The sequence below is a fragment of the Protopterus annectens genome, chromosome 14.part0, assembly GCF_019279795.1.
Source record: "Protopterus annectens isolate FY-2018-M chromosome 14.part0, PAN1.0, whole genome shotgun sequence".
NCBI classification, from domain to species: Eukaryota; Metazoa; Chordata; order Ceratodontiformes; family Protopteridae; genus Protopterus; species Protopterus annectens.
Genome location: NC_056748.1, coordinates 767809981 through 767882069, shown reverse-complemented (window position 1 = coordinate 767882069; position 72089 = coordinate 767809981).

Below are 72089 nucleotides of genomic sequence, written 5' to 3'. Positions count from 1 at the left end.
ATTTCCACCTGCAGAATTACTGACAGCTAACCTTAAACTCAATGACTATACTACCATCACAGTAGTAGCCATCTACATTCCACCAGGGGATAACATTCCCTTGCTGGAAAACATTCTCTCTATGTTTGTGGGTCTGCAGGGACACAGCCTTAGAAACTGGTGCAGCACTGTCACTCGGTCTACTAGATAGGTCTAAACCATGCATGACAGAGGGTTGAGATTCCCATGCAGATCCCGCCTCCCATAAAAGTTGGCTCTGCCAGGAGTTGCAGTGGCTATGCCATAACCTTGCCTAGATGGTGGGTTCTACATAACCTCAACTGTCTGCTAGGAGAAGTGTCAATATGATGGCAGCCCCAACCATTAGGATGCCCACTCCTAGATGTAGACTCCTCCCCAAGAGATGTTGATATGGAAGTTCTAGCATTGTGAGAGCAGGATCCCATTCATTCACTGCCATGTTGGCTAACATCTGTAGATGTAGCAGATGACAGGCTGCAAGGACAGTCCCTCTTCCTTGCCAGATGACCCAGTGAAGACATTGCATGGTCCAATGTGTGATTCAGTCTGTGCAAGTAATCGCTTGTATGGAACATGCGCTCCTGTTAGTATGCATAGCGTGCATCACCCTCACTATCTTTGCCATAGCTGTGGTGAAGCTAGCCGGTGCCTTCAGAGTGGCCCTGCATATAGGTTGGGGTTTCAACCACTGCCCCACCAACCTCAGGAAGATGGCAATAACAAAAGCTCTGGTAAGCACCATTAGCAGTCCCCCCATATCAACCTCCTTGCCACAAATGCTAGGAGCAGATTCAGACATCTGTTGAACTGGGGGCCAGCACACTTCCCTGATCTATAGTGTCCCTATCAACCTATCCTCTCAGATATTTGTGCACTGTGGGTATACTTAGGCACAAAGACTCTGCCCTTGTTTTGTGTAGAGGGAGAGAGATGGCAAACTATGTCAAAAAGATGCCCTGCACTCCCTGGCTATACCAGATCACCATCACCATCATCAGACGCTACAGGTCATCCAGCATTAAACAGGGAAGTTTCACAGTGCAAGTGTGGTGCAAGATAAAGAATCAACTGCGAATACACCAAAGCAAATAATTTCCACTGTAAGTATGACCTAGTACCACAGCTACTCATGCAACTTAAATCTTTATGGCTATAAAAACTAATACCCCTGTCCATGCTTTGTGGAGACAGTCATGTCTGTTGGATCCCCAAATGTATCTGTATACCATAAGGCAGACAGATTTAATGAAGTTTATAGTGACTATTAGATAAGGAGGGCTGGCAGCTGTTGATAAAATGAACTAGGACTACATACCTCGAGCATCTGCAGTTGAAAGTCTCTGGGGCTTTCCCAGCTTTAGCCAAACATCGAATATGACACTATGGGACTCTGTGGAAGTAGCAATGCCTTTATGTGGGACCAGGAACTCTTTCATCTAAGTAAGAGGTAGTCTGGTTGATGGCCCACCACCTGTTGTCCTATGCTCACGTGCCATGGTTTCTCCTCTGTGGGTGGCAGCACAGATCATATACATGGCCCTGCAGTGGACCATGTCATAGTTTCAATCCTGATCACCCACAACATTAACATTGCTGACAGTTTCAGCTGAAGCATGATGACTAAAGAGCTGGTCAACAGGATGGATAGCAAACAGTCATCATCCATGGACACAGATTGCCTCCAACACCACCTCATTATCAGCATCTATAAATCTGGGTTTACAAGTTGATGTGGAAGACCACCAGATGCAGTACTTTTCTTTGGGCCATGTATTTTAGGCTACATGACACAGGTGGTAAAGATAGAGTAGGACCTGTAAATAAAATATACATGTCTAAGCAGCATGTTTACTTTGTATATGAACAGTATTTTCAGACAGCAAAATACCTGTCTGACTACAGGCACACGTTGGTCTGACTAAATATCCTCAGCTGTTAATCTTCTTCTGTTTTAGGCTCCCCATGGTTTGGAAACCATTGGAATGGACAGTCATTTCCCAGCATAGACCATAATAATCCTTACACTACTACTATCCTACTAGGCAATATAGTATACTATAGATGTGCCCGAGAGTTAGATATTTGTAGCTGCAGTCTTTAAGTAAATGTCAGGTACATATTTATACTGAGCTCATATTCTCAACAAAGTAAGCACATAACTGCAACTGAACAACAACACCTGACCATTACGATAGCACTGTTAAAAAGTTGTGGCTAATTACATATGCACAAGGCACAGAGCACTGCAAAAGTATTGAACATTATTCTCAATATGAATTTGTTGAAGGTTGCGCGCCAGGGCTGGTAACTCGGCACGTAAAAATCAACTACCAATCATTAGCAGACCGGAGTTCCGCTCTGGCGACCCCTAACCGGGAAAAAGCTGAAAGACACAATATTCTCAATATGAATTCATGGGTGGGTCTACCAACTACCTTAACAATCCTACATGCCACTGCATTCAGTACACTTGCAATATACCCATTAATATGCTTTTGGAAAACATATTTAGAAATACTGACAAAAATGTCATCCCTTATAGGCCTTAGAGTAAAGAGCAGCCTAAAAGCTAACACTATATAAGGAAATGGATGTGTTAAAAGTAGCACATACCTTATTTAAGCATATATATTGTTTAGCTATGACAGTTTAATAGAGTTTTTATATGTTCTCTACTTTCAGATCCTGGGGTCACTACATTCAACCCAGATATTGCTGAAGCTCTGCCACAAAGGCCAACTCCCAAATATTTTCACTGAGAATTTTGTCTTTGTACAATGTAAGCAAATTTAACTTGAAGAACCTTTCTGTGTATTAACGTCATCTAGTCAAATACATGCCTACCTGTGCTGGAAATTAGTTTTTAACATCCCCCCAACATAGTTGTCCTTACAGTCTAAGGACCACTTACTAAGTTGGCCGCTGCCTTTTTCTTGACTTACTTAGTCTTCCTAGATGACAGGTTCCTGCTTTCAGAAAATGAAAGAAAACCTGTTCTACTTTGTACTTCTCTGCTAATTACTTTCTGTTGGCTATAAACTGATTACTCTCTGTTATAATTTGGCCTGAGGGTGTACGCCTTCTACACTCAGTGTCAGTTATCTCCCCTACCATACCACCATTTCTGACCCACCCACTCATACTTTACTATTATACTTCCTACATACACATTCACTTATGACTTTTATTCCCTGACACTCCCAAACAAACTTACTGCTATCATACAAACATTCCTGTTTTTTACCTAATTCCCAGCTTCAATTTAATGTTTTAGCACCATTCCCAACTACATTTCTCCCTCCCATACTACTTTTTCCTATATTCATTCATAACCACATCATCAATCTGTTCTACATTGTATCTTCTACTTTTCCCAAATAAACCCTTACTTTGTATTATTTTAACTACATTCTCCTACTCTAGCCTTTTAAGTCTCTCTATTCCTTACATTTCAGAGAAGTTACTAGGAAAACCTAATTCTCTTCCTTCATAGAAATACTTCTTTCCTGCTTACCCTCCATAGGCTTTCAGACTCCGCCACCACTAAATATCCTTCTACCCTGCAACTTCTTTTTCCTTCTTGAACCCTACTTCCCCACTATCTGCCAGCTATAGCATACAGATCCCTTTAGTTATTCATGCTACTCCTTAGCTTATGCTCTATTCTCCGACTATTGGGCCATCTCTCATCCTACTATTACTCTAATAGCTCTCAACATATTTCCAACTTTGTCCCAACCACCTATTCATATTTCCTCCCTACACTCTTCACACATTACACCAAATTTATTTAGTGATGACCCTCACCTTTACTCCAAATACAGACTGACTCCATTTCAACTTTAACCAAATCACAATTAGGTGGAAAAATCCTCTCCCAAAAACAAACATTACTAATTCTCCAATATACTAAAATCCTTCTTGGGGGAGACATTCACCCTAATCCTGGACCCACCTATCACAATGAACATCAAGTAATTCTCTTCTGCACACTACTCTAACCCTACAGCAATCAACCTCCAACCCCAGTAGTCTACGTTTTGCGGCCCTAAATATTAGACTCATAAGAAATAAAATTGCTGAACCACCTGCCTGGATTACCCACCATAAGCCTGCTATTCACATTGTAACTGAATCTTGTCATAAACCCAGCATAAACTGACCACAAATCATTTGAGGTAACTATCACACCTAACCCGCCCCTAGCAGCAACTAGACTAAAAAACTTCTCCAAAGCAAATTATAACCTCTTACAGGATGGCATAAATAGTTCATTGCACCTCTCCCCTCAGGCGGAACCAGTAACTATCCTGAGCTCTACACCAATGCCCTATACAAGCACCTGTATAACTGCATTGACTCAGCAGTACTTGTTAGGACCAAAACAAGCTCTTTGAGGAAAAACAAAACTGCCTGGTGGACAGCCACCATTAATTTAATAGTCTTTACAATAAAAGGAAATAACTGCTGTACAAGAGTAAGAAGGAGTGGGCTCTATAATGAAGACACTCCCTCCTCAACTTAAATAAGCAAATAAGACTTCTTGGGAAGTCCTCCAAGGCAAACTACGAATCCAAGTTAGCTTCCTCAACCAAGGACAACCATAATATTTATTTACATCCGTAACCTGTAAGGTAAGGCTCAGATTTGCACCAAGCTGGTAGTTAATGGTAACACATACACTGAGCCGGTGGACATAGCTAACCAGCTAGCCAACATGTTTGGTAATAACTTCACTCCCATCCCCACCACACGTACTTCATGAGATCCCTACCACCTGTCCCCTACCTTTTATCTCTAAAGAGCAGGTCATAAACACCCTCTGTAAGGCCACAAACACAGCATCGATGGGACCTGATAATATCCCAGGCGGTGTCCTACATGGGGTCAAACTAGAATTAGCATCACCATTGGCTACTATTTTCAATCACAGTCTAAGCACCAGCTTCATCCCAACTGAATGAAAAATAGCAACTGTTATCCTCCTTTGCAAAGGTGGTGCTTCTACTGACCCCGAGAACTACAGACCTATTAGCCTGACTAGCCTTATCTGTAAGGGCAAGCATCATGGACCTTATCAACAAAGATATAAGTGATTTCCAAACACTAGATCCTCCCCATTTTGGATTTATCAAAGGGAGATCATGCTTGTTAAATCTTCTTTGAGACAGTCACAAGGGCCCTGGACAAGGGGAAATCTGTGCATACAGCCTACCTAGACCTGGCCAAGGTATTTGACACTATCCTTCACTCAGGCATCATTGACAAACCTCTCCCAGCTAGACATCAACCCTTATATCATAAGGTAGGTTGCGAACTGGCTATCTGATAGAACCCATGCAGTCAAAATAGGGGAATCCACCTCCCAACAGCAGACCCATTACAGTGGTGTAGTGGTGTTCCACAGGGATCGGTCCTGGGACCTCTACTGTTTGGAATCTATTTCTCTGAAGTGCAAGCTAAAACCAAGGGACTGTGGCTGATAAAGTTTGCTTATGACTGCAAACTGGGTGTGGTCACAGAATCTCCAAACGATGTCAACATCCTTCAAGAAAGTCTTACACAAACAAATGAATGGTGCCAAACTCATGGCCTCAAACTCAATGTAAAAATGTATTATCATCCCTTTCAGCAAGAGCGATGTTTCTGCAAATTATCACATCAATGGCAATAGCCTAAGTATGCATTCGGTGGTGAGAGATCTGGGCACTCAGCTTGACAGCAACTTTGCCTTTGATCACCATGTCTCCAGAGTGGTAAGAAGGTCATTCTATGTGGCTCACCTCCTAAGTAAGGGCACTGTCTCCAGGTTAAGTGAAGTTATCACCTCCCTGTACTCTTCACTCATTAGACCAATAATTGAGTACAACGCCCCTTTTAGCATGTACCTTTCAAAGCATCTGCAGCAATTAGAGAGACCACAAATGTTCCTCACAAAGAAAATTCTAGGTCTTCAATAGCTATCCTATGTGGATTGGATGAAATCATTGTCACTTTATTCTGTTTCATACAGACTACTCAGAGGCAATCTCTGCCTTGCATATAAGGTGATTTCTGACCCTGCTTTACTGGAAATGCTGCACATCCACAAGTCAAATGGCACACGAGTTACTCGCTCTAAAGACCTAAACCTGGTATATGACATCAATAGAACATGCTGGAGGGACAGATTTGTATCCCAGAGGTTACCATGCCATTAGAATAGACTCCTACTTCACATCAATCAGAGCACCTCTTCAAACACAATCTGGACGATTGGATGGGTAACCTTAAATTCACTTCTGGGCTTCTACTTGTGTCCCTCTTGGACAGGGGTAATAGGTGCTGATCATGGTAACAAGGGTAAAACTTGGCTAGGCTTGTAAGAGCACTCAATCCATTAGCCTAGTAACTTCTTATGATCCTATGATATCTCTATGATAAGAAAAATCTTGATGAGTGGATGGGAAATAGGAAATACACCCCGGGGATCACTTCTGTGTCTCTGCTCAACAGTGGCACAGGAAAATAACTTTCTTGGGTGGCGTAACCCAGGGAACCTTGTTGGCTAGGCTTACGTAGGCCCTTGCGCCAATAGTCTAGTACCTACCTATGAACCTATGAACCTATGAACTCAATCTATACAATTAGATATCTCACACATCCACTTAAGCAGCATATTTATAAAACAACACGCATCCTTTCCAAGTTTAACCATAAATGTTCATCATTACCTTATCATCTAATAACTGGAACTTCCTAAAAATCCTCCCCTTAGATGATGCTGTAAATGAATTTAATACAACTTTCTTGAATATCCTGAACAGCTTTGTATCTCCAAGAAGGAAGAGACAAATAATGCAATTTGGCTATCCAAAAAGAGTAGAATGCTGGGAAGAATGGCAAAAATACAAAACAATATCTTGAAAACTTCAGAATGCTTTACAATTGTACTAAAATACAAATTACTGAAGACAAAAACTATACTATAATAACTTACAGAATAATAGTAAACACAACTCCAAAAAATATGGACATCCATTAAAGAAATCTTGCATCCCCACCATAAATTCAACCCTAACTCCTCTCCCAATAACTCATCACTCAAAACTGCAATACAGTTCAACTCTTATTTCATAGATCGTGTAGGATCTCTAACTACTGATTCCTCAACATCAAATCCTAACGTTGCTCAGCAGCCACATATCACCACATCCACTTTCACCTACAGACCTGTGCCTACAACCTATGTAAAACCACTCTTAAACAAGCTCAATCCATGCTTTACTTCAGCTGATGACCTAAGTGAATACATTAAAATGGCAGCCAACAGCATTGCCTAACCAATCTCAGTCCTTACAAATAGGTGACTCCAGGAATCCCACATTCCCTCTGTCTGGAAAAAGTCACACTTTATCCCTCCGCACAACGGAAGAAATTCAACTGACATTACTAAGTTTAGACCTATAGTAATTTTATCCTCACTCAACAAAATACTTGAAAAATGTATTCAAAAACAATTGCTGAGCTGTCTATTGCAGGAAGAGCTCCCATCCCCCACACAATGTGGTTTCCATCCTTCCCTTGCACTGGTCTTCTAACCTATATAGATTCGAGCAACAAAAACAGAGATAATGGCAAGCTGTTCTCCTCGTCTCTATTTCTAGACTTGTCTGAGCGTTCGACTCAGTGTGTCACAGCAATCTTCTATTTCAAGTGTCCTCATTAGGTTTCTCTCGGCCCACCTTTCTATGGTTCAAAAGCTACCTATCTAATAGGTATTAGCCAACCCTCTCTCCATACCTCCTAGTCACCACTGGTATACCACAAGGTTCTATCCTCCTTCCCGACCTCTTTAACATTCTCATCAACACCTACCAAACATCCACACAACAGGCCTCCCTAATACAGTAAGCAGATGACTACACACTCATTTGCACACCTGACAACATGGCACACCTTCAAAAAATTACTCAGGAAGCTTTAACAGCAAGTGAAACATGCCTCTGTAACCCACAACTCATGCTCACCCATTAAAAAATGAACTACTACTTTTTTTCCCCAAATCACTCTGCCATTAAAAAATAAAATGTAAAGTCTTCTCTCTCTCTTGATAATACAACCATTGAAGTCACTTCTCATAACTAATTATAAGGGGTGATCATGGATGATAATATTAAATTTGACCTGCATATATATAATTGCATAAGAAAAACTCGTCAAAAACTAGAGATGTTTTATAGAGCCCACAATTTTCTCACCAACACAACTGAAGCTACACTTGCCACCACTTATCTCCTCCCCACACTTCTTTATGGTGTTCCCATCCTTGCTTATCTTCAGGCATCACAAAAATCAAAACTTGAACAATGACATAAAAATGTTGCTAAATTTGCAGCAAATACCCCTTTCAGAACCCACCACTACATAGCACAAAAATGCCTAATTTGGATAGAACTGCCCTATCAACTAACATATACACAACTTCTTATCACTTATAAAATTATCCAGAATCCATCTGCTTATCCAACACTACATGACATTCTACACAACTGTGTTCCCAATCGGTCATTACAATCCAATGGCCAAAAACTCCTGTCTGTCCACAAACCAGTCAAATCTGCTGGGCATTGTCTATACTCATACTATGTTTCTAAGGCCTGGAACTCCTTATCTCTATCCATCAGGTCAATACCCTCCCTCCTCTTGTTCAAAACCATTCTGAAAGACTTCCTAGCCAAAAGCTGGCTCTGCTCTTCCTCTACACCAGGATAAACTAGATCCCTAAATATGGACAAATACTTATTCCTACCTTTCATCTCCTTTCTTTCCCTTCTTCACTCAGTTCCTTAAATTCTATCAATCTCTCTCCCCTGGCTTTCTCTTTAAATATACCATAAGCCTGCTTTTATCTCACTTTATATTGCAATTCCTGTTTGTATTATACTAACTTACCTTTAATTTCTCTGTAAACTGGCTAAAATGCCTCTGTCTATTAAATCTTTGCCATATAACCTGTATCGATTCTTAACCAGTGTTTTCATGTTATTTCTAATTTACTATAAATATTTAAACTGAATTTTTTTTTGTATTATTTTTAAAGACTGTAAAATTGTTATTCTTAAAATGTTTTGTAACACTTTGGAGCTTTTCTCCCTGGGCCTCCACTCAAAATAGACTCCTACCCAGTCAGACTTTCCCAATCATCAAATGTCAGTAAATAACTAGAAGAAATATTTCTTCAAAACCATCCTCAGCAGGATTCAGACTCTGATTATAAAAGTTTTCTTTTGTAGCACAATAAGGCTGTATGCTTTCAGTCATGCTTACATTGTGTAGATTCCCCCACTGGATGAATCATTCAATTTGTGCAACTAGCAAACCCGATAAATATTGTGGTGATTTCTACACAATGCCATGCACATGCCTGAGCACCTGTGGGCAGCACTCCACATGTGAACTCAGACAATTGTGCTAGGGGTGTGGAAGTTGTCATCCATCTTCCGATAGAGTACCTGTAGACCATGCATTTACAACAGCATACACAGGGATGGAAGACTGCCATGTTTCACATCTTAAAGTGTCATTGGAACCATAAAAATACAATATGTTTATTTTCACAATTTGCCATCCATCTTGTAAATGAGTTGACCATCAATTCCCATCGTTGTGTGAAAGCTAGAACATGAGGGAACTGTTTTAGTCACCGATTCTCTGACATTTTCCTGAGATCTTTCAAGCTAAGACACCATAGCTGGAGAAATAGAGGGTTGTGTTCCTTTCAGAGGGTCCCTATTATATGAATGAAAAATCAGAATCTCGAATGGCTGAAAAGTTGAAAATGCCATTTTTCGAAATTGTTATTGTGGGGGGTTGCACCCCCTCCACATCCCCCGCTAATTATATATACTAACTCCGAGATCGCACTACAGTGAGGAAAGGGCAAATGTTCTGATCTTCACTGTACTGCAATCTCACATTTGATTAGCCATTTCCAAAAGTCTGGCTAATCAAGTAAGCCTCACACAGTTGTAAAGAGAGGTCACACAAAGAAACAAGTTAATCAAGTACAGCCGAAGCAGTCAGCTATCTATGTAGATGGTGTATCAGTGCTTGGTGAAAGAGTTGATGCAGTGAATATATTAGCAAGAAGCAAAGTGTTTTGTACTGTCCAGATTAATGGAAAATCCACAGAGCTTAAAAGTAGACACTGGTTCAAAGTGTAATGTTAAATCAGCATATACATTTGCTAAAGTAAGAACTAACGAACAACTCAGTGTGGCCAGTAGTGCGAGACTTGTTGCTTATGGAGTGAAGAAATTCAAAGCGAAGGTTCAGTGATGCTTTTGTGTTATTTGGCCGAGAACTGTTACAACTTCTTATTCTATACAGTCCGAAGACCAGTGCAATCTTTATTGGGTCTCAAAGATAATTTAAGAATGAATCTGCTTTCTTTTGCTAAAGAAGTTCATCATGTAAGTGCATTTCCAAGTTCAAATTTTTTCTGAAGCCATTTTCTCAGAGTATGCTTATGTTTTCGATGACAAGTTGGGTAAAATTCCAGTTGTGTATTTCATGAAGTTAGACCCAGAGGTTATGCCAACAGTCAGACCAGCAGGAAGAGTTCCAATAGTTATGCAGGATAAAGTTAAGGCTTAGTTGGATAAAATGATGCAGCAAGGTGTGATTCGTCCAGTCACAGAATCAACTGAATGGGTGTCATCCATGGTAGCAGCTCACAAAAAAGGCTCAGACAAAATCAGAATATGCATTGACCCAAGAGATCTGAACAAAGCATTAAACAGACCGTATCATCTCCAATGCACACAGTCAAAGAGGTTGCAGCTCTAATACCGAATGCCACTGTTTTCTCTGTCTTTGATGCAAGTGATGCTTGATCACAAATCCTCATTTATAACTACTTCTGGTACTCCATTTGGCAGATACAGATTTCTAAAGATGCCATTTGGAACAAATTCTGCAAGTGAAGTCTTTCAGCATGCAATGGAGCAAATTTTTTGGGTTATAATTGTGCCATAATAGATGATTTATTGGTTGGAGGCAATGGTGAAGCAGAGCATGACAGAAACCTCAAGAAAGTTCTAGACAGACCACGTGAAGTAAACTTGAAGAGCAATCTTCTGAAGTGTAAATTCAGACTTCCAGAAGTTACATACATAGGTCATTTGTTTACGAGTACAGGTTTGAGACCAGATACGACCAAGCAAGCAGCTATTCTTGAGATGTCAGCACCAGATAATGTACAAGCTCTACAGCGTTTCCTAGGCATGGTCAACTATTTAGGCAAGTTTATATCAGACTTCAGTGAGTTGACAGCACTTTTAAGAGAGCTAACATGCAAAAATGTTGCATGGTCATGGTTGGAACAGTACCAGAAAGCATTTGAAGACCTTAAGCAAACAAATTGCCATGCCACCTACATTAAGGTACTATGATGTGAACAAACCAGTTCCTCTTCACTATGATGCTTCAAAGTTTATGTCAAAATGGTCTATACGAAAGGCAAGTTACTTTATCTGGCTGATATCTTATCCAGATCACGCAGAAATATGACAGAACAGCTTGACACAGAGAATTTTGACTTTGATGTGATGTCAGTAAGTAACTTTTCCACCACTAGACTTGATGAGTTAAGAGATCACACTCAGACTGATCCAATTTTACAAAAGCTCACTTATTACATTAATGTTGAATGGCCGTCAAAGTAATTTAGTGTACCACCTGAAGTGCAAACCTATTTTCTTTACAGAGATAAATTGTTGATGGAAGATGGCATTATTTTCAAAGGTCCTAAAATTGTTGTTTCTGCTTCTTTACAAGAATATATCCAGATTTTGCATCGTGGTCACTCAGGATCCACGTCCACTAAGAGAAGAGCGAGAGAATTAGTATTTTGGCCTTCATTACCAAAAGACGTTAATAAAGTACTTTCTTCTTGTTCAGTATGCAATAGTACTAGACCACATTTGCAAAGAGAACCACTTCAGCTAAGTCCAGCTCCTGAACTACCTTGGTCAGCAGTTGCAACTGATATTTTTGAGTGTAACAATCAACACTACTTGGTTCTGGTAAACTCTTATTCAAATTGGTTTGAGATTGATCTACTACCTAACCTAACATCCACTGCTGTTATTACTAAGTCGAAACGTCATTTCTCATTTCAAGGTAGTCCACACAAATTTCTTTCTGACAATGGTACTCAATATACTAGCCAGTTGTTTCAGAAATTTGCAAAAGAATGGGACTTTGTACATGTCACTAGTAGTCCTGAATATCCACAGTCAAATGGTCTAGCTGAATGTGCAGTGCAGAGTGCAAAGCAATTATTTGAAAGGTCAAAGCATGACAAAACAGATGTGTTCTTGAATTTGCTTAATCTCAGAAACATACACCGTGACAATATTCTTGGCACCCCTGCTCAAAGACTACCTTCCATGCAAACTAGAACTATAATACCTATTACTTCTAGTTTATTGAAGCCTAAACCTAACAACAATAAAACCATCAAGGCTCAGTTGATTAAGAAGCATAATATCCAGAAATCTAGTTATGACAGTGCAAGCAGATTACTTCATCCGTTGAGAGAAGGAGAGACGGTATGAATCCAGAAAATGAAAGGTTTTGACAGAATTGAACAGATTACAGGCATCTGTGCTGAGCCAAGATCCTACCTGGTAGACTGCGAGGGTGTGGAGCATAGGAGGAATCATAGACATCTTCTTCCTGTACCAGAATCATCATCACCATCACAACTTGTTTCTGTGATTCAGACTTCGAATCTAAGAATGACACTGTTCCCATACCAGAATGCGTTCAAAATTCTGATTCCATTCCAGAAAATGTTCTGAACATTCCACAAGTCAAACATTTTGCAGAGACAGTTCCAGTTGCTAAATATAATTCCCAGTTTTATGTCACACGATATGGACAAGTATCAAAGCCTAGTGCGAAATACACAGCAACGTGGAATTAATTGTGTATATATGTGTACTTAGTATTGTATAATGCATGACAAAGAATTACCTGTGATTTCTACATGCCAAATAGACTCATAGTGTTGCATGATCTAGTTCTCATAGAGGGAGGATGTAGATCAGAGTGCAAGTGATGTGTGCAGTATCTTTAAGAAGCATGTCAAGGCTGTACGTGTATGTATAAATACACGACACATGCAATACCTAGTGCCATTTCGTAAGTACAGCCAGAGTGTGAGCATGCATGATTGCAGTTGTTAGTTTGTATATAAGTTATTTAAGTTAAAGTCAGTAAACTTCTATAGTAATGTGTTTGTATAAAATAAAGCTGCTTGAATAGAGCCCATGAGGACTCTTCTACTGTGTCCAAAGTAGGAGAATGACAGAGACTATGCTTTGACAATTTATTGGGTCATGTCCCAGCCCAGCAATGGCTCAACCTTCTGAGCCAAGACCCATTGGTGACAGTACTCAAAGAAATAAGTAATCTCCCACTGTGTTTTAGCTGGCAGACATTCTCTGGGACATATCTGACAATGCAACATCAGTCAGTGAGCAGTGTCCTTCCACAGAGTGAGGCCTTATGATTTGATTAAACGTTCATGTAAGATAATGAAGTGCAAAAACCTGGTTAAGCTACCTCTGCTTTGTGTCACTATTCATAAATCGCAAAGATGAAACTTATCAATGACTAAGATGAAGATGGGACATTAGCAGATGTTAGCAGACCACACCACCAACACCACCAATATATTTGCCTTGCTTTACTATACAGCAGCTAATGTGAAAAAAGACACTAGTACAGACAGATATCCCACAAATGCAGCTCTACATATCTACGCATGTGCAGATATTATGTTGACAGCATCAGAATGTTTTCCTTCATCTGATACTGTCAAGTTGCATCCAACTCCTACAGTTATGCCACAAACACTACCACCATCATCATAGTTATGCCTGCCTTACTTAATTTATTATTAGTTTTTTTCCACCCTCCATATCTACTGACCATCACAACACTGCTACTGCTGCTATTGCTTATTCTTTCCCATTTATGGGGAGAAAACATGTCCATAATGTGCCTGTGATGCTGCCAGCCCAGCTAGCTGGAATTTTTTAAATAATTCTATGCCATTTGTGAATATTGCTATGATTTATACAGAACTATATGTTATGTACTTAGCTTCAAGAATGTAACCACAGTGTACCCTACTGGAAAAGAACAGAAATGTATATAAACTATATACTTGTGCAAATGTATGTTTTAATAGTAGAAGTTGGAACATACAGTTAACTTGCAAAAGTTCAAGAAAATAAGTTGGAATGAAAATGCTTTACGACTTTGTTATCTCTCAGTTTCAATACAGCAAGCAAACACAATGACTAGAGCTAGAAGTTTTTCTATTGTCTTGAAAGTAATTTTAATTACTAGGTTTAAAATGTAAAGTGTTCTCTTGCTTCCTAGCAGCTGCACATATGAGAGATATGTACTTCTCACACAGAGATGATAACATTATGTTGGTGTCTGTTAGCCTGGGAACTGAAGGCAGGTGACAGAGTGATGTCATCCAAGTTGACTCAGCAGTAATGTCTGTTAGTAATTTAAGAACTCTCTCAGAGAAAGACTGTGCATTTTGTATCTTGTCTTGGACCTGGAAACATCCTCTCATCAGCATTTGCCTTGCTAATAGTAAGTAACTAGGGTACAGTAATTTCTCTTAGCTATAGATAGGAATATAGTAAAGATTAGTTTAGATGTTTTCTGTATTTATTTGAGACTGTCCTGCAATGTTGTTTTAAAATATTTCCTGTGATTCTGAACTCTGTAGTCACTGTGTTGAGTCACTGAGTATTGTCTTATTCTTTTATTATTTATTATTAAATATATTTAAACTTACCTCTGTGGCTGGTTTGTTTAGAGAAATTTAAGCTCTTAGAGTACTTCCATATGTATTTGGTGACACTGTACAGGCCACATCTAAATAGCCTTAGTCTTGGTCACAGTTACCATTTTGATAATAGTAACATTACACAGTGGGATTGGTCACCATTTGTAAGGACCTTTAAGTAGCTGATAAGTAGAGGTTGGTGGCAGTGATAACTACCTTATAGTCTGGGCAAAAGGGGAATAGCTAGTAAACCTGTGCCAGCCTTCCCCAGCTATGTGTGTGTGTGAGTGTGTGTGTGTGTGTGTGTGTGTGTGTGTGTGTGTGTGTGTGTGTGTGTGTGTGTGTGTGTGTGTGTGCTTGTGTTTATATATAAATCAAATCCAAAGTGTGTGTGTGTCAGTTACTTGGGTAGAGACATGAAGCACTTGTTGGACAGAGCTGGTGCTGGAGGTCTTGGCTTGACCCCCCTCAGCTGAGATCTTAACCCTATAGCTGTGCCAGTGGGGTGTCTTACTGAGGATCTGGAGAAAGAGGGAGAAACCAGCCACAGACTGACTGTGATCTCTGTGTGCTCTTAAGGGAAATTGTACTTTACTGTGTGTTTATTTGTAATTCTCCCAACGTGTACGTCCCTCACTGGTCCAGTGGTGAGGATTGAGGCTCTTTGATTACTGAGCCAGTGCAGGGGCATCACAGTGCTCATCATCCAGGCAGCCATTGGGAGGGTTATGTTATTAAATGTATACCAACCCATTCTCACTGCACATGTCTGTAAGGTCCCGAGAGTTGGTTGTACAATATTAAGTGATACAACCCTCATGAACCTACTCCCACCTTAAAAGCAGACTCCCCTTATTCATTTACAGTCTCAGGGGGTTGTAGGTCGAGTGCTTGGAATACATACCCTCTAACCTACCCTGCCTTGTCCCCAACAGAGATGAAGAGGCTCCAATTTGTCATTCCACCCAAGCTGGCTCCTTGAGTGAGATTAAGACATTGTGACCCTGTGTCATCTGCTCCTAGAGTGCCTAGGTTTCTAATCAAACCTGATTCATACAAGTTACAGCCATGGTTTTAACCCTTTATGCCACAAAACTAGTCTTACTTAAATGTGGGAGACAACAGTAGCAGGTGTAAATGTGGAGGTTAAAGATTTGCCATAACGTCTGGGCAGGTCACAACCAATGGCTGCAGCCTCAGATTACAGGAATAAGGATTGTGAGGGGAGATCTATGTGTTCTGCTTAACCATAATGTTAAAACATGCATACAATCATAAAACAATTAGGTATATGGGAAGGATACATGCATTTGTCAGATGATAAAACCATTATTAATTAAAAACTGGTGCAAACATCACAGATATTCTACACATTCAAGATCCAATTTCTGATGCAGAGCACTTATGACAAAAGAACACAATTTAACACACTAAGGTGATCCCCTTTAATGGTATGTCTTTTATTTATCTCCACATATCCCACAAAGCAGACAGAATACAACAGTACCTTGCTAGAATGTAAGGAATAATAGAAAGAGTATGCAGCAGGAGTGTTAGTCATTAGCTTCAAATTCTCTAGAAAACATTATAGCCATCACCTTGTGAACCCTAAAGTATTGTATTTTACATTACACAAGCTATGTCATGAGAATTGCATCATGTGTTGTAAACTGTAATGATCCTTAAATATTGTCTTAATATTTTACTGCTCATGCTGTCTCACTTCACAGCTGTCTGATCTTCTGTTGTAGACTCTTTCGTTTTACATCAAGCTAATGTATTAGTTTTTAATGATGCAGCTCATTTTACACATTTTTATACATGCTTGATTTAACATGTTGCTTTATCTGTACCATAATAACATATATTTTTATTGTTAAACCATTGCTTCTCGGTGTCTCCTGTAAATGACTGCTCTATCCAGCAGGACTAAACTGGTTACCCCATTAAATAAAGGTAATGATTACTAAACAGCTGTACCTCAACAGATATGTATGCACATGCCTAGATATATAGCCAGATACATAATTAAGGTTCCAGACAGAAATATGATGAAGTTGTTGTCTACACTCATAAATGCATTAAAAAATAAATAGTTGATGTATTATGCACTGGCATGGTGAGTTCAGTATCTCTGACAATTTCTTTTGTCTGAAATGTAACAATAGCAAAACTAGCATATATACAAAGTAGGGGCTGTGCAAAAAGTGAAGAAGTTCACAATCTGCCGACAACACATCTCTAGAATATAGGAGGAAAATGGAGCACGCAGAAAAAAAACACAAATACAGGGAAGACATAAAGACTCAACACAGAAGGCACACAATGTAAGAACTGAAGCAGAAAATCCAGTTTTTGTGAGGTGACAAAGCTACTCACTGTACTACTGCACTGACTGACTGATACATGATGTATAAATATGCTTAGCTACCTTCACCCATATAAATGCTCCTTCTGTATCTGTTAAAGGAGGAATGTCCCAGCAGTAGTCTCAGCACATGATCTCAGTGGTGTTGCTGTTTCTTAGGGTTACCCACCTTGCTACACTTTATGCTCTCTCTGCTCCATAGCTTGTCCCACCCATTTTCTTAAGTTGGCTTTGTTGTTGTGGCCATAGCCAGCCTTAGGCATAGCCCATCTAGGCGATTGCCTAGGGCACCACTCTAGCAGGGTCGCTTTTCCGGTAAACTGAATGGTGTAAACAGACCAGGATGGGGACATCAGGTGGTGTGGGGGGGGGGGTGCTGTGGACCTCTTTTGCCTGGTGCACCACTAGACCTAAGGCAGATCCAGGTTGTGGCTGAATATCTTTGTTACTATTTATAATTTTCCTTGAATGCAACTGCATTGCACTGAAGACTGAAACAATATGCACTTGGCCCTCTGGAGACAATGACTTTACCAACTCCTGTAATCAGTTTATATCTTAATTTATGGATCCAAACTGTCCAAAAAAAAGAAACAAGTGGGTGGTAACAATACTACTAGATAGTAGAAGAAGGCAGTATACCTTGTAACTTTGTGATTTGAGAACGCAGCCATAATCAAAGACAATAACCAGCTAAACTCATTAATCAGCATACCTGCACGCATCAAAGAGTAATGCTCAGATACAATCCATTTCTCATTTTTGTGGAAATGGCGGAAAGACCAGACTTCATTAATTAAAACATCAGCCTTATTCAGAAGTAAATTAAATACAGTGAATGATATATTACAATGGACCTTTAATGCTCAGTGGAAGATATGTAAGAATGAGTTAATGGCATGCACTATCCCTGATGAACATGTGCAATATTCCTCGTAAGCATATGGCCTGTTTTGTGGTAAATCTCTGGATCTAAAAGCTTTGTATTTATAAACCATTTCTCAAAGCCTGTAATTGCCAACATCTGTGCAGTTAAGTATATAACACCGCACAACTGCATCATACTCATTTCACTTTGGTAGCTGTTCTTGGCTTAACTTCTGTTCAGTTCTGCATTTTAGAGCATTAATAATTAATTATATACTAACTGCATGAGAATAAGTCATTTTATTTCAAGCTACTTGAAATGTTTTAGAGGAGTGCTTTTTCTTCTGGCAAAGTTTAAAAGCACAATTTCATTCAAGATACCTGCCTTTCTTGCCTAATCTAATTAATTTATAGTTGAGCTTAAATCATGAAAAAATTCATTCATGCTTTCATGGCGTATTTCATAGAATGCATGTCTCTGTCCCCAAAAGGCAAAAAAGGCAACCTTCTGCATAGGTCAGAACTGCATTCCCCACAATATTATCTTTTTGCCTCTGTGTTCTCATGAAATAATCTTGCTCTTAACACACAGTCTGAAATATGCCTCTGGCCCTGATGCTGCCACCATGGCCCCTCTAGTATTACGCTGATTTATTGCCAGGCCATCTTGCACTGACCTTGTACTTGGGCTCAAGCATTATAACTAATGGCAGGTCAATAACGTTACTGAGACAGTGAACTGTTGTTTGGGGGATGGGCTTAAAGAAAAGAGATGAGTACTTGCTCCAGTCAAAACTGTGAGTGTTATGTGCTTATCAGAGAGACAAATACTCTATCTGAAGCACACTAACAGACATAATTTGTTGTGTAAGCTTAGTGGCATTTATACCCATAGATACGCATAGAGTTTGAGAGCAATACTTTGTTGCATAATAGTGTGCTTTCATCTATTTATGTTCATATCACTAAATCTCCTCAAAACATTGCAATTCCAACTGAAATACCTGAGGAAGCAAGTACTAATTTTTATATTTTCTAGTATTCCCCCCACGTACTGATCTCATATTGAAAGTCATGACAATAAATCAATATTGTCTTCCTCTTGTAACTGCTTGCTTGACCTTAAGAGGGGTCAGAGAATCTTGTGTTTAGACAGCAGATATGTTCTGTGTGGACACTAGAATGAAATGGCTGTTGGCTGTGTTGTGATCAGCACATACAGAATTACAGAATAGCACTGTAGGGGTTGTATTTGTAAAATAATTATTTGTAGTCACTGCACCTTTGGTTGTAGAACTAATGGTATGGAAAGTGTTATTGCATTTATAAAATAAGTTTGTTGTCACAGCATTAATGAATGAAAAGGTACATACACATATTTAAAGTTCTGCAGCCTTATGTGGAATAGTTAATCTGCAGATGGCATTAATATCCAGTTTGTAGTGCATATTCCATTTTGATGTGTGTGATTTTTATGTGGTTTATCTACAGATGCTATCTTCATCTCCTGTTCATACTCACATGTTTTAGCCGAATTAGAAGTAAAGGACATGCAATAGCATCTACTACTGTAGTGTTGCTAATGAGTTCCCCTTTCAAGTTATTAATATTGTATACATAATATACCAGAAATTCACATTATGTATTAGACTGACCAAATAGCATCTAGTGATTTTTATGTAAAGTGGATAATGTTGTACATATCAGTGATTTGATACCTCCATGTTATAACTTGTATTTTCACCACTGAAACATGCTATCCATGAAATCTTTAGTTTTGTCTACTGATCACTGCTTTTCTCTGCTATCAGAATAATAATATTTCTGTTTGAATATTGTGTACCACTGATATGTTGTAAAGTCTTTCTTCCCATGCCTCCAATGAAAATAGGCTCTGCCTTATCAAATTATCCTAATCACTAAAGATAACTAATACATTAATAAAATTGCCATAGGTGTTTCAGTCTAGTAGTTGACCTAATGAAGTATGTTAGCAGTAAATAAAAGTGAAATGTACATAGAACAAAAGTATGAGAGTTGTGTACATCCTTAAAACTTGAAATGGTTAGTTTGCTGTCAGTGATATCTGAGTAAGTGGAATCCATTCTGCTGCATTTTTGAAAATTAAAATCATCCCCCAACAAATTATAGCCTATTCAGATGTAGTATAACCTTGGAGTAAGTTATATTTATTCTGGGGTGGATGCCTTACACTGATTTCCACATACAGTTGAGGCACTTTGATGAATCCTTTATTATCAGATCTTGTTTTGGCAAACTGTAGTAATCCCATCTATGCTGCCTATTATTTGTTCCATTTTATTATGGTAAATCTGTCTAAACATAGAACGGTTACAAGACGTTTAGGTCTCTCAGTACAACTGTATCCATTTTGTGAATATTCATTGGACTTGCCTACTTAACTATCTTATATATTCTTACCTGTTTGGGAATTTCTTTAGACCAAAATGATATACTGAGTTTATACATAACACTACAAATATAGTGAGCTTAATGCCAGCTGAGAGGGGAATAGGGTATTTTAATGGATAAAAAATTTAATAACTGAGATTATTTTCTATCTAGAAACCTGTATCTGCAGCATTTCTAGACCAGATGTGATATCTCTGAAACCCAAATATTTTACATACATATCTGTACACATATGCACAACCATACCCACACACACCTAAATGACACAGGCATGCATTCACACACATGCTCGTGCAGATTTGCAAGTGCTTATACACAAACACACACAAAAGAGAGACTAGGACTGCATAAAATGATATGACTGTCCATTAAAATAATCCATTTCCTCAGTCAGCATTTTTTGCCTTTTTGCCTTTTTTCCCAAATGTATTCAGTGCTTTCTCCTTCTGCCCAATACATCTTCAGCTGATGTCTAACACTGTTTCCTCTTGGCTATCTGGTATGTTTGCCTACTCTCACTCCACATATGAAAAGGTAGTTGTAGGTATGTTGCCTGCATTTTTCTTAGCCTCATTCAATGAATTCTCACTGCATGTTTCAGCCTCTTATCGCTAAAACCACTTAGTGCAAGAATTCTGGACAAAAAACAAAAATAACATTGGGGGGTGGGGGGGGGGGCAAAGGTCCAAAATCAGAGATAAGAGTTTAGAATAGCAGGTTTTACATTAACATGTTTTTATGAAGTATATGAAGTCTGAGCCTGAAATATCTGTCATTAATTAATGACTTCAGTCCTCAATGATACACCAGAAAACCATATATTTTTTTGCTTGGAAATGTTTGTAAGGGCATTTCTGCACCTCAGGCAGACTTCAAAGGGTTTTCTATCAGGAAGATAGGCAGTTGCTGGAGGTGTGATGCTGGAGAGAGAGAGAGAGAGAGAGATAGCCATGGGCATGCTTTTTGGGAATGTGGCAAGTTGGCAGATTTTAAAAATCTCCTTTGGGGTGCTTTTTCTGAGATTTTAGGACAGTAAATGACTGTAACTAGGGAGGTGATTCATCTGAGCTGAAATATATGATCTGAATTGCCTGGATATTGTAGAGCCTTACCAGGTTCAATACTGTTGGCTGCAGAGGAAGCAGTTACTAGAGGGTGGAGATAGAAATATAAACCAACTGTGGCTGTGGTACTGAGTGCTTTAGGGGAGATGGAGGGGCTATGGTGGAGTCCTAGGAGGGAAGAGGGAGCAAGTTGCATAAAGATGGATGGATAGAGTTAGTGGGAACTGTGACATCTGGTCAATATCCCACCAAACTGCCACCAATATGTGATGCCCCCTACTATCCTGGGTCAATAACTAAGGAACTTCAATCCTCACTACTGACTCCAATGTGATATTGTCACTTAAACAAGAGTAATATTTCACAATTTCCCCTAAGAGCACAGCAGGAACATGCTCTATAACCTGGGATTGGAATGTATACTTTTGTCCACCCCTAATGCAACTCCTTATTACACAATACAGGGCAATGTGTTCCAGTTTAAGACCTCTGATATACTCACACTTAAATACATTAAATCTGACATATCCAAACACTTCTGAGAAAGCCTGACACAGATTCCCAGCTGTGTTCCTTCCCCAAAATAACATGGTAATGGGCTGCCACCAAACAGATTGTCTACATGCCCCTTTAAAGGGGTGCCCAAATATTAAAATTAGGTATCAAAACAAATGATAGCAAATGACCTAAAGCAGCCAGGCTTTCAGAGTGGCCTGGGAATTATCAAAGCAGGTATAAGCATTCTTAAATCACTAAAGAATACACTGATTGTCTAGCCATAATGTAAGATAATAAAAAATATTTAATAATGAGCAAAATGATTAAAACTGTAAAACAGGAATTTCAATAAACAGAATTCAATCACCAGGACAATTAAATTAATACTGAAGGATAGAAATCCAACATTTAGGAAAACTCTGACTAATTAGCTACCTATTTAACTGAAGAACACTGTCTCTGATCTAAACTAAATATTACAACAGAGCAAAGGCAGGCTTACAGTTCTTGGTGAGTCTTTTGTTTATCCACTGCTCAGTACATATGTGAATACAACTCAACTGAACTATGAACTCAACAACTGAACAATTATAACTGTTTAAACTGTCTTCATCTGGCTGTTTTATAAGCTAGGTTAACTGTCTTAACTGTTCCAGTTCTTATTTTCATTTCATTCTTTGAAAATCAACAAAGAGTTGTTTATTAAAGTTCCATCCTGTCTTTCATTCTCTGAAAGTAATCACGGAGCATCTGAACACATTCATATGACATTATCTGTAGATCAGCTGACTCTAAGACAGTCTGCATTTAGAATCTCCTGCACAAACATGTGCAGTTAGATATGTAACAGAACACTGTTCAACTTTTTTTAAACATCCTGTACAATCAAAGTATTAATCAACATGCAAGAACTTATTTACAATATCATAGCTAGTCATACTGGCATTTAATACACAGGTTAATCTAAAGCTATGTACTAAACTTCAGCCAGTCATGCTAGCACAGATAACAGTGTCTAATGTCTTCACATCCTGCCCCCACCTCCACCCCAGGACTCAAGCAAGATTTTGAAAAATAATGCTTGAGAAAGATGGGTCTGTCTGGGAATATATCAACCCACTCCTCTCCTGGAAAGTCCATCTGCACTGGCATTATTAACCCCACTGCAGTGTTGTATTGTCATATCATATGCTTGCAACCCTAGACTTCACCTCAGTAACTTGGCATTTTGCTTACTGACTCCACTTAGCCATTTTAAACGGTTATGATCTGTGAGTACAGTGAATTTTCTTCCATAAAGATAGTGCTGCAGCTTCTGAATGCCCATACTATGGCTAGACATTCTTTCTCCACAGCTGCATAACAGTATTTCCTAGGTTGAAGTTTATGGCTAAGATATACTATTGTGTGCTCTTCTCCTTCTGGGGAAACTTGGCTAAGTACAGCTCCCACCCCATAATTTGAAGCATCAACTTAACAACAGATTCTTTGGTGTAATCTGGGCTAGCTAACACAGGGGGTCCTCCCAAAATCTCTTTTAAGTTTTTGGAATGCCTGCTCACAATCTGTGGCCCACACTACCTTATCCAGTTTATTTTTCCTAGTTAGGTCAGTAAGGGGTACAGATATTGTACTATAATTAGGCACACATTTTCTATAGTACCCTGCTGTCCCTAGAAATGCTTTCACTCACTTTTTACTAACAAGAACTTACCTTGCTTGAATAGCTTCCACTTTGACAGGTTCTGGCCTAATTTTACCACTCCCCACTCTGGGTCTTAAGTAAGTGACCTCAGCCATACCCACCTGGCACTTACTGGGTTTAATGGTTAGTCCTGCCCTTTTTAATCTACCCAAGACCTCTCTGACATGTTGAAGGTGCTCTTGCCAGGAATGGCTGTAAATAGCAATGTTATCCAAGTATGCTACAGCATAATCTCCTGCTCCTACTAAGACCTAATCTACCAGTCTCAGGAAAGTTGCTGGGGCATTTTTCATTCCAAAGGACATCCTTGTAAATTCATACAATCCAAAAGGAATCACAAAAGATGACATCTCTCTAACTATGGGAGTCAAGAGTACCTGCCAGTATCTCTTTGTCAGGTCAGTAGTGGTGAGATACCTAGCCCCACCCAGCTGTTCTAAGGCTTCATCTGTTTTCAGCATGGGGTATGCATCTGACTCTGTGTAACTGTTTAATTTCCTATAGTCTACACAGAACCTAACACTACCATTCTTCTTTGGTATCAGCACTACTGGGGAAGCCCAGGGACTATTGGATTCCTGAATTACCCCCAGTTCTAGCATTTCCCTTATCTCCTCCTGTAGAGTCTGTTTAACTCTATCAGCTACTCTATAAGGAGGTTTTTGAGGTCCTGTATCCACATGCTGCTGCACCAAATCAGTACACCCAAGTTTCCATGTGAACATGCTCCCAATGTCCTTCAATACTGGTCTTATCTCTCAGACTTGATTAGGAGTCAACTGTTACAATATGGTTCTCTCTTCCACAGAGGTGTCAGTCCTAGCTGCACCAAGAAGATTGGTTATCATATCCCCTTCAGACTCCTGCTGCCATCCACTATGAATACTCAATACTAGGGCCATGCTATCATGATAAGGTTTCATCATATTGACATGGTATAGTTTGCGCCCGTCTCCTACCTACCAGGTTTACCATGTAGTTCACATTACTGACTTTCCTTTCCACTTCAAAGGGTCCCTCCCAAGCTGCTTGTATCTTGTGATGTCTAATAGGAACAACTACCATATCCTTCTGTCCCTCAGAATACTTTTTGGCTCGAGCATTCCTATCATGCCAAACCTTTTTCTGCTCTTGGGCTAATGCTAAGTTCTCTTGGGCCAAACCCATGACCTCCTTAAGTCTTGTCCTGAAGTTACGGGCATATGCCACAACAGACTCCTTGTGAGATTCACTCTCACCTTCCCACCACCTTGAATCAAATCTAAAGGCCCCTTCAAACTATGCCCATATAACAACTCAAAGGGTGAAAAACCTGTGGATTCCCGTGGTAATTCCCTGTACGCAAATAATAGATGGGGCAAATACTTGTCCCACTCCCCTTTAAAGTGATGTATAAATGCCCATAGCATAGTCTTTAATGTAGAGTTTAATGTCTCTACAAGACCATTAGTCTGGGGATAAAAGGGGGTGGTCTTTAGATGTTTCATCCTACAACACTTCCACAAACAAGTCAGCATGTGAAGTTGGCTCTAAGGTCAGTTAGTATTAGTATCTCCCTCGGTAAACCTACCCAGCTGAAGATTTCTAGCAGAGCATTAGCCACCTTCTCTGCTATAACAAATGACAGACCCACCGCCTCAGGGTATCTGGTAGCATAGTCCACTACCACCAGGATATATTTCTTCCCTGTATTACTTGGAGTACTCAGGGATCCCACACTATCCATGGCCAAACTCTGAAACGGCTCTTCAATAACAGGCAAAGGAATTAATGGAGTCTTAACCTTGTCCCCTGTCTTGCCAACGTTTTGGCACTGTTCACAAGTCCTACACTGTCCTACCACATCCTTTGTAATCCCAGGCTAGTAAAAATTCTGCATAATACATATCTTAGTACGTTTTACACCCATATGACCTGAAAAGGGGATGTCATGTGTTATGGCTAAAAGTTACAGACGATAAGCTCCAGGCACTACCAACTGCTGTATTACCTCACCTTCTAACCCACCTTCAGGACTCCATTCTCTATACAACAAACCTTTGTTCCAGTATACAGGCTCCCCTCTTCCTTGATCCTCAGGTGCCTCCTTAGCCACCTCCCTCAAGCTTTGTAATGTATGGTCCATAAGTTGAGCCTGTCTCAACTCTACCTTTGTGATCCTCCCCAGCTCCCCTTCCACAGTAAGCCTAGCAACTTCTGATAGCTGTGCCTCACTAACAATTTGGATACTATCACTCACTTCCATCTTTGCAGTCATTGTGTCCAAGGGAACATCAGTACCTACCAGCAGCCATGGCTCACTTTCAGACTTACTACTACAGGATACGTCTTTCTCTCAAACAGCCACCACACCAGTCCCAGCTTCAGGTATGAGATCTGTCTGGGTCTCCCCCAGGCTACCGGACCTACATGCCTGTCTCCAAGCCTGACTGCATGTCACTGCATGCACACAAGGTACTGCATCATCAAAGTCATTCCCAATCAGGACATCTGCAGGAATATCTTCAAACATACCTACCTGCTTGCTTCCTTTTCCACCTTCCCAGTCAAGATGAACCCTAGCCATAGGTATTTGGAATGGGGTCCCTCCCAAAGCTCTGACTGGAGTGGACTGTCCAAGCAAGCACTGCTCTTCTTTAACCATTGCAGGCCTCACAATGGTTATATAAGAAGCTGTGTCTCTCTTAGCAGTAACCTTTTTACCATTTTCTAAGATAGGATATATATTTTGGGGATAGTTTGGCACCCCTGCTATTTCCAAACAACTTACCACTGGCAATTTAACATCCCCACTTGCTGGTTCCCTCACCTTTTGTTTCTCTCCATGCCTCGATGGACATTTGGCTGCTGTGTGGGCCCTCTGGTTACATTTGAAACATCTAATCCCTAACTGTGTACATGGTCTAGTAGTTTCCCCTATTACAGGTGTACTCTGCTAGAGTGGTTTAGACTACCCCCCCATGGGTTCCTTTATGTCTATGTGCAGCACTGGGTATCCCTTTCTCATGCATTGGTGCTCTGCTTGCAAAGTAGAGATCCCCTTTTCTCCCCAACTCCTCCAAAGAGTTACACTCTCGATCTGCTAACCAGATTCTCATGTCATCAGGCAAAGTACTGAGGGCTTGTTCCCTTATCAAAAGGTCTGCCAGTCCCTCAAAAGTGGTGATCTGACACCCACTCACCCATCTGTGAAAGTAAGTACTTAAATCAGCAATATAATCATGTACACGTTCATCTGCCTTTTGTCTATGTTCACAAACCTTTTTCTATAAACTTCAGGTATTAGTTTAAAACAATCAAGCAGACATTTTTTAACTTTATCATAATTCAATCTACATCAGACAATTTTGACATGGCCTGAACAGCTTTGGCATGGAGTAAGGAAGTCAGGAGCCGAACCCAGAGCTCATGGTTATCATCATACTGTCTACATACCCCCTCAAAAATATGAATTCGACTATCAAAATCATCCCCATCCTTGTATTGAGGAAAACGATTACTGATATTTACAGCTTCTGGGGTCTGGTTATTCCCTTCCCCATTACATCCATGACTCTCTTGAAGGGCAAGAAGCTCTACTTCATGCCGGTGCTGTTTCTCATTTTCCTCGGCTTTTAAACATCTCATTCTCTCTTCAGTCTCCAGATGTTTGACTTCCAGTTTATATTGATGCTGCTTCTCCTCAGCCTCCAGGTGCAGTTTCTCTAACTCCAGATGGATTCTCACGTCCTCCAAAGAAAAAGTGGACTGTCCTGTCTTGGCAGGCTGCACATCCCCAATACCAGATTGGATATCCTCCCAATGTCTGGTCTGAACTGAAGCTGCATATAAGGCTGACATCATTGCTTCCTTAGTCATGTTGGCATACACCAGCCCACTGGCTTCCCACTACTTGGCCAACTGATTCTTTGTCAATTTGCTACAGTCTTCTGCTGACATCTTTGCCTGCTGTCCTTGACTAACTAACTAAAAATAAATAAAACTGTTGGGGACTAAAATTCTGTATGTTTACATTTTGGCTTTTGAGAGTGCACACTGTAAAGTTAACTACCCACAGGCTATGGAAGTTCAATTAAAAACCCCACTGCTGCCACCAATAATGTGACATTGGATCAATATCCCACTGAAATGCTGCCAATATGTGATTCCTCCTACTATCCTGGGTCAGTAACTAAGGAACTTCAGTCCTCACTGCCAACTCCAATATCAAACCATCACTTAAACAAGAGTAATATTTCACAATTTCCCCTAAGAGCACAAGAGGAACATACTCTATAGCCTGGGACTGGACTGTATACTTCTGTCCACCCTAATGTAACTCCTTATTACACACTCCAGAGCAATGTGTCCCAGTTTAAGACCTGTGATACACTCACACTTAAATTAAATCTCACACATCCCAACACTTCTGAGAAAGCCTGTCACAGATTTTCAGATGTTTCTCTTCCCCAAAATAACATGGTAATGGTCTGCCACCAATTAGAGCATCTATATTCTATATGCCCTTTTAAAGGGGTGTCCAATTATTAAAATTAAGTATCAAAACAAATGATAGCAAATGACCTAAAGTTGCCAGGCTTTCAGAGTGACCCGGGAATTATCAAAGCATGTATAAGCACCCACAAATCAATAAGAATACGCTGATTGTCCAGCCATAATGTAAGTTAATAAAAATATTTAATAATGAGCAAAATGATTAAAAATGTAAAACAGTAATTTCAGTAAACAAACAGAATCCGTTCACCAGGAAAATGAAATTAATACAGAAGGATAGAAATCCAATATTTAGAAAAACTCTGACTAATTAGCTATAATTTCCAATTTATCTGAAGAACACTGCCCCTGATCTAAACTACAACAGAGCAAAGGCAGGCTTACAGTTCTTGGTGAGTCCTTTGGGTATCTACTGCTCAATACATCGGTGAACACAACTCAGCTGAACTATGAACTCAGCAACTGAACAACGACAACTATAACTGTTTAAACTGTCTTCAGTAGGCTCTTTTATAAGCTAGGTTAACTATCTTAACTGTTCCAGTTCTTATTTTCATTTCATTCTTTGAAAATCAACAAATAGTTGTTTATTAAAGTCCCATCCTGCCATTCAGTCTCTGACGGTAAACACAGAGCATCTGAACTCATTCTGATGACATAATCTGTAGATAAGCTAACTCTGAGACCATCTGCATTTAAAATCTCCTGCACAAACATATGCAGTTAGACATGTAAAAGAACACTATTCAACTTTTTTTTATATCCTGTACAAACAAAGTATTAATCAACATGCAAGAACTTATTTACAATATTACATCTAATCATGCTGGCATATAATATGCAGGTTAATTTAACATTATGTACAAAACTTCAGCCAGACATGCTAGCACAGATGACAGTGCCTAATTTCTTCACAGAAACAATGCATACAGTGTTGTGCTCAGGGGGAATGAAATTAAGGGGGAGGGCAGAAGTTGAGTGCTTTATGTAATGCTGGACTGAATGAAAATTGTTAAAATATATATTGCATGAAAATAGCAAAATAAATATTAGTATGGTTTAAAAAAACAAAATGGCATGCTAATGCTAAAACACACTGAAAAAAAGAAAAACACTGGACAAGAGCAAATAATATTAAGAGCTTTCACTCCATTTAATTCAGAACTTATTAGTATGGCTTGTTTTCTTTTCTATTACTGTATACATACTTATGTCACTTTTTAGTGTCATGTTAAAAAAAACAGAGATAACCAGAAATTTTACAAGGAACATGCCAAAAACATGAGTAAAAAATCTGTTACAAATGTATTAGAACTGTATGGAATTTGAAAATCAAAATGTGCTTGTAAAGTTGATAGTGTTAAAAAATGTATCAACAGTGGGTCCTGCTGGATAGATAAGGAATATACATGTGAGACTATATGTATATATGTTAGCAAATGATACAGGATGAGAATGGGTTAAACAGCTAGCTTACTTCTTACTTTAATATTTCTTGTGATTTGAACTTTGTGGTTTGCTGCAAATAAGTATTCAGTATTGTCATGTTCTTTTATTATTATTAAATATATTTAAAACTTTTATTGTGGCTGATCCATTTTGAAGGCATTTAACCTTTGGTAGTGCTTATATTTATTTAGAAACACTATGTGGGCCACTGCTGAAGGCCTAGCCTTCTTGGTCAACTACTACCATTTGTATTAGTATTAATAGTACACAGTACAATTGGACAGCCTTTGTTAAGGGTCTTAGATAGTTGATTGTGGAGTGTCTGGTGGCAGTGATAACTACCTTATACTCTGGACAGAAGGGGGCACAGCTAGTAAATCTGTGCCAGCCTTTCCCAGAGGTATGTGCATGTGTGTGTGTGAAAAATCAAATCTCACAGTGTGAGCGTGTCAGCTACTTGTAGCAGGGACAAGAAGCACTGGTTTCACAGAGAGGGTGCTGGAGAACTTGGCTCGGGCACTCAGCTGAGGACTTAACCCTATAGCTGTGCTAGTGGGGAGCCTTACTGGGGCCCTGGAGGGAGACAGATATAAAGAAATCCAGACTTTGGGCTGACTGTGTTCCCTGGGTGCTCTTAAGGGAAATTGTACTTGGTGCAGAAAGCTGCATCTGAAAATGCTGTGTGTATCCATTTGTATTCCAAGTGAACACCCCTCTCCAGTGTCAGTGGTGAAGATTCAGGTTCCTTGATTACTTGTCCAGTGGGGGGATGTCACAATAGTCATGTAGCTGACTTAAAAGTCGTCAGCTGTAAGCTATGCTGATGCTCTTTATCATGCAAATCTCTATCTCTTAATAAATTTAATTTGTCCTGTAAACCTTTTTATTAGTGTATATATTTTCTTTCATGAGAAGGAAGAACTGCCTCTGACTTCTCCTTTAATTAGTCTGTCTGTCTGTGATCTGCCTTATTATCCTCTTAATTTTCAGAATACTCTGTCTTCAGATTTCTCCAGTCACAACTCTGAATATGTTTTAGACCAGATAGTCAACAAGACGTGTGGTGTCTTGTTCAGAAGCTGATGGTATCAGCATTTGCCTAAGCCTGCATTTTAGGTGCAAATGGCATTTATAAAGGAAACAAATTGCAGTTTGTCCCTATTTGTCTCTGTTCTGTAATTAACTCATTACTTTCTCTGGGATTCAGAAAGCCCTCCTTACCACTGGTAGGCGCCATTTCAGATTTGGAGACACATCTACTGCAGTGTTTATCTTGAAGAGGTGTAGAAATGCAGTGGTCTGTCTCTCTGTCCTACTGCAAATGTCAAATGAGGCATTCCAAGAGAGTGACATATGGTAATTAGCCATATGATCTTCCCCAGATATTTTTGCAGTAAGTACTTTGTGCAACAAAGGGATTCATAGTACCACACAGATGCATAAATAACTACTACCTGCAGTGCTAATTAATTTGGCCAAAGGCTTTAATTCATTTATTACATTCAATGGCTGGAATAAAGTTACAGGTAAGTGCCAGGGAATTTAGTGGACATGTAGTGTTGTGGGTACACATGTGTGCATGTGTATGGCTGTGTATGTGAAGGTATGCAAAGGTATGAGTGGTGTTCGGTGAGCAATTGCATGTCTGCTTGCGTGGTCAAAGAAGAGGATTAATTAGGGGATAGGCAGAGTGGGTAGGTGTGTGTGTATGTATCTGTGTGTCTGTGTCTGTGTGTGGGTATAAGTGAGTACGAGTGTGGCTAGATACTGAATGTTGTGCAAAACAGTGTCATGTTTCATGTTGTATGTCCAGTTGCCATTTGCATTTCTTTGTACAATTTACATTTGCCAGGAAAATAATGAGTGCAGTGGCATAAATCACCCTTGTTTTGTGATAATGTCAGTTCAGTATTTGAATTTTCTGGCATACAGAGACAGTGGTGATGTGTCCTAGTTATCTTACTGCAGTCATAGAAAGTGCAGAATGATGGAATACATGTTGTAAAGTGATTTCCAACCATATGGGTTTGAGTGTTGAAATATTTTTGCATATTTTTCATAGTCTGTCTTAATGCTACCTATGGCCTTTTGAATGCAATTACAGGTTGAAACCATTGTAGAGAGAGAAGAGGCGTCATTCTACAGGAATTGTAAATTGGAGTCAACAAAGGTAATAATGTGATTGGTTGCAATAGTTGTGTTGCGTGTCTTTCACTTTATTTTACTGGTTTTAATTATGCATATATGAGGGGCAGCATCAGAGTTTGGAAGATGGAAATGTATTGGCCATTTAGTTTTAAAGATTGTTATGGCTTCTTAATGTTTGTGTCCCTGTTTTGGAGCAGAGTCTGCACTTTGTACAGTAAATGGTACACATTTTATATACTCATGGCATCCAGGGATGTTACTTGAACAAATTGTATAATATAAATTTTAATTTTCTATTTCAAAGGTTAGTGAATTTGTACTGAGGTTACATTGCTAGAGTTATAGGTTTGTCTGAATACAGAGCTAACTCCAGTCTTCCATTACTCTAACAAACTGCAGCACAACAAAAGACTGGGATTGGTGATTGAGCTTACAAAATTCAAGAGTCTCTAGAACTAACAATAACTAGTCAGTATGCCAGCTTAAACCACATAAATTAAATAAACAGGGTTAACGGTGGCAAGAGAGGTTTAAATCAGAATACTGTGAAAATCCTTTGCAATGTGACAATGTTCACTTTTGAGATTCCCTTTTAAGCTGGCTCTTTACAATAGTGATTTGACAAGAAATTAATTATCTGGATTGGCTGATCCCTTGTGAGTTTTCTGAGGTTTTTGCTATTGGACAGGCTGTAAAGAGCAATTTGCCCATGTTTGACCATTTACGTAGGTATTTACATATTAATGTTGAGAAGCTATACGCAAAATTTCCATTTCTACTAGATGTAGTTAGGCAATGCCCCACTGAAATTTTTCTTTGACATGAGTTGATACGGAATGTCTTGAGCATGAAACTGTTTAGACCTGATAAGTACGATGTTGATCATGCCACACTGCTGTGTTGTCTACAGTGTTCATATGGTACAATTTGCTTACATGATTTCAAATAAAAAAAGACTCATCCATTTGCCATTTTAACCCATGGCAATGAAAACAAACATACCATCGAAAAGGGCTGACAGAATAAACATATAAACAACCCAAAAAAATTCTGGGCAGCAGTCAACTCTGTATTACAACCAGGGAAAACATCCACCCCCACTCCTAAAACCATAAACAACCAAGACAATATCCCCATACAGTTTAATAAATTCTTTACAGAAGCTACCCAAGCGTTAGCAAACAGACAACCTAGCCCCAACAACCCCACTCCAACAAAACCACCCTCTCCACCAGAAACAGTAATCAATGGCCTCAACTTCAACTTCAACCCAGTACCTACCAAGACCATACAAAAACTACTCCTAAAAATCAAACTGACCAACTTAGCCACCGATAAATTACCCACAGAATACCTTCAACTAGCCACTGAAGCTATAGTCTATCCTGTCTCCATCCTAATAAACAGATCCATCTCTGAGTGTAAAGTACCCCAGCTTTGGAAAATATCTCATATAATTCCACTGCACAAAGGGAGTAGCTCTCTCGAACTCAATAACTATTATCCTATAGCTGCACTATCCCTCTTATCAAAACTTCTCGAGAGAGTAGTACACATGCAATTGAAGTACCTCCTAAAAAAAACAAACTACTATCCACACAACAACATGGTTTTAGACCCTTCCACAGCACCACCACCACACTTACATAATTTACTAACACCATCAATAATCACAGAAATAACGGACTGCTCATATCTGGTACAGTCTTAGATTTATCCGAAGCTTTTGACATGGCCAACCATGCAAAACTCCTTCACTCACTATCCACCCTAAACCTTAGCATCTCTGCTATTTCTTGGTTTAAGAGCTAACTAAATGGTAGTCAGCAAGCTGTAAAATGGCAAAAACAACTCTCTCCCTTATTAGCTGTCTTCCTAGGAGTTCCCCAAGGCTCTATCCTGGGTCCATTGCTCTTCACCCTCAAAGCCTCAATAGTGCAATATGTAGACAATGCCACCATAATATGTGCAGCCAAGACACTAGACCTCCTCCTCTCCCAAACACAAGAATGCTTTTCCCTAGCCAAAACTTGGATCACCAATCAAAACCTCATTCTTAACCCAGCTAAAACAAAATTACTCCTCTTTCGCTCCCACAGATCTATACCCCCTCAGATAGCTTTACAATCTCCTCGAATAACAATACCATCATTACCCCTATCAATCACACCAAACTGCTAGGCTTGGAAATTGTCAATCACCTTAGATTTGACCTGCACATTTCCCTAACCATAAAAAAAGTTCATAAAAAAACTTGGTCTACTCTATCGAAACAATTTCTCTCCAACCACTCCAAAATAACAATAGCCAGGACACACCTATTATCCACCTTACTCTATGCCTCCCCTGTGCTTAGCAATCTCTGCAAAACTTGACCTAAACAAACTCAACAGCTGTTATAATAAAATAGCTAGATTTGCTTAAGGTTCATCCTTTAGAACACATCACTGTGAATGCCTCAAAAAATTCAAGTGGTTAGAACTCCCACTAATACTTGAATTCAATCAACTATCACTTGCACACAAATTATTACATCACTCAGACAGCACTCCAGCTCTACAACAACTACTTCAACCCTACACCACTACCAGAACCTTAAGATCTAACACCCAAAACCTTCTTAAGGTTACCAAATTTAACAATGAAGCAGGAAAATCCATTACAGCCACTATATTTCTAAAATCTGGAACTCCCTTCCTGCCCATATAACAGGCAACAACTCCTCAACCCAATTCAAGAAACTACTTAAAATTCACTTCATGAATAACAGACTATGCTCCTGTATAATCCCTGGCTAGTACTTTAGTATTTTGCTATTATCAACCAGATTCATAGTTTAGCTACAGACCTATAATGTCCATACATTCAGATGCATTGCTTTAACTTAAGACAGTAGGACTAATTGTACATCCAGCTTCTCTAGAGGTGAAAGAAATGTATCTCATGAATGTTGTCCAATGTACTCTCTTCTATTTTGCTCTACTATGTCTTAACGTAAGTACCATATGATTGTCATATACTAACATTTGTGTAGCCTGCCTTCTCCTAATATTTAATGTATTGTCTGTTGACTATAGAAATGTTATCTCTTGGAGCTTTTCTATCCGGGCCTCCGCTGAAAATGGACTTATATCCAGTCGGACTCTCCCAGTTAATAAATGTAAAATAAAAAAATAAATAAATAAAATTTTGGAAATGCCATTGTATCTAACATACTGCAATATCTTATGAAACATAATTCTGTGATGAAGATACAGCAGAACAATTTCTTGGTAAAACAGAACAAAAAGTTTTGGTATTGTACAACATTAGTCTTGCAGTGCCAGTGGGGCTGATTTGTTTTGGTATTGTCTCCATGATAACATATTCTCGACAAAGCCATGGATTCTGACACAGGCCAGGCCATGTGCAGTAACTCTGCAGCAAAAAAGATTGTATAGCACAGTTGTGGAAGCCAGCGATTCAGAGGCAGTAGGCACAATGAGGAAAGACCACATTAATGGCTAATTTGCATGTTCCTGAATCACTCAGTGATTACTGCAAGTGCTAACAAGCACTTTGTTTTAATCATCATAGGTGGCCAGTATATTGCATTGGAACAGGCACCCCCCTCATTAACTCTCCCACACACAAACACAAATCCAAACATGCACAAGTGTGAACATAAACACACAGACACATCTTTATACTTTATAACTGACCCTGCCGTCACAGAATGTCATGACTTTGCCTCAACATCCTCGCAGACCACTGGAGTCAGTCACTGGTGGCAAGACTCTCACACAAAAGCACTTAAAATAACAATCAGGTTGTTGGTAATGTAAGGATTACACCCACCACACACAGTACCAACCCAACACATAGACCAACATATGCTGAGGCACTTAAAAGCAACATTCCTAAGTCCCAAAGACCTCATTATACATTTATCCTACAAAAAGAGTCCTCATCAGACCCAAAATCACCCCACCAGAGCAACACCCAGCACAACACATACAACCACACCATTTGAAGCCTCAACTACAAAGCCCATAAGGCAAGCCAAAACACTTCCCAATATTTTAATCATAGCAGACTCCATTGTGAGGCACACAGATTTCCCATTCAACAGGCTGAATAAGGAGAATATCATAGGTGCCATGATTTGCCAAATCACCCACGCATCCAAGTCTTTAGATCACAAGTACAAGTATGACTCAGTCATAGTCATGTGGGTGTAAATGATCTGAGATTCCAGGCCTGTATGAAAAGCATCATAATGGAGCTCTCAGACGTGTCCCAGGCTGGTATGTACCAGACACTGAGCAACATTCTACCTTCAGGAAGGATGATGCCAAAATATGAACAAAAGATCATTTACTTCAATTAGTTTCTGGTGTCAATCCAAGGGGTACAATATTTGTCAGCATGGGAGGCTATGGTCAACAAATCATGTTCCTTTGCTAAGGATGCTCTGCACCTATCTCCTCCAGGCTTTTGCATATTGGGTAAAACATAGCCTTCATCCACAGTGCATTTTTTTGTCAATGCCAGACTGGCAAACCTTCCAATGTAGCAAAAGCAACTGAAGGAAATCTTAAGATGTTACTGTTCAAGCTTAAACAAGAAACTCCACTCTCTCCAGGCTCTCCTCATCCAGGACAATGTGAACAGTTGTGCAGCTACTGGGACATGGTTTAAAGCCATGGACAGCACCCCAGCAGGGCAGGGCTACAATGCTGTCCACACATTCAGCTTCTGCACAGGCAATGACCAAAGGTGGCGGAGTCTCAAGCTATATCAACAACACGCTCACCTCAGAATTGTCAAACTGGATGACATGCTTGAGTTTCTCCATATTCAGATTTCCATACCATTTATATTCAATGTCCCATATCACATCAACTAATACTTGGACTTTCTGGAGGCTCTCACCATTCAATCCATTCAATACATGGGTGACTTCAACTACCCCACTTTAAACTGGGATATGTATATGACCCCAAACAAACAGGCCCAGAGATTCCTGTGCTTTGTAAACACAAACAACTTGGACCAGATAGTCCATACTACCACTAGGAATGCAGACACACACAACCTGGTAATCACAAACATGGAAGAACACTGTAACCCCCCCCAGTGTAGTGACCACAAAGCTGTCTTTTTCATAATAAAAGTCAATTCTGTGACCCTGGCTAACCTTGTAACATTTAGAAACTATTTAAGGCAAACTTTCTAACACTAATTGATAACTTGTCAAAGTTTCAAGCCCCCAAAACCATCTGCAGAATTGTTCGAAGAAACCCTGTACAATAAAGTCAGTAAATGCATACAGCAGCTATGCCTACCAGAAATACGTCCAGAACTAACTCAAAAACAAACCTCCATGGTAGAATCCAAATATAAACAGATTGTAGAACAAAAGAAAAAAAAAAAGTCATAGCCAAGATTAGGAAGTGTTACTTCCAGCATGACAAAAACACTCTTGTCAGTCTAAACAAACAATTAAGAGGGCAAATTACGTCTACTAAAGCCAACACTGGGTAAAGATAGACTCTCAGGCAAAGGGCAACCACAAAACTTTCTTTAGCAATGTCTGAAACTTCAAAGACAGCACACATCAGTGTGCAGAACTGATTGTAAATGGAGCCACCTACACAGAGCTGGAAGATATAGCAAATCTGCTGGCTGACAAATTCAGCTCCAGTTTTACACCCCCCAGCTGCCCCTCAGAAAATAGCATCAAACTAAATCCCCCCAACTATCACTAGGATCCCTTCCTAGATATTCTCTCTAAGGCGAAAAAAAACTTCATCAATGGGCCCCAATAATATCCTAGAATGCTTCATAAATTGCCTGAAACATGACCTACTGGGACAACTGGAGTAACTATTTAACCATAGCCTCTAGACAGGCTTTGTGCCACATGAAAGACTGCCACAACAGTCTTTCATCTGCAGAAGGGCAGGCCATCAATAGACCCTAGGAACTACAGTTCCATAAGTCTGACTAGTATGATATGCAAGGCCATGGAAGAATTATGATGGAAATGATTAAGGACATAGAAAATATTCAAACACTGGATTCAACCCAGTTTGGTTTCGTCAAGTGCAGATCATGCCTTCTCATCCTGTTGGACTTCTTTGAAAAGGTCACCAAGGCAATTAATAAGGGCAAAATGCTATATAATGCCTACCTTGACTTGGCAAGGCATTTCATACAATGACCCATTTGGGCATTGTAAGCAAACTCATGGATATAGGCACAAATCCATATGTTATATACTAGATATACATCAGGCTCTCAGATAGGACCTAGGAAGTTAGGATAGGGGAGACCACCTCCACAAAGAGGCCAGTCACTGGTGGAGTCTGGAGATGATGGCAAACTTGGAGCAATAACAGAATTCCTTTGAGACACTACCACCCTTCAGTAATGACTAACACAAACAAATAGCTGGTGCCAAAGCCACGGCTTAAAACTCAGTACCAAGAAATGTGTAATAATATTCTTTGGGAAGTCAGTCATCTTACAAAATTACCTCAGCAAAAGCACACTTCCAAAAGTAGAACCATTGGTCAGGGATTCAGGTATGCATGTAGGTAATAACCTGGGGTTTGACCAACATTTCTTTAAGGAAGTGAGGAAATCATTCAATGTTGCTCAGATTAGAAGTAAGGAGATAACATCTATGCCCAAGGAGGTCATTGTTCCGCTGTATTCAGCCCTCCTCAAGCCTATCACTGAGTACAATGCCCCCTGTGGTATGTACTTGACCAGGCACATGCAACAACTGGAATGCCCACAGATGGTCCACACAAAAAGAATACAGGGTATAAACAACATGCCCTATGCAAATCACTTTAAAACCCTATCTCTGTACTCTGTTTCCTATAGACTGTTGAGAGGTGACCTATGCCTGCCATATAAGGCATCCTTGGATCCCACCCTGATGGACCTTTTGCATATCCACAAAAAGAATTGCATAAGAATTACTCAGTCTAGGGATTTAAACTTTGCTTGCGATGTAAACAGTACATGTTGAATGAACAGGTGTGTCTCTCAGAGAATTCCACTTCTCTGGAACAGACTTCCCATCCATGTGAGGCAGAACTCTTCCCTAACTCTGTTCAAAAGAAACCTGGACCAGTGGATGGGAAATTAAAAATTCATCCCAAGTCTAGCCTATGTCTCTAAAGGACAGAGGTAGCCTGTAAATCTTGCCCTAGCTTACCTATACCCCTTAAAATAAACTCTAAAGCACATTAACTTGTGGGATACAGTTGGGATGCTTATAAAGTCCCCAGCTGTTATAAGCCTAGTATACACCTATGAACCTATAATAATGCCAGACATTAGAGTTTCATGTACTGGGCTCTTCATTTCCCACTTCTTACTGTGAAATCTGTTGTTCAATTAGGCTTTTACTTGGGGGCGCACATGGCACTGTGCATGGTGAAGGAGTGTTTGTAAGGAGCTCATCATGAAGGGCATCCACATTTTCAGATATTTTTAGAATTTGTGAAAGGCTCCAATAATTTCTCTATACCATGCAAATTACTTGGATTTCCTTAGTCAAAGTTTGGGGAATTTCATCTAGAGGGTATTTCAACTGAGTGGACAACTGATTTTCTGTTCTAGCCTTGCCACAAGGTAGTGGAAACATTTTTAATAATAAAAAAAAGTTTTTAATAATATGGCAACTGAATCCACTGTAGTTGCCAGGGATATTAAAGACATTACATCAGCACTGGAACATCTTACTTCACATTTACAAAACACTGCAGTGGATGTCCAGCAAATAAAGGTGACTATGCAAAAACAACAGCCTAACATAATAGAGCAGAGGGCTATTATAGCCACAAATTCCAGGCAACTACAAGAACTGCATTTGCAGTCCACGAGTGTATAAAACAAGTTTGATGATCTGGAGAACTGAGCTCATCAGAATAACTTAAGAGTGACTGGGCTCCCAGAGAATGTGGAATGCAGTGATACAATTTCATTTATCGCATGGGAGTGCATGACTTGGTTGAGTAAGAAACAGAGACTGGTTATAGAAAGACCCACAGATTAAACAGCAAGGAAAAATCATCTAATCTTCCTAGACATTTAATTTTCCATTTTTTAAACTATAACAATATGGAGGCTTTATTGAATTGTGCTAGAGAGAAAGGATCCAGTTTAACAATGGCAGGATACCAAGTGAAAGTGGGTCCAGACCATAGTGCAGCTCTGTATGCAAAAAGGGAAATCAATGGTTCCGTTTCGGGTTTTAAGGTCAGCTTAAGATTTCCTGCTACTCTTTCAATCTCTAAAGGCAATCACCTGCAATTTCAAATGACAGGGGAAGTGGAACTTCTGAAAGGACAGCCAGGCATGAGACGAGCTTCATACTCAGATGTCTTACAAGGGTCAAGTGCTGCACTTATGTCTGGGAAGAAAAGGGACAGGTCAGTACTGGCTTCAATGAATTAGAATGAATATAGTAGAGGAAACAAGAATGGCCATATTAAATCTGTTGATGTTAAGCATACTAATTAGACTCTTTCTCCTTTTCTCATAATAAATTCAAGCCATCATCTGCTAGTAGCTCAAGCAGTCTGAAGCTGGAAGATTAAGTGGAACAGTTCTCTACCCTGAGACTGCAACGCAAGATACTGAAGGGATGGAACAACCTTGGCATGAAGCACTAGATGAGCATGAATTAGGGAAGGCTCATATACTGCTCTCCAGCACTCAGGTGGAACAAATTGGACAAGATATGTGTGTTGTAAAATTCCTCCTGTTCTGCTGTATTTTTATCATTTACTCCAGGGTAGAAAGGTGTCAGAGTAGAGCTCTCATAACAAGATTGTCTTGCTCACCTTGAAAACTCTATTTACCATATATTTTTTGAGAAGGTTAGAAAGCTGAGCAAGATTTATTAGTTGTTTCTTGTTGTATCTTTTTTCTTTTCCTCTTTATAGAGATTGGGGTCTGTGCATGAATTACAGGAGCAGAGTGAAATAGTTACAAGCATTCAAGGTACATGCATGGTGTGCAGACCTCTTCAATACCCAGATGAGACCTATTCTATTTTCATATAGCATATTCCTCTGACATTAAATTATATCCATATATATCCAGCAGTACCATCTGCTCTCCTCTAAACAACATGGATTCTGGCCTGGATGAAGTACTATGACAGCCCTTTGGTCCCTAACTGATGGTATCCTGCTAAACTCTGATAGTGGCCTCCTTGCAGGTGACCTATGTATACACCTGACAAAGGCATTTGACCTCATGGACCACAATGTTCTCAAAAGCAAACTAATTGAAATTGGAATCCATTCAGATGCCACCCCCTGGTTTAAAAACTTCCTCACTGACAGATACTTCAGAGTTAAAATGGGATCCTCCCAATCAGAATCTGCACCTATTGCCAAAGATGTACCAGAATAATCCACTCTTGCCCTTCATTTTTTCCATATTTATTAACAAACTTCCTTGTGACCTCCCCCATCACCCATTTATCCCCTATGCTGATGACATGGCCATTTACTGATCAAGTCGCTCTAACACCAGCATTCAATGCCAATTCCAGTCAGATGTATGTGAGCTCCACCAATGGCTTATAAAACCATAAACTACTTCTCAGCTCCACCAAGATCAAAACTTTGTTTTGTGGAACTCCACAAAAAGCTCACCAAATGCTTGACTCTGACTATTTTTGACTTACACAACCATTCTATAGAGACAACCTCTACCTTCAAATACCTAGGACTATGGCTTGGTCATTCACTAAGCTTCCATTTCCACCTAGACAAAGTGACAGCCAAAATATACTCCCTCCTCTTCTGGGACAAAAAGATCTCTCACTTTCTATCCCAAACGAGTCAGAACAGCCATTTGCAAAGGAGTTCTCTTTTCTCAAGTTGAATATGGGCTCCCAATGTTTGCTTCTTCTTCCAAGAAAACATCCAACCACTCCAGACCATCTCTAACAGCATCTGCCGATTCATTACAAACTCACCTCTCTGTGAGCATCATTGTATCACCCTAGAAAAAGTCAAGTGGCTACCCATAAAACAAAGATTTAACCTACTGTTAGGATCCCAAATGTATAAACTACTTCAGCTCCACAAATTTACTACCCTTGCAGCTGGATTTCATGAAAAAAAACTCATACAACCTGAGTCACTACTGACAAGCCACACCAGCTCTCATTATCCCTAGAACCAAATTCCACAGCATTGTACACCCTTTCTCCTCCCCTCCTGTGCACTTATTATTTGGCAATCTATCCTCATTGACATTAAATAAATCAACACATATCAAATTCAGAACGCATCTCCAAAAGAACTTCTTCATCCAAGCCAAGTGATCCTGGTTCAACACAGGCCATATCACCTAACCTATCTCTTTCCAGCTCTCTACTCTGTCATGATTCGATGAAGATTGACTCACTTTAGAAACTAATGTGTATATATTGTACATTACTCTCTGCTTGATTGTGTTATTGCTTACATTTAGTTGTTTTTTTGTTTGTGAAATGTATTGCATTTCACCTGGGCTGATCCTGAAATTGGTCAATACTCATCAGTGCACTACTCTGGTAAAGAAAAATAAATATATAAAAGTTATGGCAAATTATGAGGGCTTCCAATTATGGTGGCAAGAAGATAAGAGGTGTGTATTTGAGCTCTAAGTGTATCTCTGGTTATCCTAGTGCTTCCAGTAATAATTGATCAATGACGAATAGGCTGGTTGCTCAGATGAGTCCTCGTACCATCTGGGAAAAGAAGAAGAAACAAAAAATGTGGTCAGAATAAATAGAAAAGGGGGTGTTGGATAGTTGGAGCTCTTGTTCCACGATGTGTGAGCTGGGGACTGATACATAGACACTGAAAATCGCTCACAAGAGACTAAAATCAATCAAATGCATGCAGAACTGTTTTAAGTTAAATGGTATGCTACAAGAATATATAGCAATGAATAATAAGAAAATCCAGAAAATTTAGGAGACTCTTGCCACTCACTCTGGTTTGTTAACAACATTGCAGGAGCTGAATAAGATCTTGCGGTAGAAAATGACAGCAACAGCAATAGATATTTTGCAAAAGCGATTATATGAAAAATTAACAGGAGGATGGATTGAGACATTAGAATACTAGATTTTCAGCCATCCCTGAAACAGTATAAGATGGTAATTGTGTGGATTTCATGAAGAAATATTTGGGTTAGTGGATGGGCTTGGCACCCGAGGCTATCTGAAATGAGAGAGAGAGAGAGAGAGAGAGAGAGGGAGAGAGCATAGAACAAATGCACCTTGAGGCAAGGGGAGAAGTCAGCCCAGACCAATGCTCATCAAATTCTTCTTGCATAGACATAAGGAAGAGTCCTCTATGACTTGTGGAAGAGAGACACTTTCTTTAAAATTGGGGAAGCTAGAATTATGTGGAAATGATTACTCTCTGCAAACGAGATCCAGAAGAAATGCCTTCCTCCTGGTTATAAGTAAGTGTAAAGAAATGTATATATGCTTTAGGTTGTTACATCCAGGTCTATGTCATATCGTTGAATGCTCTAAATGTCGAACATCTCTTCATTGGACCCTATTTGTCAAATCTTCATCCATTGAACAATCATTTCAGTGAAATAACCAGTGGGCTAAAATACCGACTGCAACAAAAAAAAGCATTTTTAAAGCCCACTCTGGTGGGGGGCTGCACCCCACACACCCCTGTTACTAAATATACCATCTCCAAGAGTGCACAGTGGGGAAAAGGGCAAATTCCTGATAGTAGCCCACTGGTTACTTCCCGTGGGAAAAAGTTTGCTGAAACGATCATTCAACAGATGAAAACTTTGATAAATAGCTTTCGATGAAGAGGAGTTCGACAATTAGTGAGTTTGACTAAGTGAAGTAGACCTGCTATATCCTGCTTAATTTCAGGGTTTCAACCCTATGTGACCAGAATCATATGTATATCCATCAAGCAATGCAGAATTTGGAAAAAGGGAGAGAGACTTTACTGTCAATGTGAAAGTGGTGGCAGAATCTTCATCACCTGGAAAAAGACAGAGTATAAAAGAGTCAAAGGCCCTGGGGCAAATAATGACAGTCAATCCATTCTATCTTTTTCAAAGGAAATGCTGGACAAATCTAATCAGGTCAAGGAATACACAAAAAATGATGGAGCTGGGATTCTCCTAAAATGAGGTTCTGGTGTTGGAGGATTAAAAGGATGGTCTGACTTTGAATAACAGACTTATTCTTTGAGTTGTCTGAGGTATCTTAATGCTACTTCATTTTTATTATAAAAAGGGGAAGATGAGCTAGAAAAGGTAGTGAGAACTTGTGAGTTAGTATTTAGACAATATGAAAAGGAGATGTCAGGAGGATGTGGAAATCACTTTGAGTCATGGCAGACTACCTTACTCCCTTTGAAACCATACCTTTAGACTTACTTTTGTTAATACACAAATCCCATGTTCTTACATATATTGGCAAAGTACCTTCTCTGTTTCATTGTTTTGTTTTTATATACTATGAATCTGTGCTGACCCTTACTTGTAGTGAGAGGCGAATGTTACAGAGGGTAAGTATGTTAGTGTTTTCTGTGCTTTCTCTTTTCTTATTGCATGGGATTTGGTTTTGCCTCTTGCAGGGGTAGAGGGATGCATAAAAAACAAGTTTGAGTGCCAGTGGTATACCAGTGGTAATGGTGCTGAGCAAATAACAGATTTCCCACCTTGTCAATATCTTTTAATTCAATTTAAGTTTGTGCAATATATTTGTAAGTGGGTTGGGGAATATATGTGTATTTAACATTGAAATAATTCTTAATTGAGCCAAGTGTTACTGTTATTTTCATCTCTAATGGCATGGAAATCTTTGCAGCAAATAGGAGGGTATGAATACCCAGATGGTTTTTAATGGTCCATGAGGTGAAAAAATGAGTGTGGGTGTCATCAACTGTGCCACTAGGTATAGAATAATCGGGACTTGTTATGCAACAATGTGGGCAGTTTTATTTTTTTATTTTTATTTATCACAGCTAAAGCTGATATCCTACATTTATAGTTATTAACATGGGGCCACGTGTTATTTAAGGTATTACAGTAATCCAATCTTGATTTGCACATTGCTGGAAAAAATGTTTATATGATTCTTCAATTAATGGGAGGAAATCATGTGTGAAGCTGCTAATGACCTTTCGTATGACCTGCTATGTAAGAGAGCTAGTTCAAAGAACTGTAGGTGATTGTTGTATGAATTTCTTGCATAGAAGTTATAGCTCGGGAATGTGGGGGTTATTAATTGGTAGAGAAGTGGTTTAAGTGACTGAGGTATTTGGCTTTCAATATAATTGCCCAATACACACCTGAGGTGGAGACAGCAAGTGGGAATCAAGGGAAAAGGAAGAAAAATTACCTGTATTTGTCACAGAGATTGAGAAAACAAGTGTATACAATGATAACCAAATTGAGGGATCCAGACACCGGATAAATAACAACAAACCTTCCAAGTTTTGGGGGTGTTGGTTTGGCACTATTGAAATCTCTATAACCAAGAGACAGAAAGGGATTCATATCAGGTAGAAATTTCCAAATTATTTGAGAAGAAGCATTCTCCCACAACATACTGAGGAAGATAGGAAATTATTAATGGAGGATATATCAGAGGTCATGCTTTGAGGCAGGTTTGGTTGCTCAAAATACTGGGAAAACTATGGGATCTGATGGCATCCCAATAAAAGTACAGAAGTTAAGCGAGGATAAAATAGTAAAAATTAGTGCAACTTGTTTAAAGAGATGTCAAAGGGCAAAGAGGTACCTGCTTCCTGGCATCAGTCCCTAAAGAAGGGAAAGATGCATCAGATCCCGTGTCATAGATCCACATCAGTTTTAAACCATGATTACAAAACCTTCATGACTATAATGCTGATGAGGGTGGCTAAGGTACTTCGTCCAATGATTAACCAGAATCAGTGTGGATTTATAGGAGGCAGACAAACATTTGATTGCTTCAGTCCAGCAATGATAATACAATATGCAATTGAGGAAAAGAAACCATTGATGATAATTAGCTTGGAAGCAGAAAAAGGTTTTTGACAGAGTGGATTGGAGATTTTTGCAGGAAGTACTAAGGACATTTGGTTTTCTAAATAAATATATACAGGTACTTTTTAATATTTACACAGGTTCCAAAGACTACCATAAAATTTATGGGAACTCTGTGGAGCCATTTGCTCTTACAAGGGTATGAGACAAAAGTGGCCTCTGCCAACTTTATTGTTTGTGGCCTACCTGGAACTATTAGCAAGGAGTATAAGGTCTTCCACAATTGTAGGCTATTTGGTGAGGCTTAAACAAGTGAAATTATCACTATTTGCCAATGACATTTTGCAATATATTACAGTATCTAAAAGAGAATTAAAGATGGTATGGGAATAGTTAGAGCAATTTAAGATGCTGGTGGTTTATAGAATTAACCAAACAAAAAAAAAGCACTATCAATAAACTATACCCCCATGCATGTTCTGGTTCAAACATACTTCCTTCTCTGGAATCAGGAGAGATTTAATTCCTTAAGTACTTGGCTTAGATAGGGTATTCATCAGGCAGAAAAGGAAATGTGAGAGGAGAAGATAAGTAAAATAGTAAGGATGTTAAGACAGTGGAGAATGTCGTCAACAGAAGACGATGACAACATTTTAGCAGTTAACATGTTCACTGTTCTGCTGATTTTCTATGTGAGGCGATCTTATTTTAACTTCCCAGGAGACGAGGTGTGGATAAGGGTGAACAAAGAGCTAGAGAGTCTATTTTGGGAGGGTAGGAGAGACAAAAAGGGAGTTCAGCAAATGTACTTTTACCCAGGGAACATGGAGGGATGGGGATGCCAAACCTGGAGACCTATTTCATAGCAGTACAGATAAGATTATTATATTTACTCAAAATGCATAACTACAAAATGAGCTGGAAGACAAATCCACTATAAACAGAATCTGAAGCCAATACCACACCACATCACATGTATTTTTGGGACATCATTGACAGATGGCTGGAGGGAGACAGAGTATTATATAAGTAGACAAATTATAAAGAGTTTGGGTTATTGTGAGTTAAGACCCTTGGAGACAAAATTGTTACCCATTGGATACAAACCACAGTTTATGGAATGGTTGGGACTGATGAAATCTTCCTGCTTCAGGAGGAGAAAGGGCAGAAAGCTGAAATGTTGGGAATAATTAGAGTGGATAGAATGAAGGATTGGCAGGAGGTAAAGGAAGAATTTAATCTACCAAGGTATCACTTTCTTGAATACATGGTAGTTCTATGCTTTTGCAGGTAGATGTCTGCATAAATATTTTTGTATTCCAGCTAGGCTAGCAAAAATTTTCCCCTGGTTGACGTTGGGATGCTGAAGATGTGCGGGACAGCAAAGGGGTTTACATGTGTTGATACAAGGTAGTTAGTGGAATTATTTTTTAATGATAATTTAAAATTTGTTCTGTATATCATTATAATTTATATGTTAAAAACAAAGGGACAATGTTTAACACGGATTTTGTCACATATTATTATTATATTAACTCAATGCAATAAAAAATTCTGTTAAGGCAACTGGTTAAATTTCTCATAAATTGCAGTATAATATTGAGTGCACTATGCATGAGGACTGCACTGCATGTAAGGTAAGGTAATGTTTTATAATACGATTAACAATTATCTTGTTAAAAACGGTTATGGCAAGTTATATGCAAATATACTCTTGATCTACTTCTGTTTAGCAACTTAATGGGTATTGTTTTGTAGAGTGGGTATTGAGTTACTTGATAGTTTCAGGGTTTGCATTCATGTTAATATGGTCCTAATGTATCCAGTAACAAAGGGTGAATTACTTAATGAATGGGAGGTGAGGCAACTTGAGGTAAAGATTTGGTCGGTGAATTCAATCCTTCACAGTCGATAATACCCTTGGGGGGTAGATAGGAGAGTCTCTCTTTTTCATCTTATTTTTCACTCTTGTTTAGTGCATAAGTGCTCTAATTTACATCTAGTTATCAAGTTCAAATATCTAAAAAAGGGGAGAGCAGGCAAGGAGTACAAGTTGAATCTGGATAGTGCACAATTTGAACTTACATGTATTCTGTGGAATGTGAAAGGCATCTCAACTAGTTTGAAATAGAATATTACATGGAATAAAATTAAAAGTCTCAATGCCCAGTTTGTTTTACTTTAAGAAACCAAATTTAAAAAAAGAATGAAAATATTTTTAAGAAATGGAAGAGAAGGCAAATATTCTCCTGTGCTTCTTTATCTAAAAGTGGGGTCGCCATTTTATTACAACAGTCTTCAGATTGTACAGTGCTTGAGTCTAATAGATAATCACAATAGGTGGCCTCTTCTTACATTTCAAACTGCAGGGGGTATGTTTACACTGGGGAACTTTTATGGGTCCAATAAGAATGATATTAGACCTCTAAGGGATTATTTAAAGGTCAGCAAAAATGAAAGGGATAAAACATAGCCGGTAAGGAAAACCAAAACTTCTTTAATAACAATGACAAATGAAAATCCTTAATAACCACAAAAAGTAAGGTAAGTGCTTTCATTTTGGTACTCCAGAACTTCATCACATAATTAAAAGCTGTTAAGACAAGCTATATAAATACATTTAAAAATCATGGGATCAGTTCACATCCAATTAAATCACACAAAATTCCACACACCCCAAAAATATATGATCCCTTTAAATCAAATAAAATCTATTGTAATCACCTGTTTAGCTTAAAACGACATTAGACGATCCTCTCCCTATCCAAAATCCATTGAACTTTCAAATAATAAAAATTCACACTATATAAAATAAACCTATTATTATAAAGCATGGTTATTCATCTTGATAGTGCCTTCAATTTTAAAAAAGGAACTATGCTGGCTTGTTCATTAAGTCCTGGCCAGCAATAAGCATTCCAAAAGATCTGCCAGTGGATTTCCCTAATTTCCAGATGTACCGTCCACGATCCCACCAGGATCATGTTTTATTTGCTCCAGTACCACGAACTTAAAAGTATGGTCTGGATAATCCAATATATGTTTATACAATGCATTTGTGCTTTTATTTTTACAAATTTCATAAAAATGATCTTATATATATATATATATATATATATATATATATATATATATATATATTTTACAGAGCCTCAGTCATAGATAAACATTTGTTTAATTAATTTGGTGTCCTCCTGCTAGGTGAGGATCATTAATTTATACATTTGGTGACATGGTTTGTGGATGACCGTGTTATTTGTCTTCAGAAGCTTAAGGATCAGATTCTTCCCATCCTGCAGGAAATGAATAAACTCAATAGGTTCTCATAGCTAAAAGTTAATGTCATCAAAATCAAGTTGTTTCCTTTTTTCTCAGAATTATAGGGATCAGGACCTGGGCAGTGAATTTCCCTATGAAGTAGTGTCTCAGGTTACATATTTAACTATAACATTACAGCTGGATATGGGCAGACTTGTTGACAATAATGCTAGAGCTACTCTTCAAGAGATCAGGGATAACATCTCAAAGTGGCATAAACTGAATCTGCTTTTTTAAGTAAGATTCAGGTAGTTAAGATGTGCCCAGGATTCTGTTTCTTCTTCATAGGATCATAGAAGTTACTAGGCTAATGGCCCTAGGTTCCTTCCAAGCCTAGCCAAATTCTACCCTTATTTCAATGATCAGCACAAATTGCCCTGTCCAAGAGAGACACAGGTGGAACCCCTGGGGTGAATTTACAGTTATCCATCCAGTTGTCTAGATTGTGTTTGAAGAGGGCCAATGAGGTGTTCTGTTTGACATGAAGTAGGAGACATTTCCAAAGGTTTGGTAACCTCTGGGAGACAAAGCTATCCCTCCAGCAGTTTCTATTAATGTTACATACCAGTATAAGGTCTTTAGTACAAGTAACTCGTGTACCATTTGATTTGTGGATATGCAGCATTTCCAATACAGCAGGGTCATAGATTGCCTTATATGCAAGGCATAGATCACCTCTGAGTAGTCTGTATGAAGCAGAATAAAGTGACAGTGATTTCAGATTATCCACAAAGGACAGATGCTGAAGACTTTGAATTTTCCTTGTGAGGAACCTTTGTGGTCTCTCCAGTTGCTGCATGTGCTTGGAAAGGTACATACCAAAAGGGGCGTTGTACACAATTATTGGCCTGATGAGGAACGAGTACAGAGAGGTTATAACATCTTTTTTTTCTGTATGCAATGCCCTTACTTATGAGATGAGCAGTATAGAATGCCCTTCTTACCACTGAGGAGACGTGGTGATCAAAGGTAAGGGTACTGTCAACCTGTGTGTTCAGGTCTCTCACCACTGAGTCCATACTTAGGGTGTTGTTATTGATGTGGTAGTTAGCAAGAATACTGCACTTACCAAAAGGGATGATAATACTTTCTTTTGCATTGAGTTTAAGGCCATGACTCTGTCACCAATAATTTGTTTGTGTAAGACCCTCTTGTAGGATGTTGATATTGTTTGGAGATTCTATGACCGCTTCCAGTTTGCAGTCATCAGCAAGCTTTGTCAGCCACAGACCTTTAGTTTTAACTTGTATTTAGGAGAAATAGATTCCAAACAGTACTAGTCCTAGGACTGATCCCTGTGGAACACCACTGGTTACAGGTCTGCTGTTGGAGGTGGATTCCCCTATTTTTGACTATATGTTTTTTATCAGTGAGCCAGTTAGTGACCCATCTAATGATATAAGGGTTAATACCTAGTTTTGTAATTTCTCCAAGTCTTTTGGGTTTCTAATACCATAATGAGAATGGACCCCATTCCTAAGTCAAAGTACAATTAAAGTTCATGAAATTAGTATTGTTTCAATCTTTGATGACAGCCAGAATTCCTCTTCGCAGCACCCACAATGTGCCCAGTAATGACTCCTGCGATTCATAGGGGGCAACATGTATTGATAACATGTAACATGATACCTAGCTAGGTGAGTTTGCCAATGATGCCTGAGTGGGGGACAGTGTCAAAAGCCTTGGCCGAGTGTAGGTTTCTTAGACATCTTTCACGATGGACTTTTTCCCACATATTTGCAAGCTTCAGAAAATGGTGAGTAACTTTGTGTGGAATGGCGAGACACCCAAGGTCAGTAGAAAAAGGCTGTTTATGGAATCCAAACATGTGGGGAAGGGGTCCCTGTCTTTGATAGCTGTTGGAAGGAATTTATGGTCTGGTTGTATATAAAAGATAGACAACCCTCGAGACCACTTTTGCTACTCCTAGAAGTTACCCTAAGGATTATGGGGAAAAGAATACAAGTTGGTACCCCCTCATACAAGATATAGGACCCTAGGGAGCTTGAAGTGTGTTTCATAAGAAAACTGCTCATGACAAGGTCTGATACCTCTAGGCTTTTACCTTGGACTTTTCTATGGTCTGACACAGCAAGAGTTATAGTACAGAATTGATCCAGCTGGCGGAATGGGTGTCAGGCTGATTTCTTCTTTGTTAGTGACATTTGGGACATAGAGTTTGATTCTCTTCTCCCGCTGGCTACTAGGAAGCGGACATTTTCTAAACTGGGAGCAGGCTGATGGCAGTATTTTCAGTTAAGATCATTGATAATTTCCTCCATTAACAGACAGTGGGTTAGCAGACTGGACAGCTTGAAAGGCTTCTTTCAAGCACTAGCAGAGGAGGCTATCAACAGAACATAGTGGAACTTAAAGGGCTATTAAGCAAAATATTGGAGGATCCAAAAAATTCAGCTGGAGGGCTTGTTGAACATTTGGAATAGATGCTCAGTAACTTACTGTAATATAAAGATTGGATGCATAGCATGGAGCAAATAAGGAATAAGCATTGACCTCCCTAGCACATTTTTCTATGTCAAAACTTTTATATAAGTGGCAGCTTACACCAACTCAGATGGAAAAGGTAGGGTAGGTACATGATTCTAGATGTTGGCTGAGTCAAAAGGAGGATGCAAATTATATGCATTTGGTATGATTTTTGTCCCAAATCTAAGTAAGGTGAAATCACTTGATTCAAGCTGTTAAGTAGGCTGTTTGGATCCAGTTATATGAGGACAATGATTTTAAATTTTTTGTATTTGGGATTACCTCCAAGATTGATGGCCTGGGAATATCAGAACTAGTAGGGCTATGAATGGTTCAACACCTTTTTTTGCTCATCTCTTTAAGCAGTGGAGGAATCTTTCACAAGTCTGGGCTAAATGTTTATTACAATTTAGTTACAGTCATAGCAGTTGGGTAGCCACATGCAATGAGATGTCCAAATGGAATGAGTAATGATGTGAATTTCAACACATGATGCAATAACTTGCTATAACTGTATGGTCAATACTCCTTGTATCAGGGTCATTGTCATGTTGTGGTCTCATTCTTAAGGGGCATTATTTATGTGATTGGTTTTGCAGGTTTAAACAGGTTCTTCTAAAGTAGCTCCTTCTTGATCTTTTTTTTGTTGTGAATATTAAACCAAATGAGAAGCCCTTTTCTTTTTGTCACAATGTGTTAGGAGTTTAGGCACTAATTCTTTTTCCAGTCATGGGTAGAGTTTCATTTTGCATGTTGATTGTTGGATCTGTCTTTCAAAGTTGGAACAATTAGTTGCTGTTTTAAATGGTACTTTCATGTAATGAATGTTTTGGATTGCATTCTCATATTTTGTTACATTCTTTAATAAAGCTGATTGATTATTTAAAAAAAATAAATAAATCTGTTTGATTAAGTTTGTAAGCAAATAAAAGTCATATTTAAAAAATGACCCTGGGGTCTAGCCCCTCCCCATATTACAGTCCTGCTTATTAGTCTAGAGGGTGTTGAGAGGTATGGATTCCCCCTACACACACACACACACACACACACACACACACACACACACACACACATGCACTCACACTTAGACATTGCCACAAACATATGCACTCATACTTAAACATTGCCACACACACTCACTTAGACGTTGCCACACATATGCACACAGATACTTGCCAGTACATCTGCATACTCCCCATCTTGATCGCATTTCATCAGCAAAGAAGTTGAGAGCTATGCAAAGACATCCGGTTAGGCTTTCAATCATATCTAGTTGTTATATTTCAAGAAATAGATGTCAAGAATTTTACCTGTTGAGCTTCACTCTCAAGGTGGAGTTTATTAACATTCTCCACATTGGATCCCCAATCATAATGAACTTGTTATATGTTCAAGAAATTACTTTCAATCAAAGTTTGCATTGGATCCCCAGTCATAATGAACTTGTTATATGTTCAAGAAATTGCTTTCAATCAAAGTTCGAGACGTGAGATTCTTGAATGCATTTTGAGAACACATAAAAATAATAATAACTGAACAAATTCCTCTCAACCTGGAAACATCAAAAATCAGGACAAAGGCCTATGAAAAATAGGCACATATGGCCCCAGACACTGTAGAAAATGGTAACCATTTTTTTCAAATGTGTAGCAATGATGTTCACTGGGAAGGGAGAAGATGATGAACCTTAGGATTTTGTTTTTGGTGACTTGCAGTATGTGGGTTTTATGTTAAAAGTAGGGCATTTAATGGTAGGCAATATTCTAATCTTAGCAAAAGAATATTATAGTTTGCTAAGAACTCCAAAGGTCATTCTCCATGGCCTACTGATCAGTGGCGTAGCTACAGTTTTTGCTGCCCAGAGCTGTCTTTGAGTTTTCCCCCCTTCCCCCCTCACAAAATCATAGTCGAATGGGGTCTTCCCATACTTAACTCTCCTGGCTCCCCTCTGCAGCCATTCCTATGTCCCATTACTTGGCTATTCCACCCCATTTACCATAAACAATGTAATGTGCATACTGCTTTACTTCTACAATGATTTGGATTTCATTTAAAAGTTTTATTTTACATTTTGCAGCACAAACATTAATAGACATCTGCTAAACAAAGCAATGCAGTCTCACAATAAAAATAGACTTAGCATTAAAACTTCTCAGCCCTTGAAACTCACATTCATTGAAACAGCATTGAAACACACATTCAAAGAAAATGCATCTGGCCAGTGGCAGATAAAGATTACCTTTGGGTTGTTTTCAAATCATAGGCCCCTTGCAGATGAAACATACATGTGTTCTTTGATACGCCTTACTGATTGTATTAAATTATATTCCTTGTATAATACAGTACAGTTGTTAGAAGGTGTTTTAAATTTATTGTTTTGAACATTTTTCCAGTAAACAATGAAACAAAATGCATGAACCAATAATGACAGAACTGCCCAATTCAGAACATTTCCATCATACAAGTCTGCTCAAACTTCTACAATCCACCAGTATCAGTAAACATGCACAATCTCTGCAGAAGTAAAAGTCATCTAAATAATTCCACATTAAAGAGATCTGTAACTTATGAAGAGGTTGCTACTAGCAAACAACTTTATATTTCATTGTTTCAGCTACAAATAAAGTGTGTGTTGCCCTTGAGGAATAAATTGCCTAAGTTACATTAAAAATGATAAGCTAGTAATATTGCTATAGAGAATGGATGGCAAACTGATAGCAGGTTCATAGTTACTAATTACTGCTGCCAAAGAGCACATTCTCAGGACTGAAGCATCCACCCCCTTTAAACGTACGACACAGTACAGTATCAGCAATGCATCTACATACTGTGGGAGTAGAACCCACAGCCTTCTGCATCAAAAGCAAGCATTCTACCTGTTATGCAAGCAGACTTGACATAAACAGCACTAAACTTCTCTTCCCCTGAAGCTCTCAGTTCCTTGTAAAATCCACTCAACCCTCAACTGTATCTCTGAACTTTGCAGCACAAGAAATCTGGAAAAAGCCAAAATTTATTGGCGGGGTACAAAAGCCCAAAAACCAGGGACACATTTTAAACATTGCTTGTATAATCTTGGAAAGTTGCTAGAATAAAATGTTGTGTTACCACCATGCATTTCCTGAAAGACAGAAAGACTGAAACTTAAATGGCTATCATTTAATGAATTCAGTTCACACCATAGCGCTCAACCTCCTAGCACAAAAAACCTGGACAAAGCCAATAATGGGGAATACAGCCCCCAAACATATTCAGTGAATTCAGTTCTCAGCTGAAAGCTAAATGTGAGGCAATCCATTCATAAAAATTGCAAAAAGTACTGTTTAATAGACAGATTATGCATTTTCTGCATCTCAGAGAAACTAATGTGAAAAAGTAAACCAAACATGAAATATAAACATCAAGTGATATTTACAGTGCTGTAATTAAACCTTAACATTAAAGCTATAAACAGTCCTGCAGTTTAATAAAGAAAGTGTAAATTAAGCTTTTGGACCTGAGACATGTAATCATCCACTGTTCCAGTCTGAAGTGATGGTGAAAAGGTCAAGCTATATTTATTTTTTCTCATTGTTGAAATGAATATTCAACTGTTTTCAAATAAATTGTTTTAGGGTTGCACGATTTTTACCTGTCAAATAATGTTTCACTTTCTTGATAAGTAAATAGAAAGAAAGAAAGAAAGAAAGAAAGAAAGAAAGAAAGAAAGAAAGAAAGAAAGAAAGAAAGGAAACAAAGTTGGTTCATTTTTATAAATGAAATGAGTGACAAATTACAATGCTGGAACAAGAGGCCCAGACATGTAAATAACTTCTTCTTTTGGCTTTTTCCCCGTTAGGGGGTGCCACAGCAGAACAACGGTCCACAGAACGATTGGCAGTGGAGTTTTATGGTGTTCAGTTGCCAACCTGGCACCCACCTTCCACTGAAGGCACACACTCGCACCTATGGCCAACTTAGAGTATCCAATCCACCTACAGCATGTCTTTGGGATGTGGGAGGAAACCGGAGCACCCGGTGGAAAACCATGTGACCACAGGGAGGACATGCAGACTCCACACAGAAGGTACCCTTGCTGAGAATTGAACCAGAGGACCTCTTGCTGTGAAGCAGCAATGCTAACCACTGCACCACAGTGGCCACCCACAGACATGTAAATGACTGACTTGTCAAAATGGTTCCGAAGATGTCACATACTGACAAAAGCACTAAAACATGATGTTCTGCATTAAACTACTTGTTTGTGAGTCTTGAGCTTTATGGTAATTTTTCTTGGGATGACTTGTTAAAATGATGATGAAGAAGCAGCAGGCCCAGACTTGTAAATAGTTGTTTATTATAGCTATGTGTTCTATACTAGTTGTATATCATAAAACATACAGAAACGAGAGAAAAGAAGATTCGCTCTGACCTCGTCTTTGCAATGCTTAATGTCCATATCCAAATTCAGAATACTGGCAAAAAGTGATTAAGGCGTCTTTTTCCTTTTTTTTTTCTATTGTATACCTTTAGCTTTCCACATCATATATATCCAGCTATTTTTAAACTTCATATAAATTATTTGCAAACACTGTATGTAGAAGCAAATTCTATGAATACTAATTAATATTACAATATGATAAAATTTACATGCACATAAAGAGATAAATGCTGGTCCTACAGGAGTATAGCCTAATGTGCAATATAGCTTTCAAGCATTAGAAATGAAGTTTGAATCACTGGACTTCAAAGAAATCCCACACAAAGCCATGCTAAGCACATACGTATACATGCATAGCACACAAAACACACACAGACACACTACATATAAAAATATATATATATATGTAGACAGAGAAAGACAGAGAGAGTATGACATAACATCAAACTGCAATTTTCTTGGAAGTTGATGCATCAACTTTTTTTCAGTGAAGCAAGCCCCGTGCATTCACACACATTCATATATACTAACTTCAAGACTGCACAGCTGCATAGCTCTCAACCTCTTAGCACAAAAAACCTGGATAAAGCCAATAATGAGGGAACACAGCCCCAAAAATAGGGACACATTTCAAATATTGATCTTATAAACTTAGAAAGTTGCTAAAAAAAGGTTTTGTGTTACTATGTGTGTTCTGAAGAATATGAAGTCCGAAATTCAAATGCATGTCATTATTTAGTGAATTCAATCCTCACCAATTTGCCACATAAATAAATCCAGAAAACAATAGATTTTATGAGGAACAGAACAAAAATATGGGGCAAAAATCTGGACAGTTTTCACAAGTGGTGGTGGGTAGGGAATTCAGGCTCTTGCTACCTGTACCCAAGGTAAAGGATTTGAGGCTGAGTAACTGTAGTCTAGCCACCAGGTATATTTAACTGGGATATTTCACAAACACACACATACATACACACACACACCTCTTGTGTAACTAAATGGAACCAGCCATTCACACACTGTATTCCGTTAATATAAACGGTCTCCATATATTCCAATATCAATGAAATGGTCGCACGCACTAGTAAGAAGAAGGAACCAAATATCAGCTAAACAGATTCCTTACCTGGGAAATGCTCATGCCAGAAAGTACATTGAATTCCTTCAGCCATTTCCGACAGGCTGCTCACGGAGCTGACATCGCCGTGCACACCTCTGCATGTGATGATGTCAGACAGGAAATTCGAATTCGGTACGGTTGAGAGGTATGAGTCCAATTTTTTTTTCTAGTATGTGGTAAATTTAGCTGATTCAATATAATACCAGTCTTAAAAGAGTAGCAACACAAACTGTATAACAACTTTTATAATTGGTTGATTAGAAATGCACTTTGCTTCTAACTGCTGTTTGGGTGACAGCATGAGGTGTGCTACAGCTTTTGAAGCTGTTAGTTGGCCTCTGATGTAGTTCTTTAGTCAGCATCATCTGTGTGGCAGTACACAGTTTGCTTATATTTAACATTTAAGTCCATAAAACAATTGTTGTAACAAGCTTATGGCACACAGAGTGTGCAGCTTATATTCTAAAATCAAAAGAAAGATAAGCCAGTCATACACTGCTCTGAGATGTGACCTACTCAAAACAGCTTTTAAAGGTTTTATAGCAGAGATGATCATGATTGGGGCTCTGATAACGACCAATTTATTCTGTGTTTGAGACATGCATATTAAGTAATGTGACATTCACAGTGAGAATACACAAGTAGTAGTTATGAGCTTTGTCATCCACAGAGCTTTATCTGCTCAAAAATAGTAGAATCACAGTGATTTACAGCTATGAATGCTTAAAACATATAGCGCAGCCACAAAGACAGCAAGCAGAAGCAAAGTAGCATAGTGTTCATCTGATGAATGAACAGCTTTAAAGCTGCTGGGCACTTCATTCTGCATGTGTGTTTGTGTTTGAGAGGCAAAAAGACCGACAGTGAAGTGTATAACAGTTTTCATGATGCTGCAAATGCTCTGAATGATGTTTGTTTGATTGTGGCCATTGTTGTATAAAATAATAGTGCTTAGTAGAATTGAAAGATGCTTAATACAACTTTGTTAAACACCTTTCTTGTGTCATAAATATGCTTAATAAAGTTGGCTTCCCATATTCAGAACATTATCTTGGTGTTCTATGCACTGTATACCTTGCTATGCAAATATGTGAGCTATTACGATCGGGTGTCATGCTGCAATATACATGACAGCCACCACAGAAGAGCATTGGAAGCACTTTAACAGCTTTAGAAATTGTAAAACACTTTGTACGATTTCTTCGGTCCAGGTTAAATGATACCACAAGTTTCTTGCAAATCATATCTGATGCTCAATTGGAAGAAGATTGGTTCTTATGCACGCTTGACATATGTGCCTTATACACCAATATTCCACATCAAGCTGGTCTTCAAGCCTTGTCATATTGGTTGGAATATGCAGGTTTATACAGTTCCACATTCAATACATTTTTGGTTGACATGGCTAGATATGTCCTTACTTGTAATGTTTTTTATTACAAAGACAATTGTTATTGGCAGATTAAGGGTACGGCTATGGGGGCCTCTTTTGCCCCCATATACGCTGACCTTTTTATGGCCTATGTCGAAACCAAGTTAATTTATGACCCTATAAGGAACATCTTTCTTTCAGAAATGGACATTTGGAGACGATATATTGATGATATCTGGCTAGTGTGGAGGGGAACTGAGTCTAGTTTACTCACTTTTGTGCAATATTTGAATAACAATGAGTGGGGCTTAGTGTTTACTGAACAACATGATTCTCATAGTATTATCTTTTTGGATGTTGTTATACGTAAACTCTCTGATGGTACACTTGAGAGTGAGACACACAGGAAGTTTCCGCAGTACAATTCATTATTGCATGCTACAAGTTATCATGCTCCACAACTATCGCACACTTACCTTACAGAGCTATACCGCAGATGGGCCAACTATGCAAATTTGATATTTCCACTTTCATGGTTTTGTTCGTTCGGTGTATTTGCGGTTCGCTCTTTACGTGTCGCGCTATTTGGATTTGGGTTTTTCAGCTTTCAAGCATGTAAAGTAGACCCCTGTAATACCCAGGGGGTGGTTTATTTAGCAACCTGCCAGAAATGTAACTGTTTTTATGGGGGTAAAAACCCAAAGAAAATTGAGGGAGAGAATAGACAAGCATGTGCTGGACATAAAGAAGTCAAATTTAAGAAATACTTTGACAAGCACATGACAATATATCCTGACCACAATTGTTTGTTTTTTGTGGTAGAACACATTGTTAACAATCCTAAGGGGGGGCCATGGGAAGAACTTATTGAGGAAAGGGAGTTGCAGTGGCAAATCAGATGAAATGCCAAGGTCCCCCCTGGTTTAAATGACCATACTTCTATTAGTTGTGTTCTTAATCTGAAGTCTTACAGTGTTTAAAGTGTGTCTTATTTTGCATAGATTGGTATTTATATTGTAAGACAGCAACAGTATCTTTATTTCCTTAATTATGTTTGTTTTACAATTTGTTGTTTAGGGTTTAATGATTACACAGGGTGGGATATTTCAATGTGTAATTAGAACAGATTTGTGATTCTGAAGAAGTCTGATTTCACAGACGAAAGCGCTTAATCTTGTAATAATGTGGTGTATTAAAGTTTTTTACAACTTTTCCTGACTGTGTGGACCTGGCTTCAGTTGTCTTTTGGATTGGTCAATAGACAGATTTTGGTTGGAAGTTTTGTGCTCTTTTTGTGTTTGGTTTTTGGTCTACCTTGTGATGTCATCATCTGATCCAGTGGTAGGCAACAGTACTATAGGCAGCACCAGCCTGGATAACACTGTTGTCAGCATCGGCTTGTTAACCCAGTTAGCACAGGAGTTAACAATGAAGATCAACTCTATCCAGCAAGCTTATGATCGTGGCCGGGACAATGACCATGAATTTTTTACAAACTCCATCCTTTTAACTGCCACAAAGAGGGGACCTCAAGATGAGAAGGTAAACCAGTCAGAGTTGATCAAGAACAAGGGTAAGTAGTCTGACTGGTTGAATAGCACTTTGGCTTTTTAGTGTTTCTGAAGACAAACCCACTTTTAAACATCTCATGGTCAAGTTTGAAAAAAAAATCTCTAAGTGCAGAAAGTTGCAACTAGAAAATCTTTACAGTTGCGAGTGCTTGAAGATAAAGAGAATTCCCAAGGGGCTGCGCTTATGGAAATTTCCTAACAGAATAACTGCAGAGTCCCAGTTATATCAAGAGTTTGTGGCTTTATTTGACTGACATGGGTGTGAGCTCCTAGAGTGCTAATTAGACACAACCAAAGAGAAACTGAAGTTTTAATTGGTGAAGCCAATAAACTTGACCAACATATGACACAGGACTTACTATTTCCCCAATACAATAATAATTATCTAAATATTTTCAACTGACTGGATAAGGATATTCAAAGTATAAAAAGGAGAAAGGAAAATAAATTTGAATGGGGCCAGGTTGAGTACTTGGAAGGGTGTACCTATCCAATACCCTTCACTACCAATAGAAGTAAGTTAATTCATCAGGAGACCAATGAGGAGCTTTTTGAAGAAGATTAGGAGGAGGAACACAACCCAAACGAACAACCTCCTTTAGAAAGACATACAGTCCGAAGGTCAGAACATCTGAAAAAACAGAGGGAAAGACAACGGGACCAGACTCCAGTTTACAAAGCAACATGCAACCCACAGTACAAGAACCACCAGCGATTCCAATGGAACCTGAAAGCTTACTAAACATGGAATTATTGGATATTTACTCAAGTTCGACGCATTTGGCTGTTTGTGATAATAGTGGGCCAGTAGTAGTGAAAAACGAAGTAGGTGACTTTTTTCTATACAATTTCAGTGATTATTTGTGTACCACGAACCATGCCAACCTCTTAAGTAGAGGTGGCGGGTCAACTTCACATGATCGACTTTTCACTAAGTCGAAATTCATATGGCCGAGACCATATGATCGACTTTTGAAAACCCGACCATGGGGAACCGTTATCTCCGGACAGTGCAGAATGGAAAAATTTCCCTCTTCTGCATTGTAGTGCGATCTCAGAGTTCGTATATTTAAGTTACGGTAGGGGGTCTAGGGGGGCATAGCCCCCCTGCTAACAGTTTTTAGGTGAGTGTTCATTGTGTTTTTTGTGTTTACTTTACATGGTCGGCTTTCCAAAAGTCGATCATATGGTCTCGGCTATATGAAAGTCGACTTTGTGAAAAGTCGACCTAAGGTGGCACATTTGTTCCTTCTTCCAGTTTTAAAATAGACAGTTTGCTAATTGCTTTTAAGGTATTTCTGAGGAAACTCAATTTTCATTTAATATTTGGCAGTAATCAGCCCAACTTTGAAGGGAGTGAGTGTGTCTGGCAAAGAACATACAACCTGTCCCTTGTTTTGTCCTTGTTACTATTTGAAAAGTTGGTGGAGTTCAAGTTTCAGTCTTTAAAACATGATCAACTTAAGTCTACAGATGGCTGTAAATTGAATTCACATGACTTCCACCTGTTAATGGAATTAGCTCATGATAAGAATTTAAGAGTAATGAAACCAGATAAGGGAGGGGGTGGTGATTGTTATGAATAGAAATGACTACCTTAATAAACTGCATTATCATCTTTCAGACAGTTACTTATATGAAGAAATATCCCTCAGTTTTATACATTTGGCTTACAGAACAATAGATTATTTGTTACAGAATTTGTTAGATCAAGGTGAAATCGGGCCTTAAGTGTTTGATTTTTTCCGAGTCAAACACCCTGTGGTGCCCTGTATATTTGGAATTCCCAAGATACATAAGAGCACCACTGATCCAGTAATGAGACCCATAGTCAATGCAAGGAAGTCCAAATTCCATCCCCTTGGCAAATACATTGATTGGAAACTGAAACAAGCTCTAGATCCTTTTGACCATCTTTGTCGTGATTCCTGGGATTTTTGTTGAAAATAAAGAATCTCAGTTTTTCTAGGAACATTTTTTTTCTTACAGTGGATGCAATTGAGTTATTTAATGTGATTCCTCACTCAACTGGTTTAGCAAGGTTCCATGATTTCCTTTGGAAATCTACTGATTTATATAATGATATCAATGTTCTTGTTAATTGTATGGAAATTGTTTTGAAGAACAACTTTGTGTTTTAGGAGGAACAGTATTTTCATCAAGTAAAAGATGTGGCCATGGGTGCCTTGTGTGCCCCAATATTTGCAAATATTGTTCTCCTCCAATGGGAAAAACAATTTTTGTTTGAAAAATTTCCTATTAAGCCTTAGAAGATATATCTTCATTTTCTTGATGACATCTTTATTGTGTGGGACAGGCCCGACAGTGAGATTGTGGGTTTTATTGATTATTTGAATACCACCACCTCTTTTCTAAAATTTACTTATTCCTACAATCATGATTATATTAGTTATCTTGACATCATGCCAAGTCCCACTATAACTGTAATACGCAGGGGGTGGCGTATTAACAACCTGCCAGAAATGTAACTGTTTTTATGTGGGTAAAACCCAAAGAAAATTGAGGGAGAGAATATACAAGCATATGTTGGACATAAAGAAGTCAAATAAAAAAAATTCTTTAGCCAAACATATGAGAATATATCCTTGTGACGCCTGTGCCCTGGTCCAGCAATCAAGGAGCCTCATTTCTCACCACTAACACCAGAGAGGACGTCTCATATATGAGGACAGGATAACAAATACACACAGTAAAGTACAATTTCCTTAAGAGCACACAGAGATCACAGTAAGTGTGGGGCTGGTCGATCCCTTGCTCTCCAGGTCCCCAATAAGACTCCCCACTGGCACAGCTATAGGATCCAGATCTCAGCCTAGTTGGCAAGCTAAAATCTCCAGCATCCTCTCTATCCAACCAGTGCTTTGTGTCCCTGCCCAAGTAGCTAACACACACACACACACACACACACACACACACACACACACACACACACACACACACACACACACACACTTTAAGATAAGTTTATACAACCACACAGACACTCCTGGGGAAGGCTGGCACAGGATCTCCAGCTGTGCCCCTTTTCCCCAAACTATACGGTAGTACCACTTGCCACCACCCACTAATATTTATCACCTACTCAAAGGCCCTTAAAAGGGTTCCAATTATTACTGTGCAATATTATTATCAAATTGGTAGTATAACTAAACAGTCAAGGCTTATTAGAGTGACTTGGTACAGTAATCACTATAAATATGCAATGCACTCTAGAGCTTAAATTATCTCTACACAAAACAGCCACAGTTGAAAGGTTTTAAAATATTTAATAATAAATAATAAAAACATAAGACAATACTTCTTACTACACAGTGCTAGCCAAGAGTTAAGAGATCACAGAGAGTTACTTAAAATAATTCAGTAGTACAGTACTGACATCACAGAAAAAACACACATAGTCTAATCTTTCTAGTTTCTAGCTATTTCTAAAAGAAAACACAAGTCTAAGACAAAAATGCTTAATCCTCTCTGGTTCTCTCTGTTTAAATTGAAATTGCAGTTATGATTCACATTACATCATTCTTCATACTTTCCTGGGATTCCCAGGCTGCACATTACATCATTCTTCACAATTCCCTGGGTTCCCAGGCTAACAGAAACTGCATTTACATTCTTAACATTTCCTTTTGTTATCTTGCAGCTGGTCAGGATGCAGAGCAATAAAAATACATCTGCATGTTTAAATCTAGCAATTTAACTCTTGGTTAAAACAATAGAAAGAATGTCTTCATCTAGATGGGCTGGAGCTGACTTTAGATCAAAGGGTCACAACATGCTTTTACCTGGTCAGTAGAGAGCACTGTTGTGACATTTTTTTTGCAGTTCCACGTCTAACAACAGTTTTTCCATTTAAGATAACAAGCCTGTGCCTTACATTAATATTTACAAATGATAGAATTATCTATAAAATTCTATCTGGCTAGGCTGGCAGCATTCACAGTACTGACCACAATTATTTGTTTTTTGTGGTAGAACACATTGTTAACAATCCTACTGGAGGACCGTGGGAAGAACTGATTGAGGAAAGGAAGTTGCAGTGGCAACTCAGATGAAATGCCACTGTTCTCCCTGGTTTATAATGACCACACTTCTAATAGTTGTGTGCTTAAATTGAAGTCTTACAGTGTTTAAAGTGTGTTTTATTTTGCATAGTTTGGTATTTGTATTTTATATACCAGCTCGAATGTCACACTAATGGGGAAAGGGATGTGAATTTAACATGTATACAATACACTGTGCTTTACTACACAATAACCCATTCCTTGCCTGATAAAAAGTATATATATATATATATATATATATATATATATATATATATATATATATATATATGTAGCTAGAAAGCTTGTGAGGAAACTATTATTCTGTTACTTATGTTTTATATGGATTACTTGTCTGTGTACTTAATAAAGGATTTTCGACTGGAAACAGACTGTCTATGCTGCTTGGATTGCTTTTGAATATTTAGTAATTCTGTATAATATTTCAAATTACATTTTTTTTTTATTTTTATTTAGGACGCGTTTAAGTTCGCTACTTCTACTACTATTATCTGATCTGATTAATATACAGTGATTAACTAGATATATATGGATTGAAAATATTCCACACAGAGAAGTTTCTTTCACTGTTTTGTATGTTATATTTTAAGATAGTAACAGTATCTTTATTTCCTTAATTATGTTTGATTTCAATTTGTTGTTTAGGGTCAAGTGATTACATGGGGTTGGATATTTAAATGTGTAGTTAGAACAGATTTGTGATTCTGAAGAAGTCTGATTTCACAGATGAAAGCACTTAATCTTCTGGGTTCCTACTGAATTATCAACAGCTTAGGTTGTCGAATGCTTAATCATCGACACCTAAGTATCGAAAGCTTACAATTGCGAGTGTCCACATCATCGAATTCTTTCCTCGGGAAAGAATTTGCATGGCCGTTATCGGGGATTTGCCCTTTCCCCAATGTAGAACGATCTCAGAGTTGGTATATTTAGTGGGGGTGGGGGGCACTATGTTTGGGTGTGTTTGTTTACTTTGATTATGCACGGCCACCCAAATTCTTTCCTGAGGAAAGAATTCGATGATGTGGCCATTCGCTATTGCTAGCTTTTGACGCTTAGGTGTCGATGTTTTAGGATTCAACAACCTAAGCTGTTGATGTTATGATATAAACGAAGTCTTGTAATACTTTGGTGTATTAAAGTTTTTACAACTTTTCCTGGCTTTGTGGACCTGGCTTCGGTTGCCTTTTGGATAGGTCAATAGACAGATTTTGGTTGGAAATAAAATATAATGACAGTTCCCAAATCCTTTCTAAAAAGTTCCAGTTTCACAGTACGATGTTTTTTCTAGTAAGGAAGCAAACCTTTTCAAGTTCTTTTAGCTAGCTTGTTTGAAAACAACAAAATGCACTGTTGTCTTCAATCGCTGTCAGATCTTCAAAAGAAAGAATCTACTCATAGTTTTTAAAATGACCCAAAGTTATTGAACACACACACACAAAAATGGCACCATGATGCTTTTACCATTAGCTGTTGCTCCACAATGCAGATCTCATCCTTGTCAGATAAGTCATACAGAAAACTCAGTACTTTTAAAAGTGACAGTACATTGCATACCTAATATGCGACACCTTTTAATACTTAAAAAAGAGGGGAAAAGCCTTCCCCACAAACTATTCACATTTATTTGTTGCAGCATACAGCTATGTTATGACTAAATTACTAAATCATGGCTCTATTGTATTTAAACATTTAGTAATAAGTAATGAATGGTACATAGTTGTGAAATCTCAGTGTTTTCTTTGCAAGTCTACCATTATCTAGTGTAACAACTGCAGTCTCTGGGCACATTAGGATTGCTGTAGTTCATCAGCTCTCAGTGAAATATTTAGTTTTACTAGTCTGATACAAATCATTCAGAGGTTTCAATTCAGAATCATTGTGTTTCATAGAAGTCACAAAGTTACTGAATGACCTCACAGCAGATTCAGACATTTTTATTCCATGATTATTTCACAATATCACTGGAGCTTGTTTTGGCATTTTGGCACTTCAATAAATGTCTGCAATTTACCTTCTCACAAAACATACAATCTAAACTATTAACCACACACAAGGCAAGGTTGAAGCTGTAGTTCACCAACAGTTTATTGCACCACAAAATAAAAGAAACATAAGCGCTTTCATTATATAAAATACATAACTTCATCAGATAAAAGCCAACATTCAAATGGGCACATATATATATGACATGCATTGTCACATGACAAACACCAATTAATGAATTAAAGCAACAATGTATAAAAATATAAAAGCAGTTAAAAACACATATAACCATTAGTAGATGCCCCAGAAAAAAATACATATTTAGTTAGGAAAATAATGCATAAATATGAATGTAAAAAGCACATATTTTAAAAAACAACTAAAAATGTAAATATGTAAATATGTGTGTATAAATCCATAAACACATATTTTATGTGTATAAATCTATGCTATCTCAATTCTGCCTTCATTTTTACACACATCCTATAGATGCAATTTCATTTAAACCTGGTAACCCCACTGCATCCAGGTGCAAAATCCAATACAGCTCACAGTTCTCCAAGAACAATTGCCAGGGGCCACCTCTTGTATTTTTTTGCACTTGTTCAATTATAATGAACTTGAAGTGGTGTTCAGGGAATTCCAGAATGGTTCTATATAGGGCATTGGTAGTTTTTTTTCCTCCATATATCATAATTGTGCTCATAAATACGTTGCTTCAGCATCTGCTCCGTCTTGCCAATATAAAAAGCAGGACAGGCCTGGCATAATGCCCCATATACAGCTCCAGAACTATTACAATTGTAATACCCCTTCACTTGAAAATTAAACCCATTGATTGCAAAAAGCTCACCCGCATTGATGTATTTACAGTGATGGCATCTCCCACATGGATACATGTACCTATGTTTTAAATCATCATGTTGTTTACCAAATTTTTCTACCAAGTTTTTGATGTTCAAACCTCATTTCCATACTATGACTGGTTTGTTACTAATTCTAGATCTAATCTCCCCATCTCCCAACAAAACCTTCCAATTTTTTGCTAGAATCTCCTGGATTGATTTAAAGTCCACAGAGAATCTGGTTATGAAGGACAATTTGAAATTGGTATCAGAAGTAGTAACTACTCCCCCTATTTACTAGAATAGTTGAATTACATGTACTTACATTATAGTCATGACCATTTTCATCAAGAATGGGGAATAGAACCCAGATATTCTCTTGTCCATTACTTCTCTTTTAATATCTTGCACAAAGCCCATGGGGTAGTCCCTCTTAATAAACATACTCTCTAAAAGGGCACACTCAGAAGAAAATAAATCAAAATCTGACACCATCCTTGCAGCCCTGACAAATTGTCCCTTAACAACTGCTTTCTTTTGGGACAATGGGTGACTACTATCAAAATGAAGGAAGGCATTAGAATAGGTAGGCTTCGCATATATGGTAGAAACAAATCTCCCTTTTATCACATCATTCTCAAGTTTGACATCACGATAGCTAATACTCTCCTCATCAATGTTATGAGAGAAATGTAGAAAGTCGGTGGTGTTATTAATATAGTCTATGAAAATGCCAATACTCTCTCTGTTTCCATTCCAAATAAAAAACAGGTCATCCAGGAATCTCAATTTTAGAATACAATTTTGGAACCCTAAGTGTTCAAAGAGAAATATCTGCTCCCACTCACACATAACCATGTTTGCATAAAGAGGTCCACAAGCTGCTCCCATTGCAACCCCGGTCTGCTGACAAAAAAACTGCTCATCAAAATAAATATAATCATTCCTTAAGACCATTTCCATCATTTCAACATATGTGTTAATGGAATTTTGGTCAATCCCTTTTCTAAATAAAAATTCACCAAACCAATCTATGCCAACCTCATGAGGTATTACAGTAAATAAATCTTTTACATCCACAGTAAAAAAGAAAAACTGTTTGTTGAACTGTACCTCATTACATTTAGCAAGAAAGTCCCAAGAGACAACATAGAGATGTTTCTCAGTTCTTAATAACAATTTAAGTTTGGTATCTAAGAATTTAGCAATAGGGGAGGTAATAAAATTACTGGCATCTACAATGGGGCGGAATGGTGGATCTATACTTTGTTTGTGCAGTTTACGGAGCCCAAATATAGTTGGAATAACTGGGGCATTCATTTTTAAATATTTAAATTCAACAAGTGAGATGCAACCTTCCATAACCATGTCACTTAAGTGTGTGTTAATCCTATGATAGGCAATGTTAACCTCATTCCTAGACACTTGACAGTAAGTGGTACTGAAAAGAATGTTGTACATACATTGGATATAGTTCTCCATGTCCATTATTACAATCCCCCCCCCACCTTTGTCAGGTTGAGCAATTCTAACCTTTTGTTGTCGTACCATAGTCAAACTGTCAAGTTCAGCTGGTTTTAAATTCTTATGGTATATGACTGGAGATGTAAATAAATGCCTGAAATCCAGTTCACACATTTGCTCAAAGGAGTGGAGGGTGGAATGCATGGGCAGGTTACACACACTGGAAGGTCTCAGTTCATTTTGAGTAGCCCTATTACTGTTGTTGAATACAATGTTAAGGTTAATTTTCCTGGTAAACAACTTGAGATCTAAAATCAATTGTGGAAGATTAGAATGAACAGCAGGAACAAAAGTAAGTCCCCTTGCAAATAAATTTGCGATCTCAACAGAATAGTCCAGAGAGCTATAATTAAAGACCTTAAAATCACCTGTATTGTTAATGAGTATACGAGGTCCACCATCATCACCCACTGTTGCTCTCAAGCTCATCAGTTCCGCTGTTGGTTCCGATTTCAACCCCTCCGTTGGTTTGAAGAATTCCTCTGCTGGTATCCACGCTGGTTCTGAAATGATTGAGGTTCTTGGCCATTCTGTTGATTCTGGTTGCTGTGCTCCCACTCCCTGATCCGCGCCAAGCATCTCAGGCCTCCTTGGTCTAAAGGGACGTCACTTCCGGTATTGGCATCCTCATGAATATTCGAGGATTCACCATCGTTATTGGTTGTATACATTCTCTGACGTTGACCCCATTCTTGTGAGTTTGGTGGCTGAGGGTACGCCCTCCTATTTGCATAGTCATCAGCATCTCATTGTAATTTATTGATTTTACGCAGTTTAATGTTCTGAATGATGTTATCAATGTTATTAAACACATGTTGATATTCAAGTTGGTTTTGTGCAAACAACAAATCATGAGTGATAGCCACATCAAGATCTTTGGTTTCTTTGGTTAATTCATCAATAGTCCGGGCATTGAATTTAGCCAGGACTTCCAGATACTCACATCCGTGCCGGTCAAACAGTGACAACAATTCTTGATGCAACGGAGAGTTTTTTACAAATCCGGCTGGAAATTTCCACTGCCTAAGCCCTTTGGGCCCTTGTTTGCATTTAATACACTCATACAGATATGCATTTTCAGTCTGTAACTTACGAATTTTAAGAAGCTGGTAGTGAAATAAGTCTATACTATCTTTAAATGTTCTATTATTATTACTGGCTGTGTTATGAGAAAATATAATGCCACGTTGCAGCCAGTTATTCAAATCCATACTCTCCAATGGTTCTAACAACCCGGTACGTGGAGTTTGATTACCATGTCCTTGTCCTTGCTCCACAATAATACCCCTGTTGTTTTGTACACCACTGCTGCCAGCCAAAGCATGAGAATCCAGAGAAGACAGAGGATTTTTAGGAAGGTTATCTAAACTATACATAATGAGTAATATCTGGGCCTTGAAGTTACAATTTCTGTCCAAAATTCTGATTGACCATCATTCTCTTTAACCTCCCCTTACTGTTCAAAACTCTCTACTCTTTTGCCATAGCATTACTTCTGCTTCATCTGTCTTTTCTATTAGAAACATTAATACTTAAAATTATTAATACTTAATAATTAAAACTCATGACGTAACTAATATATGTTCATTTAAAAGTTAATCAGCATGGTGATTGTCATATTATTTAAATAATCAAAGCTCCCTTCTTCAGTACGGGCATCACTGAAACACTGTCATTAATACCCGGTGGCATGTAGGCTTTTAATTTGGTGATCCAAAAAATTCTCTAAGCTCATTGAGAAGTTCCCAGTACCCTCCCATTGTGTTCATACAGAAACATTAGTGGTAAATTTAAAAAAGGGTCACACCCCATTGAGATATTCAACAAATAATAATGGTTGCTCAGATGTTTCTTTCCATAAAACAAAGATATCATCCAGGTACCTGTAGTATCCTAACCAATGTGAAGAAAAATCAGAATTCAAGACATATATTGAATCCCAAGAGTAAAGGACCATGTTATCATACAAAGAGGCACAACTGGCTCCCTTCACTACCCATTGATTTGTTTAAAAAATTCACCTTCAAACATAAAGTAGTTGTTATTCAACATGAACTCCATAGCTGTCATAATAAAATTAACCATAGTATCACTAAATGTCATAAGGACTCTAATAGCCTCGTAAAACAATTCAAGACCTTCCACATGGGGTATTGATGTAAATAAATCAATTGAATCAATGGTCAAAAAACTACAACTTTCTACATACCAATTTTGTTTGATTTTAGACAAAAAATCTCATGAATCTTTCAAAAAATACTGTACTGGATTCAAAACATTCTTTAGGAGCCTGTCAATAAAAACACTAAGGGGGTGGGTCGGACTACAATTAGCTGAAATAATAATCCTAAAGGGTGGGTGTTGAACATCCTTGTGTATTTTTGGCATCTCAAAGGCCACCGGGATCAAGGGGTGATCTACTTTTAGAAAATGAAAAAGTTCTTTTGAAATGACTCCCTGAAAAAGTACATCTTCAACTAAAAGTTGAATTTTCTTGAAAGAAATAAACACTTCATTGTTAGATGAAATTAAATACTTAGTACTATCTGAAAACACCTCTGACAATGAATTAACACAGTCTGTTTTGTAATAAATTGTGATACCCCCACTCTTATCAGGCTTCATAAAGCGTAAAGTTTCATCTTGTCTTAAATCCTGCATTAATTCAAATTCTTTCTTTGTCAAGTTGTACCTTTTACTACTGTTCCCATCACCTTTGAAGCCAGAAAACATGGAATAAAAATCAGTAACACAGATGTTCTCAAATGCCTGAACAAGGGGGTGAAGTGGCAGGGGGTGAAACAATTTTTTTCCTAAACATTCCTGTACTATTTGTTGGTGTAACCTCTTCCTGAAACATTAATTGGAGGTTAAGCTTACATGTAAATAACTTAAATTCAGTGATAATATCCACTAAGCCTATTCTAAATGAAGGAACAAATTTAAATCCGTTTTTAAAAAGAGTGAAATAAGTTTTGTTGATTCATAAATGAGTGTAATTGAAAATATTAAACCTTTGATAGAAATTAAATTTGCCATCACATGTAGTAATAGTAGTATTTGGTTTCAACGAAATATCTCTTGATGTTAATTCCTCCACATTCTCCCCCTCCCCCTGCCTCTCATTGTGGTTGTTTCTTCTGGGATAAAAAAAAACTTTTTGTCTGTTCTTATTTTCTAAATGTTCTGACCTTCTGAGTGGAAGGTAGTGTTCATCATATTGATATCATAATATTCTTGATTTTCAGCTTCATAAATGTATTGAGAGTCATTATATGTGTCAAAGTGAACATTTTCACCCCTTAAAGATTCACTAACAGAATCAACAGTTTCTGCACCTTGGTTTGAGTACAAAATATATGATTTGGGAAGAGGATACACTTTCCTGATCTTATAATCCTGATTGTCCCTTAATAACTTTTGGTG